The sequence below is a fragment of the Melanotaenia boesemani genome, chromosome 8, assembly GCF_017639745.1.
Source record: "Melanotaenia boesemani isolate fMelBoe1 chromosome 8, fMelBoe1.pri, whole genome shotgun sequence".
Taxonomy (NCBI): Eukaryota; Metazoa; Chordata; class Actinopteri; order Atheriniformes; family Melanotaeniidae; genus Melanotaenia; species Melanotaenia boesemani.
Window position 1 is genome coordinate 8521121 of NC_055689.1, and position 70944 is coordinate 8592064.

General features: G+C 39.0%; 6 protein-coding genes across 11 annotated transcripts in view; 2 read left to right on the forward strand and 4 right to left on the reverse strand.

Annotated features, from left to right (window-relative positions):
* The window catches only part of LOC121644334 (SUN domain-containing ossification factor-like), a 22764-nt gene extending 20244 nt beyond the window's left edge, over positions 1 to 2520 (reverse strand). For 2 of the 4 annotated variants that reach the window (XM_041992211.1, XM_041992208.1), the window contains exon 1: positions 2067 to 2445. In XM_041992211.1, coding sequence (XP_041848145.1) covers positions 2067 to 2131 — 65 coding nt within the window. In that variant the 5' untranslated portion in view covers positions 2132 to 2445. Of the gene's footprint in view, positions 1 to 2066 lie in introns of all 4 variants that reach the window. The other 2 variants (XM_041992209.1, XM_041992212.1) reach the window with 2 other exon arrangements.
* Positions 2521 to 7182: 4662 nt separating this feature from the next.
* LOC121644340 (dynamin-3-like) lies at positions 7183 to 38634 on the reverse strand. The gene is made up of 21 exons (XM_041992232.1): positions 38297 to 38634; positions 37516 to 37853; positions 35856 to 35929; positions 35500 to 35649; positions 33546 to 33749; positions 31421 to 31519; positions 31025 to 31185; positions 30494 to 30636; positions 30172 to 30307; positions 28885 to 28952; positions 27882 to 28020; positions 27691 to 27777; positions 26461 to 26531; positions 26205 to 26259; positions 23061 to 23174; positions 18248 to 18357; positions 12948 to 13062; positions 12577 to 12744; positions 10876 to 11111; positions 10552 to 10725; positions 7183 to 8877 (listed from the first exon to the last, which is right to left on the reverse strand). The coding sequence occupies exons 2-21, from the start codon at positions 37674 to 37676 to the stop codon at positions 8838 to 8840; spliced, it is 2505 nt and encodes an 834-aa protein (XP_041848166.1). The 5' UTR covers positions 37677 to 37853; positions 38297 to 38634; the 3' UTR covers positions 7183 to 8837.
* Positions 38635 to 47060: 8426 nt separating this feature from the next.
* Positions 47061 to 49006, forward strand: LOC121644353 (myocilin-like). The gene is made up of 3 exons (XM_041992257.1): positions 47061 to 47502; positions 47941 to 48045; positions 48116 to 49006. Exons 1-3 carry the CDS (start codon positions 47061 to 47063, stop codon positions 48916 to 48918), a joined length of 1350 nt encoding a protein of 449 aa, XP_041848191.1. The 3' UTR covers positions 48919 to 49006.
* A 2781-nt stretch (positions 49007 to 51787) lies between these two features.
* Positions 51788 to 55014, reverse strand: LOC121644364 (phospholipid phosphatase 6-like). The gene is made up of 2 exons (XM_041992271.1): positions 54287 to 55014; positions 51788 to 52376 (listed from the first exon to the last, which is right to left on the reverse strand). Exons 1-2 carry the CDS (start codon positions 54663 to 54665, stop codon positions 51955 to 51957), a joined length of 801 nt encoding a protein of 266 aa, XP_041848205.1. The 5' UTR covers positions 54666 to 55014; the 3' UTR covers positions 51788 to 51954.
* Positions 55015 to 55148: 134 nt separating this feature from the next.
* Positions 55149 to 61784, forward strand: LOC121644366 (peroxiredoxin-6-like). The gene is made up of 5 exons (XM_041992272.1): positions 55149 to 55330; positions 57846 to 58002; positions 60075 to 60224; positions 60346 to 60492; positions 60626 to 61784. Exons 1-5 carry the CDS (start codon positions 55239 to 55241, stop codon positions 60833 to 60835), a joined length of 756 nt encoding a protein of 251 aa, XP_041848206.1. The 5' UTR covers positions 55149 to 55238; the 3' UTR covers positions 60836 to 61784.
* An 843-nt stretch (positions 61785 to 62627) lies between these two features.
* LOC121644347 (FGGY carbohydrate kinase domain-containing protein-like) overlaps positions 62628 to 70944 on the reverse strand; it is a 14374-nt gene continuing 6057 nt past the window's right edge. For all 3 annotated transcript variants that reach the window (XM_041992246.1, XM_041992245.1, XM_041992247.1), the window contains 9 exons: positions 70930 to 70944; positions 68211 to 68318; positions 67945 to 68006; positions 67545 to 67707; positions 65646 to 65720; positions 65442 to 65562; positions 64224 to 64318; positions 63415 to 63476; positions 62628 to 63099 (listed from right to left, as the gene is read on the reverse strand). The exon at positions 70930 to 70944 is cut by the window's right edge and continues 89 nt beyond it. In XM_041992246.1, coding sequence (XP_041848180.1) covers positions 63018 to 63099; positions 63415 to 63476; positions 64224 to 64318; positions 65442 to 65562; positions 65646 to 65720; positions 67545 to 67707; positions 67945 to 68006; positions 68211 to 68318; positions 70930 to 70944 — 783 coding nt within the window. In that variant the 3' untranslated portion in view covers positions 62628 to 63017. The remainder of the gene's footprint in view (positions 63100 to 63414; positions 63477 to 64223; positions 64319 to 65441; positions 65563 to 65645; positions 65721 to 67544; positions 67708 to 67944; positions 68007 to 68210; positions 68319 to 70929) is intronic.

The following is a 70944-nucleotide window of genomic DNA, read 5'->3' on the forward strand; positions in this document are numbered from 1 at the left end:
TTATCTGTCAAACAAAATAAAAGGTAAATGTTATGTTTTATTTTGATGGAAAGATTATTTTAATAGTGGTACAAGCCAAACAGTTACATTTTTAAATCATGAAGTCATACATATGAATCGAGTCATTTGTACTTGTAAGCAGGAGAAGTTTTTATCATTTGGATTATCAGCTGGTGATGTTCCCAGAACTGATGAATCTGACTCTTCCAGCCTTGTGGTAAAACTCAACAATCATCCAAACTGAGGATATGAAAATGAAGCAGCTTAATGCCAACAAAGCAGCTGTAGATAGTAAAGAGCATCTTCAGCTAACAAGGTTCCCCATCTAAAATGTAATCTGGAACTAGTGGTAAAGGAAAACTTAGGAAATCAAGGCAAAATCTGAGCTGCAAGATAACTTTTGGATGAACTGGCACATCTGCTGAGCAGAAACCAAGAAACAAAAACCTGAATAATTCCATGAAACTGCAGAGAAGCTACAGGACAATCATTTTAATTGTGAACCTAAACATTTCAACATGCCAATTACTGTTTTTCTGCACAGGTGGAATAAAAGGCAGTCGAAATACATCTGCATTTTAAACACCACTATTATTGAGTGACAGTCCTAGGCCAGAAACATCTTTTTAACATCTCTGATGACACCCACATAAAGAGTGATCTTGTTAATACAACAATTCTCTCTACTTTAGACATGAAAAGAACATTGTCTGTAGTAAAAAAAAATCTTTAAATCACTGAAATAATCACATTATTTCAGCCAGCTGTTATCAAAGCCCATACTTCTGTGACTTGCCAACAATCCAGGCCATCATTTGGATTTCATTGTTTATTCCAGGTCAGGTATTTGGCTGCTGGTCTCGCTAGAACAAATGCCATGTTGATCTAACATGAGGTCTGACTAAACACTTTACTCTGCATCCATAATGTGACTTCCAAAGGAAAACATGTGCTGTGACATGTTTTGCTAAATAAATGACGTAATGTTTTTAAGACAGAGATTAGACATTCTTCAACGTGGCGTCATGTCTGGTCAAAAAAGCAGTTTCTGATAGAAAACTAAATTTGATCCATGACAGACCACAATGCTTCATACATACCTGTATGTGCAAAGAAGATTTTTAAACACGGATGCTTCACACACACACACACACACACACACACCTAGGTCAACAATTAAAATGTTTTTAACAGAACATTAGGATTTCTATGCAAAATTGATCATTGATGTTTTTTTTTGTTGTTGTTTTGTTTTTTTGTTTGTTTTTTTTTGGGGGGGTTAAAAAAAGTCATCAATTCATGATTTGATCTGGCTTGAATCTTTCTTTAAAATATTTTTTTTTTTTTTAAAGCCATGCACACATCTTAATTACATTTTACACAACTTATCCCCTCCTTTCCTTTCTACCTGAAGCACAGAAGTCTGTATCTGTTATCTTGTTGCTTTCCTCTAACATCCCAGCTTCAGCCCATAACCTGCCTACATAATCTCTCCCTGCTGGCTTTACTGTGTTTTGTTAGATTTACATACACCCAACAACCTCAGGCTGACACAAAAGGCCTTTAATCCTGTCGGCTGGTGAACCAAATCTATTTAACGTAAGACTAATGTTAGGTTTGGGTCACTATTGCGATTTAACAGTCACAAATTTAGAGCAAACTCGGCCTGCGGGGAGTGTTGTGTTTGTTTTAGTCAGGTGCCTTTCATGAAGACTGCTCGTCAGATGATCCCAAAAACACTACTTTATACCAAAAATAGCTAATAAAGTGTCTTAATTTTATGCTAAAGTAGAAACGCCACGAGGTGACTTGTATTAATAATTTATAGCCAACTTGTTTGTTAGTTCAAGCCTGTATAAACTTAGTCAGCAACTCAAGCTAACTCAGAGCGACAAGTCAGAAGTCAGCCAGGTGCCACATCACAACATAACGTTGACACTTAGCTAGCTAGCTACTGCGTCGTAAACTACATCAACCTTCCGTAGTACTGATAAAACAGCTTGACCTTCAATGTCGAAAATAGTAAAGCTATTTTTTAAAAAGTAGGTCACATATTCCACACTCACCGACAGATTACAGCTACACACAGCCACACTGACACAATACGCCACAACAGTTGTGTCATCTTCATCCCTCTCCTGCCGGGACAGACATCCTCTCCGTACACAGAGAAACGTTTATCCTTTTAGTAAAACAGCATCTTCAGCAGTGCATGATACAAATCGACTCGCTGTATTTTCTTAACTAAAATTACGTGTGGAATTTCTCTGATAAGTTGTTATGCTAACAGCTGTCACTCACACAGAACTTGCTGTTGGCAGTGCGACCCAGTGTTCAGTCCAATGAAACTACAGCAACGCTGTGGCGCAGTTCAAACCGAGAGTGTAAGGTGCACTCGATTTATTCACTCTTGTCGCCCGACTACGATGAGTAAATATCATTCAGCTGTTGAATTGTGCGAAATGGAGGCTAACACCCTTGACAGAAAAAGGTATTAGAGTCTAAAATTATTTTAGTTTTGGTAATTGCCACTTATGGTGGCAGAAATAGTCCCGTATTCTTAGAATTGTGTCAAGCACCACTCACCGGGACGTGTATGACAAACGACAAGAGAACGTTCAAGTCAAATCATCGCGAGATTTACATAAACGTCTTTATTGCTATAGATGTATTTATTCTAAAGGAAGGTAATGAAAAGCACAAGTTGTGCAAATCAAAGTGTATTCGCGTCAAATCGCTAGTTACACAAAATATGTTGTAAAAGTTCTTTTTTTATTTAGATTTACAGACCACAGCAGAATTGAAAATTTTAGTTAAAACCAAAGTTAGATCAATTTTACGTTATCCCACTAGAGAGAGCTCTCTACTCAAACGTGGAACACTACTATTGGTTCCATCAGTTAGTTTGGAGGTGGTTATTACTGTTACCTTACTGAAAGATTACTAAATTGAGGGGTTTTTTTTTCTGCTGTCTTTGTCTCCCTTCCATAGTCCATAGCCATGCACTTTAGATTAATATGTGATTCTAAACAAACTCTCTGGGAATGAAAGTTGGTTTTCTCTGTGATGGACTCCTCGCTCAAGAGGCACTCTGCCTCTTGCATTGTGGTAGCTGGGATAGGATCCAGGTCCCCTACAACTTTAAATTATATAAAGCAGGTATAGAAAGTGCATGAATGAACTCACCTTGATTAAGCTATTTGTAGAAGGCTGAATGAAAGTGGCTCTAAACAAAGCTAATGTAACCATAGGCAGACATAATACAGATGCATTAGAACATTAAAGACATATGTAGCTAGAGGGAGGAATGAGACTAAAAAATAGTCAAGTTCAGTCATTGATGATGATAGTCCTTTCTATTTTTTTTATACCTGATTCTACTATGCATCTGCTGTCACCATGAGACTTAAAAGTGAACCACGAGTTTGATTTAATAAGAGTCATAGTTATTTTATTTAATGTAATGACAGAAATGTCTCAATATTCACTCTTATTTTTTATTATTTCCTCATGGTGATGAGACATCTGTGACAAGTTTTGGTCAAAATGTCATGACTTTATTCTCTTTATAAAGCAGAAGCCAGTTTTCAGCGGTTGAGTAACTCCACTCCTGTCTTGCATTGGTTGTGCTACTTTGGAGGCTACAGATTTACACACAAATATAAATTGTGGCTTTACATTCAATGACTCTTAATGATAGATGCACACATTACTCAGCTTGAGACTATCACACAACAATCTGGTAATAAATAAATAAAAAAAAATTTGACTGGCAAACATATTCTTAAATGCGTCGCTCGTGTGCAGCTCTGCCTCAAGCAGTTGCCCAGTCTGGTTGCAAGTCATGTGTAGTTCAAATACCACACAGCAGGTAAGAAATGCTGAATAACATAAAAGCCAGCCAAAACTTGTCTGCATAAGTCTATCAAAACTGTTGCTTACATGGAAATAGCAGAACAGTTTTTACACAAATGAGTGTGCATGCAATGACTAATAAGAACTTTGAAAACAGAAGTTTAAAAAACTCTGTGTCTAATTAGAAGAATTCTAACAACTACAATTAGAATAGACAAAATGAGCCTAGTCACACTGTTAGAAAATAGAAATTAACTACAATTTATAATTTATAATTATAAAATATATAATTTATAATAAAAAGTCGAATGTCCTAGTCAACCTGTTATTAATACATTTCTTTAAGTAAACTAACCATTGATAAATTCTCAAGGGAATTTGCTTTTATAAGCAAAAGGAAAACCAAAAGCTTCACCTTACAATTTCCCACTTCAGAAGGAAAATTTTCCATTTTTGCTCCATATTGACATGACAGTATCGCACAGCTGCTGCATGTCTATGATGAGAATCTCCCGTTTCACCACATCCCAAAGCTGCTCTACTGGACTGAGATCTGGTAACTGTGGAGGCCGTTGGAGTCCAGTAAACTCATTGTCATGTTCTAGAAAGCAGCTGGAGATGATTTTAGTTTTGTGACATGGTTCATTATCCTGCTGGAAGTAGCCATCAGAAGATAATAATAATTATACTTTTTTAATCCCGTTTGGGAAATTTGGCTCTGCATTTTACCCATCCCTAGATTTCATAGCGAGTGGGTTGCCATGTTTTGATGCCAGGGGATCAGTTGGGAACAAGAGCCTTGCTCAGGGGCCCACAGTAGTTCACACTTGGTCCTCCAGATCCTAGCCCACTTGTGTAACCACTAGGCTCACCATCTGGTCATAAAGGGATGGACGTGGTTGGTAACTCACGTAGGTTGGGATGTTGAAATTATGTTTGGCTGGTACTAAGGGGCCCAAAGTGTGCCAAGAAAATATAGCCCACACCATGACACCAGCAGCCTAAACCACTGATACAAGGCAGAATGGATCCAAGCTTTCATGTAGCTTCCACCAAATTCTGACCCCATCATCTGAATGTGGAACTGAAATGGAGACTCATCAGACCAGCAACATTTCTCCATCTTCTATTGTCCAGTGTTGGTGAGTCTGTGTGAATTGTAGCCTCAGTTTCCTGTTCTTAGCTGACAGGAGGCACCCGGTGTGGTCTTCTGCTGCTGGAGCCCATTTGCTTCAAGGTTGGATGAGGTTTGAGGACGCCATCTCCTTCATTGTTCACCTGAGCCTAGTACATCTGGAGGAGAAGAACATTCATGTTCGGATGCTGTTCTTGGACTTCAGTTCAGCATTTAATACTATCATTCCACAACATCTAGTAGACAAACTGGGACTCTTGAGATTCAGCAACTGGTTGTGCAACTGGTTGCTGGACTTCCTAACTGACAGATCACAGTCAGTGCAGGTCGGACAAAACACCTCCAGGGTTATCACCCTCATTACAGGCTCTCCCCAAGGCTGTGTCTTGAGCCCTCTGCTGTTCAGTTTGATGACATACAACTGTGCCCCCAGGTCTGCCACCAACCACATTGTGAAGTTTGCGGACGACACAACAGTGGTGGGCCTCTTCAGGGACAACAATGACTTGGCCTACAGAGAGGAGGTGGAGCAGTTGGTGGGCTGCTGCAGAGACAACAACCTGATCCTGAATGTGGACAAAACTAAAGAGATTACAGTCTACTTCAGGAAAAACCAGCCCAGTCATGCTCCACTCCTCATCAACAGCAAGGCTGTAGAGGTGGTCAGCAGCACAAAATGCCTGGGGATGCACATGTCAGACGATCTCACCTGGTCTGTAAACACTGCGTCATTGGTTAAGAGGGCAGAGGATGTACTTCCTGCCAAGATAAGAAGAGCCCACCTGCCCCCAGCCCACCCTCACTACATTCTACAGAAGCACCATAGAGGCCTCTGGAAAAAGGTTCCGCAGCATTTGGTGCAGGACTACTAGATTCTGTAACAGTTTTTTCCCTCAGACCAGCAGATTGTTGAACTCTTAAAAGGGAAGCTTGTGATAGACATTATTGTGTGAGCTGGCCTAAAACTTTATTAAAGCTGTTATAAGATGAAACGTAATTGTAAAGCTTAGGATATGATGATCATGTGGCCTTTTCACTCTAAAAACAAAACTTACAGACGCTGGCCAGTTCTCTTTGTAGCTTCCCTTTTTCCTGTCTACTAGCAGGGTGAAGTAAAGGGCAAAAGATCATGTGCTGTCTCAAGATGAGTCTCGTTTCGTTTTATGTAGAACTCTCTCCAAATAGTTCCGTTTTACGAAGAACTCTCTCTAAGTTGCCCCTATTAACCGCCATTAATAGATATCCCCATCGAGTCATGCATGATGATGATGATTGTTGGAAAGGGCGTGATCAGAGATCTATATAACTTTGTGTTACTTCCTTGTTTGGCAGAGAGATCTCTCTGCATGCTCGATTGCATGTATTTTCTTTGTTTTCTCTTTGCTATAATAAACTTGTAAAAGACAGTTTGACTCGGCATCGTTTCTGATTCTCCCCACAAAGATTTTTCCAGCACAAGCTGCATCCTCTCTTAGCTGTTTTATTTATTCTTATCTATTTAGTAGTCTTATCTGTTTTTAGCTGTATATATTTCTTTTCAATTTTAAATTATACATGTATATATATATCTCAGTCATGACATATGTATATGGACATCTTTTAATAATCTTTAACTGTATGTTATATTTTATTTTATTTAACTGTGATGAGCCCATGCAACGAAATTTCATTCTGTATGCACTTGTTGCATACTAGAATGACAAATAAAAGTGTAAAGTCTAAAGTGTTGTGCATTAACAGATGTTATTCTGCATACCTTTGATGGAACCAGGGGTTGACTTCTTGTTGCCTTTCTATCACCTTAAACCAGTTAGCTCATTCTCCTCTACATCAGGTATGTTGATCACAACTGCTGCTCACTGACCTCCAACAACCATGTCACGTTCAAAGTCACATAAACCCCTTTCTTTCATATTCTGACGCTTGGTTTGAACTTAAGTTGTCTTGACCATGTCTACATGTCTACTGATATGGGTTTGCTGCCATGTTATTAGCTGATTTGATATTTGTGTTAATAAGCAATGAAACGGTGTACCTAATCAAGTTGCATATAAGTGTATGTTTTCAAGCAGACAAAAAGGAACTTTCCTTATAATACCCCCCTTTAATCTAAGAGTAATTCACTTAGTACTGTAAACAAATTTTCCCCGGAACCCACTGGCTTCAAGAACGAGGACTCGGCTGGCAAGTTGGACATTATGAGGAAGAAGTTTATTGAGGAGCGATACAGACACAGAAAATAACAACTGATGCATTTCCCCAATTTAACATTATGCCCTCTGCTAAACATGGAACCACTTTGTTGCTGGTCTTCAGCAGCTTTTTTTCTTTTTAAACTTAGCCATTCTCCTTCTGTGTTTAACTTTGGCAATAAAGAATTGTAATTTGTGCCTGTAAGGCAGTCTAAATTAGAGAAAGGAGAGCATATAGTGAATAGAGACATAGAGAACAATTAAAGCGCTAGGATTCTTGATGAGGTCTTAGTAGTCCACAGGTACAGTATCTCCTTATCATTACCTATATACACCAGAACAAAGTTTAGGCCCACATACACAATAACAAAGTGACAGAGAAGCACTTGAACATTGACAATACAACCTCAAGCTCTGATGCAAACCCTGACAGACTGACTTCTAAAAAGAGAGCAAAAAGAGGAGTCGAGGTTTGTGATGTGCATGGGGTTGCATGGCTCAAAATTGAAAAAAAAAAAACACTAAATGCAAACATTTTAAAGAATTTGTATTATCTGCGTAACTGATAAACATGTTTGGTTTTTTTTAGATTAATTAATTAGTTTTCTTTCTTTTTTTATTCATTTGCAAGCTGCAGCTCCATCCATCTGACCAGTCAGCATCTGAGTCGGAGCTTAAGGCCGTAAAGGTCACAGTTTGACCATTGTTACAGCACAGGTGGACACCTATGACAAGGTTACATGTATCATTGAGGCTGTTTTCCATATAGAGAATACTAGAGGTGCTCCTCAGCCTTGCTATGTGTGTATGACTGCTACCACAACACAGGAACAGCTCACAAAAGTCAAACATTAAACTGACCCCCCAGAGGGTTTTTATGATTCATCATTAACATCTTTGACCATGAAATCAAATAGAACTGAAACGCCAACAAACGTGCAGACAGACGGCACATGCACACATGTCCTCACACTCCCCATTTACACACACACATACACTTGTATACACAGCATTATTCACACAGAAAACGCATATACACACTTATACTAAAATACAACTTCTGTTCCTAAGAGAACATCAAGCTGATAATCAACACTTAAGGTTGGGGCATTGTACAATAAATTAATACAATACTAAATCAAACTCAGCCTACATATAGGCAAATTAGTCCCTCCCTCATATAGATACACATAAAACACACACGCACACACTCTACATACACGCACTCCCATGCAATAAAAGCAGCTTATGTGCCATGCTGCATTTTGGAATGAGGAGGGCAGTATGACTGCTGAGCATATTTTCATTAAGAAGCAGCAAGTGGGGGGGTGTGGTGTGACTAGACGGGAGGTTGGTGGAGTTGGGGTGAAGGATGATGGATACGATTTCAGGGAGCTGATATTGAGTAGTGGACCCGCAAAGCAAACCTGGATCACAGGCGAGCAACAAGCACACATACACATACACTACAAGACCATACTGTACATAGATATATGGACGTCATCACCTGGCAGGAAATTTAGGTTCAAAGAGGTCAACAACTTCGGTGTCTGCACTAAGAAGAGACCAGGACAGCAGAGCCATGGCTAGGAGAGGAGGGATGGAGTGGATGAGGGAAAGGAGATAAGGGTAGGAGGCATCCCTTCTGATGATTTTTATGGGGCTTGTCTTGTAGGTGATGGAGGTGGCCGCCGACTACCGAGAGAAATCAGTAACGATGTGGTGAAAAATGGAAGAAAATAAACATTGATAACAGAAAAAAAACAGAAGACAAGAGAAGAGAATGAAAAAGATTAGAGAAATACTTTACCATGCATATACAGTATATACTTACCCATTGGTTTTAATGAAAAAGTATGTCTAAACTGGTAATCACTCTGTGATTTTTCTGCTTGTATAATGTTATATATAAATATAATGTTATTTATACAGGTTACTATATCACTACCCATCAATACCCATCATCTTAGGTCATCTAACCCTTTGTCTGATAACAGCAAAAGAACGAGGCAATCATCAGTTCAAATGAATAAAACAAAAAGCTGAGAAAAACCATGAGTGTGACTGAGATGCTTAGCGTCCCTGTTACTATAGTAACTCCTATATTCTACCAGCCTCAGTAGCAAATGGCGGAGGAAGAGAATGACAGATGCTGCAGGGGACAGGCTGACTGGATTACACTGAGCAGCACACATAGGAAAAATTATCATATATTTCTGGTTATCTTTTGCTTTGTCCCATATTGGGTTAAATCTCTCTGTGATGCACAGAGCTGTGACTGAGCTGCTCTGCCTCACTTCAACGTGCAATGTCAGTCTTGATTTTTTGTACAGTGATATTATCAATACTGAATTTAGATTTCACTGCAAGAGAAAATGGATGCATGACTTGGAAGTGTAATAAAAATGTCAAGCTCAAAAAAGCCTCAGTGTGTGAGAGTTGGCTGATGTCTTTCTCAAATAAGACACAAATTTTCAACGCTAAATACCCAAAAGAATCACAGAGAATGATGCATGTTTTTTCTTTCCTACATTTTATTTGTTTACTAATCAAACCAATGCTATCTATATATTAAATATGAAGCTACAACATGCTATTAGTTAACCTAGCTTACAACAAAGAAGATAAAGAAGATAAAGAAGACAAAGAAGATAAAGTCAGGCACATAACGTCAAAAGAGAATCATTAAAACCATTCCTATTATATAGATCATATAGATCAAACTAAAATTAACATTATGAACAATTTTAGTCTTAAAACCATCAGTTTATCTGTTTCACAGATTTCAAGCCCTTGTGCTAAGCTAACTATGCTCACTATACTAAGTAGTAGCTTCATAATTACAGTGAAGCACAGATATGAAATTCTTCCTCTAACTCTGACTTAGAAACAAATAACAAGGTTTCCAGAAAATGTGAATAATCATGACTAAATAATGTTCTTCTCAAAACAGATATTTCTCCATTTATTCTTAACCTGAACAACTGGTGCATTGCTCAGTTTTAGGCAAAAAATAATCACAGAATACAGCCAAACTTAAAGGAGTCTGTGCTAGCATGAGATGGGAGCTGCTCAACTGATTTAAGGGGACTTCCTATAGAGGCCAGAGCCAAGCAGATTTCATGTTATGGTCTGGAAAAATATTAACCTTAAGCTAATGGCAAATAAAGAACACTTGTTGGATATTTGAAAAATGCCAAAAAAAAAAATAAATAAAATAAATAAATAAAATAAAACTAATGTCAGCATCAAAGTTTGCTTAAAGGAAAATTTATAATTTGTAGTTGTTTCTCCATTCTAGAAAAAAAAGACTATTAATCTTGTGGAAAACTGTAATTTTTAAAGATGAACACTAATATCTGCACTCACCTAGGGATGCTAGGAGGGGCCCTGTTTGGGCGGCTGGGAGCCTGAGGGCTGTCAGCACTATTATTAAAGGGCCCCAGGGGTCCTGGGCGGTTTGGTGGTGGCGGGGCTCCTCGTGGAGCCGGGCGCTGGCCTGAAGACATCCTCCTGGGGGCTGTGGGGCTTGGCGGTGGCGATCTAGACAGGAGAAAAAAATAAATAATGTGGTCAATATAAGAGATAAAAGGAACAAAACAAAACAAGTATTTTGAAAAAAATAATGTAGATATTTGATGCCATCTTAAACATTTGCAGCCTGTTTGAATTTCAGTTTCAATTTCACATTACCTGCGACCACCGCTGGATCCTCCAACCCAGGAAGTGTCAACAGGTGGAGGCAAGGGGACGGTGATAGTAGAGGTGGAGATGTCACCGATGATGGCCAGGGCCTCCTTCAGGGCCTGGTGGGTCCTCAGCACCTCGTCCCTCCTCTGGGCTTGCTCCTGGGACTCATCCATCAGGGCATTCTGGTCGCCAGCCGAGTACAGCTGGGCCAACAACTCTGCATTGATGAAGTCTTTCACCTGGAGGGAGGAAAAAGATGAATCATCATTTTATCAATGAGGACAAGGACAAGGTTGTGTGTTGGTAGGTATCTACAGAAGTATTATCTTCATTATTAACCCCTGACTTGTGAATGTATTAACATTAAGCATGAAAAACGCAGCCTTACATGGACAAATTAAGAAGTGCAGTTACTTTTATTAGAAAATTGCAGTCTGTCTTCTATGGCATTTTCACTTTGACCAAATTGGGCTGTTAGTTTGACACCTCTGGTTTAAATCATTCTTAAATTTGAGGAGTTTTTCTGTTCATTTAGGGCATTATTGATCTTCCAGTGTCCCTATCACTTTTGGTGTACCTCAAGGGTCCATTTTGGGGCCACTGCTTTTTAACCTATATTTGCTACCTGTGGGATCTATGTAGAGGTAACATACAGTAATATTCCTCTCCATTGTTAAAATCAGACAGTAAAAAATGCACCACATCCATTTTCTAACTAAGTGATTTTAAGCCTTAGATAAGAACTGATATGGTTTGGGAGATCAAATCCACTTGATAATGGCATTCTTGACCCTGTGATCCATGTACTCGTTATGCAATCAGAAACCTGGGTGCCTGGTAATAACAGTTCTTTTAAGATGGAGAAGCAGGTTGGTGCTTTCTCCAGGTTCGAGTGATTTGCCAAGATGAATCCATACTTCCTTCTTAAGGACTTGGGGAAAGTTATTCATATTTTAATTACATCAAAACGTAATTATTGTAAAGCACCATATTGCTTTGGACAAGTTGTAGCGTCTACAGATTGCTCAAAATGCTGCAGATAATCTTTAAACAGGTATGGAAAGGCATCAACACATAACACACCCGGTCACCTAACCAGTTTCTTTTTCAAGACCTAGATTAAAACGCTGAGGTAATCAAGCTTTTTCTGTGGCTGATCCATGTTTGACACTTTATAACACCATATTTTTGACATATGTTTATAATGTATTTGTCATTCAAAGATTTAAAAACAACTATATATAACCAACTGTGTGGGAAATGAAGATGTTTAACATTAATGAGGTGAAAACTGTGGAGCTGTGTTTGGATAGATTTCTTTTAGAAAAAACTGCGAAATACCCATTCTTTATGCCACTGTTATCAAACTTGGACTATGATTTGTTAAGGCATCAGGCTGTGGCCCTGATTGTGTCAGCTAACAGCTCATAAATTCAGCCATTTGCTTTTTAAAAATAAATTCAAGCTACCATTTCTTTTTTTTTTAAGCATGTTCAAGCATCTCTAAATCAGTCCTGGTATCAAATAGGGTGATTCGGACTGTTTAGAGGGGAAAAAAATGTGTTAGCTTTCAAAAACAGACTAAAATCATCATAAATAAATTCTATTTTGGGGATGCCATGAATAGCCATCTGAGGACATTTTTTACAGAAATGGGAAGGTGTTGATTTAATGTGCACAACTTGTAACTTGATTAAATCTCACATTGTTGATCATCAGATGCATGATGGTTTTGGGAATGAGATCTCGGATGCACTTGTTGACGATAGCCATGTAGGAATCCACCAGATTACGGATGGTTTCCACTTTACGCTCAAGCTGAGGGTCCATGGAGAAATTATCCGAGGTGGTGGTGGAGGACTCACTCTCAACCTGGAGCAGTAGAAAAGCAAAGATTCCTTTAACAATGGGAAACAGACACTTAGATTTAGCTTTAACAAACTATAGAAATTTCCTCACTGGCTGCTGGGTCAAAACTAAAGCCAGGTGAGACCCAGACAGCCACTTTAGTAATAATGTTTGGATTAGACGGAGCAGATGTTTGTCTTTAATGGAGGATGAATCAGTTTACAAACCGTAGTGGTCTTCTCAGGATAGACCCCAGCACGTAGGAGGGATGACTTCCAGCTGTCCACATCATCCTGAGAGTCACAGGCCAACTCCAGGGTGCGATTGTCTTTGTACACATTCCTAAATATAAAGAAGAAGGTATTTAATGACATAACACTTTAATTAAGGATTCTTTAGAATGATGACAAAGCTTCTTATTGTTATGAACTGCATTCAACAAGACATCTGGAAGTAACAATTCTTCACGGTATCATTTTCTGTATGAGGTTATTAGTCTCTCATTCTGTTGTGAAAGAATTTTGGTTCACTGTTGCTCCAGTTCATTGAAGTTTTTTAATCATACATTTAAAGTCATAGATCTACAAAGATCCCACCACAGCCCTTCAATCAGGTTGAGGTCTAGAGCATGTTTATATGACCATCAAAATCCTATAACAAGGAGTAATCAGATAATTGTGATAGATCTGGCATGTCTACAAGCACTTCTGAAATGCCATTTTCAGAAAACCTTTGTATACATTTTCCAGTCCATTATCAGATTTCTTTCGAGTACATACGTAGTGATGAAACTTCTTGTTATTTTTAAACCATTTAGACCTTGTTGAACATGGTGTTAATGTTAGCTGCTGTTGTGGGAACTAATACGCTAGAAAAATAGACTACATGTCAACATTTTACTTCCTTTCTATTCCTTTACTTCCTTTCTATGTTTTTATTTTTCTGTTCCAGTCACACTGAAACTGTACCACTTCCGTCTGTTTAACAGAAGACACTGAAAATACTTTAGGTCTTTTTGTGTATATGCAGATGTAAAAAAAACAAACAAAAACAAAATCAGATATACAAGTCTACATGCACAAAGCCGTGTGAGTATGGGGAGACATCTAGGTGTGTTAATGCATGTAAATAATTCTTTATGTTGTATATTTGCTGCTTTGTTTAGGATCATTGTCCTGTTGCATGAACCAGTTTCAGCCAAACTTTAGTTGTCAGACAGATTCCCATACATTTGACTCTAAAATACTTTGGATTACAGAGGAGCTGATGGTCCACTGACTGCAAGACATTCAGGTCCTGAGGCTACAAAACAAGTCCAAATCATCATCCCTCCACCACCAAGTTTAACAGTTGGTTTGAGGTGTTTGTAGAATAGAACTTTATTGTCATTGCAACAAAAAAGTACAACAAAATTGCTATGATATGCTATTTGCTTTTCACCAAACATTGTGTATTATGACCAGATGTATGGCAAGCCGTTTTAACATTTAATAGCCAGACGGGATATGTGTTGCAGATATTTGTTTTTCAATTCTTCCTATCCAAAAATAACATTTCAAATATCCACAATTTAATTTTTACTAGGACAAATGACGTCACTTTCCCCATTCATGTCTATGGGGCGTGTCATTACAGACAGTCATAATTAAATTGCAGATATCTACAACTGAATTATGGATATCAGTAATTCCAATTAAAGATATCTACAATATAATTTTGACTAGTCATAATTCCAATTCAAGATATCTCCAAATGCCCTTAATTAAAGATATCTGCATTTGATTTTCGAGATATCTTAAAATGAGTTTTACCTAGCCAGAATAACATTGTAGATATCTTGAATTGGAAAATGATGTTGCAGATATCTGTAACAAAGTGAGAGTGGCGGAGGCGGCCATGTTGGCTGGTTGCACGTTATAAACAGCTGTTCATCGTCTTTACTGCATTATAATCTAATGACTAAGTCACACGACTTTAATGGTAGAAAAGTAGCCACAACGTTAGATTTTTTTTTCAGTTTCCGACTTGCAAAAGAGGCTTTGGACAGCAGGTTGAGGATGTAACATCGGATGGCCCGGTCGCTGCGGTGAGGGAAGGACACCACGTCCAACACCATCTCCCTTCATGCGTGTTTGCTCTCGGCATTTCCATAAAGGCAAGTAGGAGAGTTTTTTGTTGTTGCTGCTGTTTTTATTGTGTAAGTAATGTTAATGAATATACTTTATTTGGTTTTTTAAAGTCGCTATATTCGGTTAACTTCACTGATAAACTACAGGCAAAGAGGGAGGAATATAGAAATGGGTTCATCTGTTTGTGTTTGATCAGTGTTTATTTTGTTTAATCATCTTTATATTAAAAACGTCACAGAGTGAATGACTGTGAAGATACAGGTAAATACCAAGAGTGCTCTGTGGGATCTGATGGGATGTTAACTGGTTGGATTAAGTGGTTAAGATTGTGAAATGTAATGGAAGCATCCACTGTTAACTAGTTTTTTAATAACAGCAAACATGTGATTGCAGGTCAACCAGCTTAAGAAATGATGGAGGCTGGCTCAGATTGTGCACCATCCCTGCTTCTAGGACACACATCAGTTACACCCACAGCTGATCAGCTGATCACAGAGGAAGAGACACATGATGATGATGTATGTGTATAGTTAGATAGTTGGAAGTTTTCATAATATTTGTGCAGCAGAAATGTGCATTTTTTCGTTTTTGTGTACATGAAAACATGAAAAATAAAGTGTGTGAATGGCATTTTAAAGTCTTTTTGACTCTTCATTGCCTCTTAAGCACATAAATATCCAGCGTCAGTTTGATAATGAAAATTACATAAAATTTTAATTACATTAAAAATCTTGTGGAGATAAACACTGAATAGAAACATGATTGTTAACCAGATGAGAAGCTTGACAGTTTTACTTTTTCATAAGTTTTTATTGAAATTCTCAGTCAGTAGCAGCACAACTGTAAACAGATTAAATTTCAGTATAAGAAAATACAGAATATGCACACGTGATATAATAAAAACACTGAAGTTGTGGCAAAATATCTTCAAGTAATGTGTTTCACATCTTTGCATGGCAACACTGAAACAATAGAGCGTGCAATTGTGCTACAAACAGTGCAAACTATGTAAATTAGTCAACAAGAGGAACAATGAGAGCAGATCCAGAAGTCTTCTTTATCTGCTGCAGGCTGTAGACCTCCATGATGACCCAGGGCTTCAGTGGTGAGTCGGTCAGATGCTGGGAGTACAGGACCTGTAGACACACACTGGTAGACAAACAACAACCGTTTACAACAGTGTTCAACCGTTTGCTTTATTTAGCTTCATTTATAAGGACGTCTATTATTACAGTTTCTGGTTTACAGGCTGATGACAGACTGACAAATTAGCTTGAGTAATTATGTTGTATGAACATGTGGCAGGATTATTAGATCATTTAAAACTTTTTCTGAGTTATGTAATATAAATTTGAAGATTCTTTTCCAACATTGTAATGCACATTAATCATTTATGCCCACCATTTAAATAAGTAAAGAAAATCTGACAAAACAAGTAAAGTAACAATAACCACCATCATAACTTCACTAACAGCAGGTTAGCTTACCTTTGCAGTGAGACTATATTTGCAGTCCTGCGGTGGAAATGTGAACAGATCCTGCACCCAGACATTCCTGAAATGTCCGGAGCTTCCAGAGATTTGTTGTTTCTGAACTGTTCATAGGTGTAAGCACTGACATCATAAACGAGGTAGCTTGTCATGTCCAGCGATGAAGTTGGAGGTAGTAATGTAGCATCGTAGCTCCATTCCTTAGCTGTGGGGTCTTAAGTATCAATGTTATTGATTGTTGATCAAACCCATTCCAACCATCGACCGGATTCTTCAACCACACTACCGCCATTCCTTCTGCATTTTCATCTCTACATGCACTTAACTTTAACACTGTTCAAATGTTTTGTTTAATGAGCCAATGTCCCTTGGAAAGTCTGCCATTGTAATGAGCAACGAATGGGATGCCTCGCACGAGCTACGTCTTTCACAACAATTCTGACTAGTCATAATTACGTTTGAGATATCTTGAATTTTAATTCTGGATAGTCAAAAATGAATTACAGATATCTGTAATTGTCATTTAGGATGTGTGACGAGTCGTGTGTCAGGAAAAGTGACGTCATTTCAGATATCTGCAATTCTTTTGCGACTAGCCAAAAATGAATTACAGATATCTCTAATTGTATTTTTGACTAGTCAGAATGAAATTGTAGATATCTTTAATTAAAATTCTTACTAGTTATAATATAATTACGACTAGTCAAAATTAAATTATGGATATCTATAATGTTAATTCTGGATAGTCACGTTTAACTATTAAATGTTAAAACGGCTTGCCATACAAATGTCTCCACTTTGGTTTGATCTGTCCAAAAGACATTGTTCCACGTGTCTTGTGGGTTGACCAGTTGCAACTTAACAAACCTAAGCTGTGCTGCCATGTTCTATTTAGAGAGAAGTCTTGCAAGCCCTTCAGAACAAGTCATACTGGACAGAATGAGATGTAGTGCTGACTTTTACTGCTTTATACTCTTATGGCTTTGTCTTCTCGTCCACTCCTGGTAAGGTGCTTTCTTGTTGTAAATAATCTTTCTCACTGGGAATAGCCTTATAACTTCCCAGATTGATGGACAGCAGCATTTGTTTCTCTAAGACAATTGCTGATGTCATTCTTCCCCTCGCATCACGTGAACACATAAATGCTGCAGAGCTGAAAATTGGCAAAACGTCTGCTTTTATAGAAGTGATAAAACTGAAGACGATTAATTATATTAATCATTAGTAATAATAATTCAAGTAAATTTGATCAGAAGCACTTAGCTTCTACCAACCATCTTAATTATTGTGAAAGCAGTAAGTGTGAACTTAGTTTTCCGCATACTCCTTCAATAGTTTGTCCTGGACACGATGCTATACATTATCAGTTAAAAGTGTGTCCAAACTTTTGACTGGTAGTGTATGTCGTGCTGTCTTTCAGTCCTCCTTCATTAAACCTTTGAAGTGAAAGAAGGTGGATATTTTTCTGTTTGATGTTTTATGAGTCAAGCCAGGATAATGAAAATAAATTACACACTGCAACAATTACTAAAAGTTCAGGCATGACATTGAACATTTTTACATAGATTCACTGTGGATGACTCAGTTAGTCTGTTGTTTATTTCTTGTTTTGTCCATATTGGGATCATCAGGAGTTTATGTTTCTTAATGAATCTCTGTAATGAATCACTCTTCAATGTCTGGTCTTACAAAAGGTTGGTCTACTTTTCCAGGATGCACTCTCTCTGTATTTGTGCATATATACATGTGCATGTATTCAGCATGACGCATAATGTGAAACATATTTCGGCCTCTGCACAAGCGCAAATGCCTGCAACCATTGCAGCTCCCAGGAATCCTTTGATTATTTGCAAATGAAACTCAGAGAAAGTTTATGAAAAGGAGAGATCTAAACGCTGTGCAGCAGACCTGGACTCCGTGTTGAAGATGCTGAATATGTGCTTGCTGGACATGAAACTTTTCTCCACATCACGGACCTTCAAGTTGTCCAGAGGAAGCATGTACTTCTTTTCTTTCTCCTGTGGATGAAGAAATAGGAAGGGTTGCAGTCAGTTTGATCACTAAAATTATTCTTTAGTTGTTTTGTCATTAGTTTTGGAAAAGGGCCGCAGAAAATAACTGGTAACAAAAAGGTGAAATCAGGTTTTTGAAGAGGAAGAAAGAAGGGGTAGGCTGAAAGAGTAGGGGGTGACAGGAGGGAGAAGGAATGAGGGAGAGATGAGAATGGGAGGTGAAAGGAGGGGGGTGGGTTTAGAATGGGAGGTAGAGAAGGAGAAAAGGAGAATGAGCGCACATGTGGAAGTCATTACAGCACAGGTCAAGATGCAGTCGTTTTTCACGGTGTGTTTTGCTGAGAAACGCTGGTAGCGAAAGGCTGAGGAAGCTCTAGCTGGGGTTACGACGGGTAAAAACGCTGATGCACAAAAGCACTGGAAGTCCAGATATGGCGCTGCTCAGATACTACGTTGATGCAAGCAACCCTCAAACCCTCAGTTTACACTTAATCAGAGCCTATCTTTCTCAACTCTGCCTGTCTTTTTTCTTTTATCCCACCCCCTCAATATTTTTCAATATTTTTCCTTTCCATTCCAGAGGGGCCCACTTCCTGCCTGACTTTTTTTTTTTTTCTGAAGGAGGGAGAGAGAGAGATTAAATGACAGCCTGGCGTTAAAACTCAACATCTGGTAGTGCTTAGCAGCACACAGAGAAAGCAGGGAAGGAGGGAGAAGTTAAAGAAACGGCGGGTGAAGGAGGAGAGACCATGAAGAAGAGACACTAAAGTGGATTTGCAAAAGATTTGGAGACGAAAGCCTGCATCCGCTCTGACGGTCTGAAGGGCGGTGGTTGGTGGTCACAGGTAAGAATTGAGGAAGACAGGGACAGAAGAAGAAGAGAAGACAAGCAAACTCTGAAAACCCCTTCTAAGCTCTATTCCCCAAGGGGTCACTGCAGCCCATATATGGTCACATGGGTCCCCTCCCTCTTCCGCTCTCTTCCTCTCCCTTTTTCTCCCCCATCTCTCTCCCTCCGCCTCCATCTCTCTCTTTCCCTCTTTTTTGTAATATCCCCTCCCTGAACGTGCAGCCAGTGTGTCCCAGTCGTCTGAGTGAATATGCCACGTCAAGGCTGGATACTCTTCATGGCCGGCGTGACCGAAACGGACCTCGAGGGGAGACCTGGAGCTCAAACACCCACCAAAAACAAACAAACAGGCCAAGACGGGGCGCATCAGGAAAAAAAAGGGGGGAAAGCGGCAAACACAGATGAGGCCTTTCGTACTTTTTTCTTTTTTGAAGGGTTTTCAGGATCGTTGCTGCCAAAATGGAGATGGGGCGAAAGGGAGGGCACAGACGGCAGAGCCGCAAGCATCTGGAAAGGCACAAACTGCACACAAGGCCTGGCTCTTAACTCCGGCTCCGTCTACCCAGTGTTCAGACTACCTGTTCATTGTCATACTGGTGTACAGTAGTCTGCACATTGGTTAGACTGGGCATGGACCCTCTTCTGTCAGTCTGTCTTTCTGTGTCTCTCTGTGTCTTTCTGTCACTATTCCAGCTCTCAAATAAGCATTATTTTTGTGCATCTGTTGCTTCCACCTCAACTTTCCTGTATATGATCTGTAACCATCTGTATTTTGTCCTAAGTGCATTTTAACATCCACCGCTTCCTTCTCAACTTCTTTTGGAATAAACGTGTATCACCAGTTTTTCAACACTAACTCCAGATTTGACAACATGCTGTGAAAACCAGGGTGTTGTATCTATAATTTGAGCCGAAAATGGTAGAAGAAGGAAAACTAACTTGTCAAATCAAATAGCAAGCTCACATAATTTATAGCATGAATGAGTAAGTGTGCAGGCTGCTAGTGCTCATGATGAAGATGTGGTCCACTGGAAAGGGGGAGGAGCAAATGTGGCTGCAAAGCATCAAACACAGGCCAAAGGAATGAAGAGCCAATCAATCAAGTGGAGTTTGAAAATACAGTGCGACATCCCAAGTGAAGTTATTTCAGTGGGTGGTCAGATTGGAGCTGAAAGGCTGGGAGACAAAAGATACTGATGTATGCTACGCTGCTGAAGTCTCATATAACTTAAAAGGGTTAAAACATGGCAGGAAATGCTCCAGCACACATACAGCATAAGCATCAAGCAACTCTGCACATTAGTCAGTTAAATTAGTCACACTGGACTTGCAGCATTTTCATGGAATATCACACATATAGTAAGAAGAATAGAAATAGGGACAATGTCATGAAGTGGCAGCAAGTTAAGATGTTTAAGGATCATTATTGATATCTAACAGAAATCTTTCTCTTCACTGAATTACTGAAAGCTGATGTTTGGATTAAAAACTTTCCTGCCAAGAATGCAAGAAGTTCCAAAGTGACTGCCAGCCACATTAAAAATGAGGGAGGAGGAGGAGGAGGGTGCACAGCTGCATGTATCTACGCTTGTGCACATGTATGTGACTGTAGAAAGTTCAAGGCGTGTAAAACAGAAATATACGAGGCAAAGGCAGCGGAGTCTATAATTTCCTACATCACCACACTCAGGCACAATGCTTTGCAGCTCTGCGTGCTGTCTGAGGGCTGAGTGAGCTTTCATATATTTTTGGGTGTCTGTGAGTGAACATTTGGTTTGGGACTGGGACTGCTCCAAATTTGCAAAGAAGAAGAAATGAATGCCTAAACCCCCAGTGGAAAGTGGTGGGGAGAGAAGGAAGAGGATGAGCGAGAGAAGACTCTAAGAAAAAAAAAAAGAAAATGACTAAACCTCGGCTAAATTCTTCTCATATGTGATTCAGACAGAAAAAGTGCTACATCATGGTGAGGATGCACATTTCAACAAATTACAAATGTTCAAAAATAGTGAATTGGCCTCAAGATAGGGTGACACACTCACAACGGCTTGATAATCAAAGCTGCAGAGACTCCTTTTGTCTCTATCAGCTCTTCCTTTGCACAAATTTCTTCTGTGTGTAATTCTACTGGAAGCCTTCCAGGGCAAAACAATAAACAAGGTCCAATAAACAAACAGCAAAGCAGCAGCAACACCAACTGGCTGAAGGAGTTGCAGTGTGTCTGCCTATCTACACTTGCTGTGCAGAATATCCTCCAACCTGTACAGCAGGCACAGACAGGCAGATAGACGACAGCCTGCCAGAATACGCCAAATGCTGCAGCCTGTTGATGCAAATGCTGTGCTTTAACCACAAAGCCATAATGCTTTTTCTGTCTTTCATATCTTTGTATATTTGATAAGTAATAAAGTTTTACTTAAAAAAATCCAAGTGATCTGTAGATAATTTATTCAACATATTAGATGGTTGCAGTTTTGGTTCTGCATATAATCAGTTTTTTATAGATGAATTTTAGCTCAGTTTTATCTTATTATGTCTTTAGCTTAATATATAAATCAGTTAATAAAGGCTGGGCAAAGATCTGCAAGCTCCTTTATCTTATTTAGGATTTTTAAGCCTCTTGCCTCTCAGGTAAAAAAAATAAAGTAGCAAGAACACTTGTGTTGCTCACTTTTATATAAAATTGGAACATTGTTTTAATTCCAATTAAAAGCCAGTTGAAGTCCTTTTTTCTTTCTTTCTTTTTCCTGATAAATAAAGTGGCCATAGTTGGGACCTATTACCAAGTTTTGTTTAAAAAAAAAGAGAATTTTCTGAAATCTGAAGACTGGTTGGAGATGAAAGAAAGACAACAGGAAATCAAATAAGCACCAAGGTCTGCATTATAGCGTCTCTGAACACACAACACATCCAACCTTGAAGCAGATGTGTTACAGCAGCAGAAGACCACACCGGGTGCCTCCTGTCAGCTAAGAACAGGAAACTGAGGCTACAATTCACACAGACTCACCAACACTGGACAATAGAAGATGAAAAAACGTTGTCTGGTCTGATGAGTCAATTTCACCTTCACATTCAGGTCAGAATTTGGCCTAAATAACATGAAAGCATTGATCGATTCTGCCTTTAATCAACAGTTGAGGATGTTTGCAGTGTAATGGCATGGGGAGTATTTTCTTGGTCATTGAGCATTCAGCATTGACTTAAAAGCCACAGCATACCGTATTGTTACTGACCATGTCCATCTCTTTATGACCACAATGTAGCATCTTCTGATGCTACTTCTAGCAGGATAATGAATAGTGTCACAAAGCTCAGATCATCTCCAACTGCTTTCTTGAACATGACCATGAGTTTACTGGACTTCAATGGCCTCCACAGTCACCAGATCTCAGTCCAATAAAGCAGCTTTAGGATGTGGTGGAACCGGAGATTCTCGTCATGGATCTGCAGCAACTGTGTGATGCTGTCATGTCAATATGGAGCAAAACCTCTGAGGAATATTTCCAACACCTTGTTGAATCTATGACACCAAGAATGAGGGCAGTTATGAGGGTAAAAGGGGCCCGAAATGGTACTAGCAAGGTGGACCTGATAAAATGACCAGGGAGTGTATATTTTAGTATTTGTAAAAAATGTTCTTTAGCTTTAGCACAAATTTACTGGGGGATAATGTTACCTATCTAATGTGAAATCCTCATAGCTGAACTTTTAAAAGTCTAAACAAAAACAACGAAACAGAGGGACACAAGATAACAAATCTGAAAAATCCCAAAAGAATTACATTTGTTTGTTGCCAGGCAGGTAACACACAAATACTTTAACACTTAAGAAACATTAAATGTCACCACTTTCAACTCACCTCATCATCCTTGAACCAGGACAAGCTCTCAGCAGTCAGCACAAACCAGTACTCCTTGGCTCCTCCTTTCATGATACTGATGTTGTTGATGGTCAGCCAGCCTTTGCGGATGACCTGAGGGGAAGGTAAGGCCAAATGAGTTCAGAAAATCTAAATCATGGATTTATATGGCAAAGAGAGACTTATGGGACCTCTTTGTCTGTAAGGATCCTACAACCCCAAATCAGAATAAGTTGCTGGAAACAAGAGGAAATAAACAAGCAAAAAGAAAATTATTTAATTTAACTTTTATCTTATTGCAGACCATATAAAGCCAAGAAGTTTCATATTTTGTCTCATTTAAAAGCATCCAAAGCATCATTTAAAGAAAGCATCCAAAATATGTCTTCCCAGAAAAGCTGAGATATTAAAGCTTCAACCCCTTTTAAATGCTGCCAATGAATCCTATAACATATTAAGCAACAGTACACAAGTTTCCAACTTCAACACTATGTGCTTTTAACTCACACTGCATTATGCAAATTCCTGGAGGTGTCATTGCCCTGCATCAGTTGAGAAACCACACTTTACAGCCTGAAGTATCGTGTGACAAATGTGTTTTATTTTACGACACTACATCACACACCAGCAACTGGATATCAACACACCAGCTGTTTTTAACGCACACTTTGGCTGATCCATCAAAGAAACACAAGAGGACATCATGACAGGAAGCAAGGAAAAGGAAGAGAAAAAGGGGCAGAGTAAGAGATAAGACAGGAGTCAACATTGGACTGACTTTTGCTAGCTGGAGAGAGCTCAGAGAAGAGACAGGATGCAAGATGGATGCTGAATTAGGGTTCATTAGGGAGGGCTTCAGTGAGAAAATATTCCAAAGTTTAGTAGTGAGGTTTTAAAAAGATATTCCGTCATTGAGGGTCACAGACGACGTAGTGTTATGGGTGCTATACGTTCACGTTTTCTTTAAAAACACATTTGAACGTGTGCATAGATTTATGGTCTACACAGGTGCATTGTTTGGGTCAAAATCTTTAATACACTCTCCATTGGAGCCAGGCCATTCTGGACTTTTTTCCTTTTTCTTCCAGAGTCACGAACCTTTTTACCTTTGGTCTGGAGAATACTGCAGCCATTTCTTCTAACAAAGATCTATAACACATTTGTAATGTGCAACAGTCCCTCCCAGATGGCTCAGATCCCAGAGAAGTTGATGCCCCTTCTGTACGAGGTTAACATAAAGCCTCTATTTATAAATATAACTCTATATTTTAAGGCCCGGTAATCCCTCGTCTATGTGGTTTGTGTCAGCATTTGCCGAATGAGGATTTATGATGCAGTGCCTTGAGAGCAATCAGATATTACCGCTATTGTTGTCATTTATACATTGAAATTCCTCCAGATTTCCTAAATCATTAATTTTTTTTCCTCATAACTGATGCTTAATTGTCCACATTCTAACATTTCTTTGGAAGATTTTGCAGGTCTGAGATGCAAAATTGGATGACGAGATAAACATGAAACTTTTTGGATTCATACTGTTTGCAATGAAAAAAAGACAAGATGAATGGAAAAATGATTGAGTTTTTTTTCTGATATGGGGTTGTAATAAATAACAACAAAATCTCATCCACCTCTGAAACATCAAATCAGCACAACACATGGTTAAAACTTGATCATTAAGTCAATCTGAGCAAATCACTGAAGCATGAACTGCGATGTGTGTGAAGGTCGAGTTAGTGTGTCATTGTGTCTGTGACGCACTCAGAGCCAAGCACGTGACCGTGTGAGAGCAGTCTCATACAGGGAATTGTGTTCACATGACGAAGCCCGTGTTAAGCTTGTTTAGTGACCACTGTGTTTAGTGCTTCGAGCCCACAATAAAGCATGTTTGTGTCCTGTGCGTTAGACATATTAACTTTACAAGCCCTACACAAACGGGCCTGTGGGTACAGTGCCAAGTGATTATTAGGTTAGATTACTGTCAGACTTGGACCGCCTAAGACTCACTAAGGAGGTTACCCAAATCATTGCAAAGCCTTTCTCTCATAGGCACACATGCCAGAGCTGAATTGTGGCTGAAACCAAAACATGATACAAAAACAAAAAGTATTTTTCACACAGATGATATTTAACTTGCCAAACAAAACAATATTCTCAATACTATATGTCTAGGTGGCAACCCCTTGTAGTCTGCAGGCCTTAGTGGGTGGAGGCGGTGTTAGAGAGTAAACAGAGTAAACTCTTACAATCAGGCCTGATGCGGGAGGAGAGGAGGCCTGCAACAGGAGGGAATGTGGGGCTTTTAGACACCGTGTAGCACTAAAGAAAATGGCAACTTGAAGAGAAAAGCCTCTGCCCAACAGTAGTCTACGCAGTCAATTAGCATTCTTGAATTGTAAGAGTGGAAAATGAGAAAATGGCAGGTTTTTAATGCAGTAGTGCTGGAGAGCACCACACAATGGGCAGAGGTGTAACTGCAGGCACAAATGACATTGCAAACCATAACCCACAATGAGCAATACTCACCAACAGACACCCATAACAGGGCAGCTGAGATTCTCACTAAAGGATGGGGATGAAATGCAAGGTGGCACCTTGATGACACAGGAGGGGTTCAAACAAAGGGAAATGTCTCAACAACAACAACACCAGTAATGATGGTGGCAAAAAGTAACAGAACCCAATGTGATTCTTAAAGAAGCATCAGAAAGAAAGAAAGAAAGAAAGAAAGAAAGAAAGAAAGAAAGAAAGAAAGAAAGAAAGAAAGAAAGAAAGAAGGAAAGAAAGAAAGAAAGAAAGAAAGAAAGAAAGAAAGAAAGAAAGAAAGAAAGAAAGAAAGAAAGAAAAAAACACTTCATAACTGGGGCCCAGTTCAAACATTACAGCATGCAAGACCAAAAGAGAAATTATAGAAATAATAATGAATCCAGAGAACATAAGAATAACATGTAAATAACAGAAAATCTGGTGCAATGCAAAAGCTCAACTCAAATGAAAGAGAGATTTTTTTGTAAATTTCTTTCATTTAAGTATATTGCATTTTCTCTGCAGTAGCCATCTTGGCATCATGTTGGTGTGCAGTACTTCATTGACCTTTTGCTTCGCTGTTTCTATGTGACACAAAAAAAGGAGGCAAATGCTCACCTGATTTCCTGCAGAACTCTGGCTCTTATTAGTCTGACTGCTCCGCTGCTGGGCACTGCGGCGAGGAAGCAACATGACGGAAACGACAGGAGAGGCCGAACAAAAGGGGGAAAAAGGTGAACATAACAGTGGAAAGAGAAGGAGATGTGATTAGGTTGAGAGAAGTATTTTATAAACATTTTCTTTCAGTATACTGGCATGTTTGGAAATATAGAAAATGTCAATGTGGAACAAAACGATGAGACTGAATCGTTACTTAGCAAAGCCGATAAAGTCCTCATGGTTGGTGTTTATATAAGAAAGCTGGATGTCAATCAACAGGATGACCTGAAACAACACACAAAGCATTCTTCATCATCTAAGTTTCAGATTTTTACTCACACAGGGCAGATAAGAATAATTATCTTTCAGATTTCTTTGTGATTCAGCACATGCAGCTGCTACATGTCTTTTTACTCTCAAACAACCTCTTTAACCTTTGTTTCTAGGTTTTTGTGTTAAGCCCGACTAAGAGCTTAAAAGTAATATTGATCTACTTTACTTTATTAAGACACATTGTCAATGATGTAAAGTTTCACTACAAACATCATTTTAAGAAAATTTGGGTAGTTTTCTAAAATGCAGCAAAATAAAAATATATTTGAGTTTTTAAAAAATGTAAAGAAAAAATACATTTGATGTTAACAGAGAAAGACTGAGAAGTTTGTAGAATAAACAAGTAGCATTCTGGGAAATTCTGCAATCAGTAAATTGGTGACTGGTAAGGGTGTCAGGATTGGATATAACAGGAGCATCCACAAAAAGCTTAGTTTTAACAAGCAAGGATAGGTCGTGGCTCATCACTCCTTGCCAAAACTGGTCACATAATAATAACTGTGTTAAAAATATATACTCAATTAAAAATGGCTCTATGTTATACACTATCTTGTTAAAGATTCAAGAATTTTGAGAAAATCCGAATGTATAAAGCCCTTTTTTTTTGTAAATGTATTGGTGCAAATGTCCTTGTCATGATCAACTAGTATTTGTGTGAATTTAACATGTATGCACGAGTGTATATTGGAATATTGGAATTTTGGATATTGCATGTTAAAATTATAGTAGTGTTGTTTCCTAGGAGTCACCTATTCAGCAAGAACAGAAACAGATTTCTCAGAAAAACTCCAAACATTAGTATTCTCATTTCCCAAATCATTAAATAAGTATAATCAAATTTAAGGCTGATGGAATATAATGGTAAACATCGCAATCTCAATTTCTTTTTTGGGGTTTCTTTCTGCACTGAATTACTTTGTTTGATTTGTTTGCTTCTTTGTTGATTTGTTTGCATTATCTATTATTAGTCATCCATTTGGCCTTAGATGGAAATTCCTACCTCTGGTGAAAAGCTGGTTTCACTTTGAATGCTTATATAAGTATACATGTGATAAAGCTTCTGCTAGTAACAAGTAGGCATGTTAAGTAATGCAAACGAATGAATAGTTACCTTGTCCTTGGCCCGACTCTCTCTGTCTCGGATGTGAGCAGTCACAATTCTCTCTGTTTCTTCTCGGAGCATAGGGAAGCATTCCAGCTGAAAACCCACAGCACAGCTCATGATAATTCAGCTTTTGGAAAAAGTTTTAAACTTGATATTTCCACCTGCCATTATGTCTGTTTCATAATGTCCATTGTTACCTTAGTGGAGCATTGGCGCACAGTATTAATTAGCTCTTGGATGACCATATCCACACACTTGATACAGGGCCCCTTTAGCTTAATGATCTGCTTTTTCACAATGGCCTCAAAAGCCATATCTGGGGTGAAGAGTCCAGTTCTGGACAAGAAAGGTAAGAGAAGAGAAGATAAAAAGTTTTACCTGATAGACCTGTTTTACCTGTGCTTTCTTTGCACCATCTGTAATGCTTTTGTTTTATGTAAAGCACTGTGAATTGTCTTGTATATGAAATGTGCCATACAATTAAACTTGCCTTGCCTAAATCAGACGATACCAGTCTATGTTGTAATTATAGGTCCCACATGTACAGCTCATTATAATTTGCATTTTGGTTCAGTAAATTGCAGCTATACCAGTTAAATGTATAACAATAAATGGATAGACTGAAGTGGTGATTTCCTTTTTATTTGAGGATTGTTTCAGGTTTAAAATGTGCTCTCTCTCTATGGTGGCAGTTAGCCTGACACTTTAGTGGCTAACGGTTAGCGGCCACTAAGCAGCTCAAGTTTTTATTTGATTTAGTAAAACGCAAATATGATGAGGTCGTACTATATTCCCTATACCAACATTAATTAATATTAAACAGTCCTTTTGGACTCAGACTTAGATATGTGCAATCTTTAATTAATGCTAACAGGCATTAATTAAGTGCGGAGTAAAAAAGCACACAAAGAAAAATAAGACTAATAGGCTCAAGTTGTTAGCCACCACAACATGTACCTGAACAAGCTTTATAATAATATATTTAAAGAAAAAAGGCTTTGTTCAAACCAAATTTATTCATATGGTGATTCCCCCCCCCTTTTTTTTTTTTCTTTGCTCCAGCATAATCTAATGTTATACAAAGGAAAATTAGCATGCATGACTTTTGGCTCAAGAAGTGGCTGCTGGACTATACAAGAGATTTTAGGGCAAAATTAACTAAGTTTAGGTAGTGACATTATCCTGAGAGAAAAGCCGTACCTGATACCATGTATGTTCTTGATGGCATAACTGATCTCGCGGCGCATCTCCTTATCATCACACTCCATCTGAGAAAAAAAACCAGGAGAGCCATTGTTCAGAAAACAAAGCTGAGCATGGTAGGAGGCAGTCCCAACAGCCTCTTGTAGCTCCAAATCCATTATGGAATCTTTCAAAAGACAACTGAATTGCATTATTCAAGTTTGTTTTATTTTACTTCATAAGCCAGCAAATATTGACTTTAAGCCTTGTACTTTCTTTAGAAAAGGGTGAGTAAATAAACCCACCTATGGGATTCTTTATATGGTCAGCCTTAGTAAATAGTGACAATTATCTGAATGTCAGAGATTTAGTCATTTTGGGTCTCAGGGCTAATGCAATGATGGTACCTTCTATATCCCCTATTTGTCACCAATTTTCAACCTTACAAGTAATTGTCGCTTATCCTTACAAGTAGCCCTCACTAAGCCAGACTCAAACAACCTGTTAGAGCAGCCAAGAAATGCAAGATTAAGATTCACAACTGCAATACATTTTAAAATTTCTTTTCAACACTTCAAGAATAATAAGATTTGATTAATTTGGTCTACTGCTGTTGATAATTGTAAATTCTTTCATTTATTGTGCCAGGTATCCATGTTAAGCGTTCAGATAACCTTTGATCCCATTTCAAGTCCGTTGAATTACCCATCACCTCTTAGCCGAGAACTCTTTACTTGGTTTTTAAAGACAAATAAAATTACCTGTGTGTGTAAGAGCCTGACTCTGTTTTTTTTGTTTCTTTATCCATTTGCATGCACTGATTACGGTTTTTAAATCTATGCCTTCTTGATTGTCTTGTTTTTTAAGACATTGCTGACTTGAATAGGTTCTCTCTGCACTACTGAGCGGTGCTTTGAGGGAAAAAGTCAACTTCAGTATCTTCAATTAAACATTTTCTTTCTCTTTGAGTTAATATATATATATATATATATATATATATATATATAATTTTTTGTTTTTAGAAACACAGCTTTCTAGTAAAAAAAAAAAAAAAAAGAAAAAGAAAAAAACTAAATCCTCGAACTACAGTAACTGGAGATTTAATATGGGGTCTAGCTGACTTGAGGCCCAAAGCAATTTTTGGTTTTTGCCTAATTTTAAAATCACCCTCTGGGTATGGACAAGTTACTCTGATATCCAGTGAAGTAAAGTATTTAGGAGAAATGTGTATTTAAACTGGAGGAGATAGCAGTTTCTTTCTCTTGTTTTTTACTCTCTCTTCTTCTTTAATGAGTATCAAATCACCTTGACCAATTCAAAGGGGAAACGCTCATGGAAGACACGGTTGATTTTTGCTCCACCAGACAACTCCACTGTATCCACCTGGTCTCCTGAGCCCTCAATCCTCTTCTCAAAATCCACAGAGAACTGTTGAACCATCCTGAAACACAATAATAATAATAATAATAATAATGATAAATAAATGAAAGGTTATCAACGATTTCTGACCTGTAAAATGTACGTTAATAAGAAAGGGAGTGAAGACAGAAAGGAAAAGATTCCTCTCACATATTTTCCTGTCAACATAATGTAAACACTTCTACTGTGGGAAAAATGGGATACGGACTGCAACAGCTGCTTGGTTTTGCGAGATGGGTCATCCGGCCGGTATCCTCTGTATTCTTCTGCCTCCTTGTCCAGGGCCAACAGCTGGGACTGCAGCTTGCTGCGAAAAGCTGGCAGGGTGTCCCGGATGTGGTTAGTTAGTTGCTACGGAGACACAAACCAGCAAAGTGATACAAGTTAAAATCACACGGGGCCTCTAGATTAAAGTGGATTACATTGTTAGCATTTAAGATACAAAGATTAACCTAAAAATCAAGCCTGGATATTTCACTGTAATGGAAAACAATGCAACACTCATCCAGTAACCATGCAGAGAAAATCTGGAATGAGTGGAATAATAAATTATTAGGAGCTGAACTGGAAAGAGCAAGTGTGCTTTCCACCTACTGACAGTTACAGTCTTATAACACCCACACTGATGTGCCTTACAATAGAAGCAAAAAAAAAAAAAAAAAGTAGGCCACTCTCTTATTAATTATGTAAAGTGCACTGTGGGAATGTGGGAAAGCACTTGGAGTAAATCCATCATCACCTGGTTGAGCACTTTCTGCAGGCGATGGGTGCCCATTTTGTCAGCCATGTGCCTGTAAGCTGGGTGGGACAAAAAGAACTTCCTCTCAGCCTCTAAGGCTGCCTTGATGTCTTTCTTACCATCGATGTCCTTCTGACTGCGATTCACCACTCCGATGTACCCTGGGAACAAAGAGACAAGGACACAAATTGAAAAAAAAACAAAAAAGCATAAGTGGTGACTTGATAGAAACTGTAAAAAAAAAAAAAGAAAGGTGGTAAAAGCTGATCAAGTTAGGGCAAAGTATTTATTGTGGATAAAAACACAGGGGATTTGAGTAAAAGGCTAATGAAGAAAGTGGGACTACGAGAGCAAAACAAAGTCTGGCAGATGTTTCTCGCCATCAAAAATACACACCTCTACGAAGTGGCAGCAGTTTGTTTTCCAGCACATCTCGGGCATCTGTGCCCTCATCCATCAAATCCAGTTTGGTGATTACTCCAATAGTCCTAAGACCTTAAAATGACATCAAACAGTCACAGAATGAGAAAGGATCCAGAAAAACTAAAAGCATATAGCCACTGAAATATCCCAGTACCATCCGCTTTAATGTGAAAAATATCGGTTTCTACGTTGTATTAAAGTGGAAATTTATACAGTCCTCACAGACTTGACAACATTTGTTGCACCCTATTATGGTAATTAATATTTGTGATTTATTCTCAAAAGCAGGAGTATCAAACTCCTGTCCATGAGGGCCGCTAAATGGCAGGTTTTCACTGATTCCCTGCTCCAACACTACTGACTGAAATTAATGGATCATTGTGAAAAAGTTGGCGTGAAGCTGCTAGATCCATTTGATTTGATTCTGGTGTGTTGGAGAAGGGAAACAACTAAAACCTGCAGGCCTTGAGGACTGGAGTTTGACCTCCCTGGTCTAAAGGGTCACGATCTGAGCCAAAGTTAGTATTGCTGGGAATCAAAATTCAATCAAAAATTGGAATCAATAAGGAAAATAAAAGAGTTTCAATTCTTTTGGACAAGCGTTTGAAGAGCATTGTTAGGATCTGTGTTCATGATAAGGATTAACATGCCTTTACAATAATGTCTGATATCAGTATAACTAGCTAATGATAAATGTGAGGTTCTGTAATATGAATTTAACTTCTTGAATGTTTATAATAAAGATGTTTTTGTTTTGTTTTTTTCTTTGTTTGTTTTTTTAATTGAAACTAGAAATATATAAGAATAAAAAATTAATAAGACAAATCAGATTCAATGGGGATCAATCCTTTTCAACGGGGCAAACTCCAATGCTGCTTTAATTCAACTCTTCTCTTCTCTAAGGCTCTTCCCTCTCTGCCAGCTTAATTTGTCCTCTTTACTTCTTTAAAAGATGCATGAAAAGGTTTTATTTTGTGTGCTCCTGTATATATTTTTGAAAGTGTAAAGCAGCAACTTGCTCAAAATTCCTGTTACTTTGTTTTGGCTCACCAAGGGCTCGACTGTCTAAACTGCTGTTAAGCAGTTACAACCATAAAACAAGTTCTGTCTCAGTTGTACAGAGAAGTACCATTTTTACATTCAGCCTCAGAGCACATAAGAACCTGGTGGCTAGACTCTGTGAAGGCGATGATCTTGTTAGCGTGCTAGTTTTTTTTATTTGACCAACCTGGGTAATTTCAGTGTATGACTGTTGATGAGTACTGACAGTCCGTAATTTAACCACAGATGAGGGGAATGTAGATATTTGAGAATTAATTCAGCTATGTGATTCTTTAGAAACAACAGAAGTTAGCATGTTAGCGTGCAAGTTAAAAATGGTTAATTGTTGTATAGTAAGTTGCTGCTAGAACGAACTCAGAAGTTAAATTAACCGTAAAATTGAGTGAACTCTTAGACTATGCCCTGTGTGCTCTCTCATATGGTCTAACATGCTTTGACATTTATTGACTGTAACTGCATCCAAATTATCATTTGCTTGATAGCACAAAGCAATCTCAGAGAAGACATCTTGTGTGAAAGCTGAAGCTGGCTGTTCTGACTGGAGATGTTATGAGCAATAATAATTTACCCATTTGGACCAAAGAATACCTTAGACATTTTATTAAGGCCTTAGGAGATTTAAGAATAATTAACATAAAATGTCTTTCTAAAACTCATTTGCATTTCCTAATGTCCTTCCTTGCTTTGTGTAATCATCCCATCCATTTATTTTAGCCACTTCTCTGTGGTTTATTTACCTCATCTTAAGATTCTCTCCCTTCCTCTCCTTCCCTTTGCTCCCTTCTCCCTGTCCCTTGTTTCTAATAATAAAGAGACACTTGATTGATGCCTGCAGGAAAATTCTGCTTCCACATTCAGGGAGGTCAGAACACAAAGTCAGACACTCAGCAACGCCCTGTTGAGGTCTTTACCAACAACCACAAAACCACTTTTTTACAGGTTTAAAATGCTCTTCTTCATGTTCTGACTCTGTTACTTTATCTTTATCTTCCTTTACTCCCAGCATCCCTTGCTTACCACCACGCCCTTGCCTTACCCTGGGGGTCCACATCCTTTGATAGTTTCAGGGCATCAGAGTTGGCCAGGTCAGTGTTGGCCGGTGTAACGGCCAAGATCAAGCAGCTCTCTCTGGTGATGAACTGCATGATCATGTCCCTGATTTGTTGCTCGATGTCTGCAGGCTGGTCTCCAACTGGCACCTTAGTTATCCCGGGCAGGTCGATGAGAGTCAGATTCAACACTGCGCAATCAGAGGAATGCAATAAAATAAGCTTGTCATACCTGATATTTCAATGAACAATTATTATCATTGTAATATGCCCAGTGGAACATGTCACAGTTTCCATCAACTTTCATTTATCCACCTGGATTAGCACCATGCAGTTTTAAACCTGGCTAACAAAGTTTAAAAAATAATAACTATGAAATTTAAAAATGTGGCCAGTTTTCTCAAACTATTTTAAAAAAGAAAGAAAAGTAGAAAAAAAACAGGATTGGTTACAAAGTGAACATCCACCAAAGGCTTAGTTTTCCCAAGTAATTAAGGATATGTTGTGGCTCCATCAGAATGAACAATTAGTTCAAACAGGCAAACATAAACTTTTGAGAAGCTGTTCTTGTTCCCCAGATTCCTAATCCCAACTCACATGATAAAATCATAGACTTCTCCCGCATTGTGTTTGCTGGTATTAAATTCTGATCTTGTTACCGTATTACTAAATAGGCTATGATTAATAAAAATTAAAATCTATTTGTAGCACACTTACATCTGTCAAATAAAGGTTCAAACTCATTCATTTCAGTTTTTGTTGTGTTTCAGAAAACATGCTGTGGTTTGTCAATGAGCCTACCCTATCTGAAACAACAGATTTTATATGCAAGGCCAGCTATTAGAGTATTTTTTTGTAAAGATGGATTTTTAACTGTTTGATGCTATATACATGCTGCTGTTAAGACTGGCAGGGAAATACTTAATCGGCCAATATAAAATAATTTCTGTTAACGTATTGCCATATTTTGTAGCTGAGTAATCAAGACACTGCTTTGTTATCATACAACAGCATTTTCATCAACTAAAAGGATTAACACATATATAGCTATTAAGACACAAAACTTCATAGTTAAACATAACAAAACACAGCAGGCTAATATTTTTTAGCATGTGAGTGTTGTCAGAAAGTTAAGACAGCCAAGTAACAACACAAGTTAGTTCATGTTGTCAGATGGAGCTAACTGACAATAGTTAGCTAGAATTGTTAGATAGCTAACAGAGCTATAATACCACACGTTAGCTAGCTTAAATAGCTTACAGAGTTAATTGACGGCAGAAGTTAGCTAATGGTGTCAAGTAACTAATGGAGCTAACTGTCATTACAGTTAGCTTGAATTAGATAGCTAACAGGTCTATCTGAAAAAGGAAGTAGCGATGTCAGTTTGCTCTGTTAGCTAGTTTAGACCAAGTTTACCTGGTGTAAATATCCAATAGAAGCAAACATTATTTTGTAAGATATATGTTCTTTGATCTCACTCAGTGGATAATTGAAGCTATGTTTGAGCTTGCTTACACCTGGTGCACTGCAGGACATATACATCTGTAACGCTGTAAACCGTTACTGTATTCTGGATGAATATGACTTTTATCTGCATTTTACCTAGATCACTACTTAAGAACATACATGACAGCTTCCTGACAGCTTACTTTAGGCTTAGGTCTGCTCAAAGTCATTTGTACCACAGCATTTCAAGGTCAAGGACATCATAATTAAATATGTAATATTTTCCAAAAAAGTCTCTTTAGTTAATTCTTTTAAAAACAGTTTTTCCTCCATGATTTCATTTCAGAAACAAAACCATGTTTGTGTCCAAAAAAACTCAGTTTTGAAAACATTATTTGCCATCTGTTACTGAAAAGGTGGTTTGTTACATCCCACTTTAATTCAAAGGTGTTTGTTTGGCCTATTAAAGGAGGAAATGAGCAATTTCATCTGTACCGTGAGGAGAATAAACCCGTAGGTTGATGGGGACGGGAGATATGCCTTTGTTGGCCCCAGTGACGCGATCTGTCTCTGCCTCAATCTCCTGGCGAACCTCATCAAAGTCTGTGAACTTTTTCCCTTTGCAGTGCAGGAATTCAGCCCATTCTGCCAGGATGAAAATATATAACTATGAACAGTTATGGCTGTACTGAGAGGAAAATAATGTCAGTGCAGAAATGAATAAAGACTGAAAAAACAGCACCATTTGGAAAAAAAAAGAAAGTAGGAGGAGAGCATTCAAGTGTTCGTGTGAATGTGTGTGTAAATGTGCATGCTGGTATGTGTGGGTGAGTAAATGTGCGTGAACCCACCAGCATTTGAACTGATAAGCTGCAGAACCAGGGGCCTGCGAGTGACAATGCCAGATCCACGGGGCAGAAAATCCCTAAGGAAACACAGCCATTCCTAAGTCTTAAAATCAGACCACATTTGTAGTACATTAACAGAGCAAATATACAAATTACATTACTAACTATTTTTATTTTCTGTCTTAACTTGGAGCCAATTTCTTATGATAAACCTTTTGTAATGACATGCCAGTTGACACTGAGCTTTCAATGTCAGTTCAAAATAAATACTGTGGAGGCCATTTTAACATAGAAACCTTAGCTTTCAGCTGATGTTGCTACATCTGAGTGCTCAAACAGTACAGAGTAATCTCACCTAATAAACAACAGGTGAAAGCAACACATTACTGAAAGAAGTGTTCTAATTTGTCAAACAATGATTTGCATGCAGTGTCCATAAATATACTTATGTAGAAACAAGCACACACTTGGATGCAAGCCATACACCTTCAACCCTGTACCTCTGATGTATAAGAAACATTATTGACATATATTGACCCTCAGAGGGGCCTCAAGTAAGATGAGCTTTGAAAAAACCCAGAACCCTACTTGTCCATTCAGCGCTGTGTAGAGCCATTGCTGGACATATGGTGCATTACTCAGCATCACGACGAGGACTGGAAGAGGACTGAATCAATGCATCTACATGGGCATTTGCAAATGTGTGGAATTAAATGTTTTGCTGTTCTAAAGATAACAAGCCAAAAACATGGTACTATTTGTAAAATTATATATAAAAGATTGCACTCCGGCTCTTCCACAAGCGGAAAACCTGGTGGACTGAAAGCAAATGTTTTATCTTGAATTTTCCTTGTAAAATGTCTAATCTGCATGCTTTCTGATATTTAATAAATAGGACTTTCACTTGATTCTAATGCTGAAAATTACAATTTTACTTTATTTAAAGAGTTCATTTCTAAGCAAATCATGCAAAATTATCCTCTGTCTTTTTGTATTTGAAAACAAGGGTGCTATAATTAGGAGTTAATTAAAAGTTCTGTCTCTCTGTCTTATTGAAATACAGGGCTTTAAGAACAATTAGAATCAGTGGGAAGCAGAAGTACATGTCTTTTAGATTTTTGTTTTTTGTCATTTATTTTTTCAAATGATCGACTTGAACCTTATGTGCAAAGAATGATCAAATTTGTAATTAAGGTTATCAACTTTGAGAGGCCTAAATTCCTAACCAACAAATTATGTGTGCTGTCAAGAGAGGATGGTGTTTATATTTTAAAAAGGTTACGTGCAGTGATGTGTTTCTGCAACCTATGTTTTATATACTCGGAGTAAAAGGCTCATTCTTTGGGTTAACACAGAGGCAATGGATATTTCTAGCACCTCAGTTGTGCTGATTAGGCCAAAATTCCCAAAGGTGCTGCTGTAACCCAAATAAAGCTCCTCTGCTTTCCAAGTAGCCAGGACACAGAGCTGTGTGTCAGGAAAAAAATGGAGGACAGAAAATGGGGTATCAGATGATGCTTGTCAAAAAAGGTGATTCAGTTGAGATTTAAAGCAGGAAAAGATGCTTTGAACTGTGCAGAAAGATTGGCTACACAGGCCTCTTATGTCATCCTCAAGGTTAAAGGAAGAAGGGATTATCCTATTTCCGGTGGTCAATTTTTACCTGCCAACAAAGTTCTCCAGCACGGAGCTCTTCCCTGCGCTCTGACCGCCGACCACTGCGATCTGCGGCAGGTCCAGGTTGCAGGCTTGGCCAATAGAGCTGAATGCATCCTGCAGCCTGTTGACCAGCGGGATCAGCTCCTCCATGCCACGATTTCCCATGGTGCCTTTAGACGCAGGACTCGGGATCAGCGAATGGGCAGAGTAGGGAGGAGGAGGAGAAAGAGGAGGAAGGGGGGTATTGCGCTGCTATATTAGTCCAGGACTACCGTTGTGCTTGTTGATGTAGTGAAGTCATCTAGCCGCGCGTTGCCCCAAGCCAAGCGAGGGTCGCACCGACTGTGTAGACAGAGGAGAAAGGGGGGATGGGGGGTGTCAGAAACCAAGAGAGGAAACCGTAGACAAGGAGCAGAAAAAGAGAAATATGAACAGCAGGGACAGATAATTGCGCAGTTGCTCAGTATCACCATAACCTTCCCCCTATCGCTATGTCTCTTCCTCTGACACAAACATGCACACATAAACAAACACACAACGAGCCGCACGAAGCCTTTTACATTCAAGGACATTAGGTGAGAGAAGCTCTACAGGCTCCGAGTCCCCACAGTGCGCAAACCCGTGCGCTCAAGGCTTTACTAATCAAACGCCAATCCCTCTTAATAAATGTACAACAAAGCAATAACCGCTGTGCACAGATAACACAGTGATATTTAATTAAAAATAACATTAATTTAAAAGTAGATAAATGACAGCTTGTGGTGTTTATGTTGCAGGGAGCTTACCCCGCCTCAGGATTCCCTCGGTGTTCTCAGTGTCCGATGGTGCCGGTCGCTGTCCAGTGCTGAAACGTCGTGCAGATCAGGCAGCAAAGACAAGTGGCGAGACCGTGGAAGATTATACAAGCACCACCTGCCACGGAGGCGCATCGGTTTGATCTGAAATTCCTGTGCATTAATTTGCGCTCCGCCTGCGAGCCTCGTTACGGTCAGTTGAACGTCAGAGCGCGTTCATCCTCAAGCATAAATTCGCCTTTGACAGATTAATATTTTTCTCCTTGTCTCTCTATCTCTCCCCGTCCCCCTTCTCTTTTCCGCCGATGTAATTGCGAAGCTGCGCCCTCGCTGCTATACCATATCGACGCGGCGGAAAACCAATGAGAACGACGGGATCGGGATCTAAGGCAGGAAAATGCGCCTCCTCATTGGCTGGACATGTACAGGTTAGGTCTGTGTTAACCCGCCCCCTGTTTACATCCTTACCATTTCTGCCGCTGTGAGTCATGCGGCACGGCTGCGCATCGCTGCAACAGAAGAGGAGGATGCGCCCCTTCAGATCCCCGCAGTAGGAGCAGAAACCAGCCGTGGTAAATTTCACGGACTACCATTTCACACAAGACACCGGCTGGGGCAGTCATTTTATGCCGCTTTGCTTTGTATATGTAACATCACTATGACGCGCTGCATCCTTGTTGGTATTGACAATATAAGGTCCACATCTGATGCTATATGAATTCTGAAAGGCTTATGATGTCCACACACACACATACACGCAAAAAAGGGGGGTGACGATTGCTCCAGGCCGAGGCTGGTGGTGGAAGCGGTCATGCAGAAAGGACGCTGCCATCCTGCCTTAACCTCTCACAGGGCAACATCTGCGCCTGCTGGAGAAGTGCCTTCCCTGGGCTGCTGGATGACATCTGAGATCATTACTGATCTTTAAAGAGAGATATCATTTGCTGTTAAAGGCCTTTGGCTGGGAGGTTGAGAGAGACTTGATATATATCAATGACATAGCAGCCAAAGCTCCCTTGGCCTTCATCCACTTGTAAATAGCAATAAATTGTTATGGAGTTAGTCGCATTTGCCCTTGTCATCACAGTCAGGCCTTAAGTTGACACAACATGCAGTGAGCACTAGATGGCAGTAACGACCTAACCGCTGCAGCTGTCCATGTTCACAGATTATAAGGAAAGCTGATATTCTTTATTAGGCCCACCTGTTCAATTGCTTGTTAACCAGAAATACTTAATTAGCCAATCACATGGCAGCAAGTCGTCATGTTTATGTAGGCATGACCAAGACGACTTGCTAAAGTTCAAGCTGCATCAAAATGGGGAAAATTATTTAATCTTTTCTGTAAATATGTTATGCTGCATTTTTTTCTTGTTTATAACTGAGGCAAACTTGATGTACATATACACATATATTAAATTTTATAATGTATTTATTTAGTTTTCAATGGGTGTATTAGATTTTCTTTTATTGTTCAATAAAGGGCTATAAATATACCATCCTCACCCATGCATATTTTTGAAAACAGCTTAGGTAACCACTATTTATAAAAGAGTTAAGTGACTTTGAATTTAGTATTTTTATGGTATTGAGTATTTCTGAAACTGCTGATCTACTGGGATTTTCACACACATCCATCTCTAGGATTTACAGAGAATGGTCTGAAGAAGAGAAAATATCCAGTGAGCAGCAGCTGTCTTGATAAAAATGTCTTGTTCCTGTCAGAGGAGAATGGGCAGACTGGTTGGAGATGATTGAAAGACAACCGGAAATCAAATAAGCACTGGTTCCAACCAAGGTATGCAAAATAGCATCTGTGATCACCCAACACGTTCAACCTTGAAGCAGATGGGCTACAGCAGCAGAAGACCACACCAGGTGCCTCCTGTCAGCTAAGAATTCCTGTTCTTAAAAAATAGGGCTGAGGCTACAATTCACACAGACTCACCAACACTGGACAATAGAAAATAGCAAAACATTGCCTGGTGTGATGAGTCTCCATTTCAGCTCTACATTCAGATGGTAAGCTCATAATTTGGTGTAAAAATAAAAGCATGTACATTCACCCTTGTCAATGGTTCAGACTGCTCTCAGTGGTGTAATGTTGTTAATGGTGTTCCTAACTAAGTATGGTTTAACCACCACAGCCTACCTGAATATTGTTGCTGGCCATGTCCATCCTTTATGACCACAGTGGAGCATCTTCTGATGCTACTTCCAGCAGGATAATGCACCATGTCACAAAGCTCAGATCATCTCCAACTGCTTTCTTGAACATGACAATGAGTTCACTGGACTCCAACGGCCTCCACAGTCACCACATCTCAATCCAATAGAGCAGCATTAGGATGTGGTGGAACGGGAGATTCTCATCATGGATGTACAGCCGACAAACCTGCAGCAACTGTGTAATGCTGTCATGTCAATATGGAACAAAACCTCTGAGGAATGATTCCAAAACCTTGTTGAATCTATGACACCAAGAATGAGGGCAGTTATGAGGGTTAAAGGGGTCCAAAATGGTACTAGCAAGGTGGACCTGATAAAGTAGCTGATCTCTGTATGAACTGAAAAATGTGTATAGCATATCCATACATAAATATATAAGTGATGAAATACACATAAAGAAATGTTGCTAATAATGTAAACTATAATTTAAAGATTGTTTCCACTCAAGGCAGCTGCAGCTCCCTTTCATCTCATCCCAAACACCCTGTTCCCAGAGTAGAGTCCAGGTCAAACTTTAGGGCTTGAAAATATAGACGAACCAGTATTTAGATCAAAAACTAGCAGCAACCTCAACTTTGGTTCACCCATCTTAAGCTGGGGCACCATACAAATTAAATTCAGGATCTTCAGAATTAAACTATAGCAATCCAAAACTCATATTCATTCATTCAAAGCTGCTAATGGGATTATTTTTTCCTAGAAGTTTGAAATAAAAAAATACTAATAGAAGTACATTTTTACATTTCTAAATAAATAACTTTGAACATTATCAAACATAACAATACAAGTCTTAAAAGTAAAGAATGCAAATTAATCATATAAGAAAAAACACAAAACATCCAAACAAAATCATATTTTTCTCTCTTTATTGCCAATTTCCTGAATACACTCAAGTCCGTGTTGCTGTTCTCACCTTTTGTTTTCATTACTAATCAGTTTGGACATTTTCACAGCATTTCAGTTCATGGTTTTGCTTCCTTTTGTTGGTTTGACTGGGAGGAGGTCTGTTTTTTCTTTTGTTTGATCTAGGATTGGATTTTTTAAATTGAAATCAATTTTTGTAGACATTTTATTAAAACCATAGCTGCTTCTTGGTTCTTTGTTATGTTATGGACTCTTTGAACCAATCATACATTTGAGGGCTCATCCCAGATTTGAATATGTGGTGAACATACAGTTGTTTTTCATTAATGGGATAACAATGAGGTGTGAGTGGGCATTCCCATCCAATGAGAGGGATGATCATAGTTAACAGATCCTCAGGACAGGAGATTTTAATAATTAGGCTGGAAAAGGTTACAAACCTCTTGGACAATAACACATTTTTCATGGTTTGCGCTCTGCATGCCCCACATTGAGATGTAATTGAAGTGCAGACTTTGAAGTTTAATTCCAGGGGTTGAGCAAAACAATCCTATAAAGCATTTAGGAATTGCAATAATCTTTATATAAAATCTCCTCATTTCAGGGGCTCAAAAGTAATTGGACAATTACCTTTACTATAAATAAAATAAATATTTTTGATACTTGCAGACAATGATTACCTGAAGTCTGGAACCCATGGAAATCTCTAAATACTGGCTTTCCTCCTCTGTGATCTGTTGCTTGACCTTTACTGCAGCTGTCCTCAGTTGTTGCCTGCTTATGGGTTTTTCTGCCCACCCTCTTTCTGAAATTCATGGTCAGTCAGGTTGAGATCTGACGACTCAGCTATGGTAGAATATTCCACTTATTTGCTTTTGTAAAAAAAGAAAAAATACTCCTGGTTGCTATAGCAGTATTTGGGTCATTTCCATCTATGCCCTGACATGGCGTCCAATCAACTTTGCTAAATGTCATTATAATTACAATCATTATAACTTCAGATTTCATCCAGCTGCTTCTTTCTGTGCTCACGTCATCAATAAACACCAGTGACCCAGAGCCATGGGAAGCCATGCATGCTTTCGTCATCAATCTGCTTCCACCATGTTTTACAGAAGATGAGGTCTTATTCTTATCACACTCCAGCATGATCTGGAGATCCCCAATCTTTAAATCACAGTGGTGGCAGTCTCATAGTTAGGGCCCATTGAATGCCTATTACTATAATTCACGAAGCTCTAAATTCTGAATTAAACCAGTAAACTATAATAGAATATGTCAGGTTTGATCTGTCTGTGTCCCAAATATGAAGAGAACATGACACAATGTCCCAAAGCACTTGGACTTCTGCTGACCTGGGAGAATAATTGTTACAACCCCTACAGGGTCCGGGGGAAAAAGGCAGCACAAACTACCAGAGACAGTCCCGTACAATAAAAGCCAATTTATTTACAGATATGTGCACACATAACAAAGGAAACATTCTTTTCGCCAAGTAAACAAAAACATAGCCGAATACCTGCTTACTAAATTAAACAGTCTCCGAACCAAAGTAATCAACACAAATCGCCCTGTGACAGGAGCAAAAAGCCCACAATGGCAGTTAGCATCAACAATAGAGGAAACAAAAAGTCTACAGCAAGCAAGCTTCAGAACAGCAAAACCCAGCCTTCAGTGGCAAACAAAGCTGTATTCCCACTCAGTTCTCATCCAAAATGGCAAATTGTGCCCCAAATCTGACACAGCTGCCCAGAATGAAGGTAATCAGGAACTTATGCAGCAAGGAGTCTTTATGACTGGCTAGTTACAGAGGAGACAGAGTTACCGGCGACCAATCCTGGAGATGGAGGACAGAGCCGCAGGCACAGGATCAGCGGCCAACCACCTGCAAGCCCTGGCACAGTCCATTTACAAAAAGGCCCAACAGAGCTACATGCCCAGGGATGTCACAATAATTAACATGTTAGGTTCTTTCATTGCCCTGAATCATCCATTACTCATGTTTAACTACAGAGTTGAGTCTGCTTCCCATATCTAAGCTCACAGCATGGCCTGACTGCTTATCAGAAAGCAACAAGAAGCAACAGAGAGAATTTACTGGACCTTCCCCTTCCTTCTTCTTTGAAACAAGATTAGAAGGCCACTGTGATGAATGGAAATATGTGAGCTTTTGCCATTAAAGATTAAGTTAAACCTGCGTTTGAATTATGTAAACTCCTCGTGGCTCCAGTGGTTATGTGGGGCAAAAAAGGCTATAGTCTTTCTATATTCTCTATAGAAGTCAGACTTTTCCATTTCAAGGGAGTTTGATGTCAGGGTCGTTAAATCTTAGCCTGGCTTGCAAAGCTTTAAAACAAGCCTGTTGTTGGTGGAAAACAGTGGCTCCATTACATAACACTCACCTTAAACTAGTCACATACTGCACAGCAGACACACACATATGCACACAAGGTTTGGAATGATGGTTGGTATTGAATGTATATATTAGAGGCACTGGAATCCCTTAAACCTGTATTTTAAAGCAACATGCCTGAATCTGTCTGGGGTATTTGTTAGAATTACAATGCTGTGGTAGTGGATTATATTTCTGCTCTGTGTTTAGATGATGTAATGCCACAAGAGACATGGGACTTTAGGGAAGGGCAGCCAAAATTTAGGTCAAGGCAGAACTAAAACATCTGGTTTCTGTGGTGGAAAACTATTATAATTGTCATATTTTCAATATCGCACCATCTAAATGGGCATTCCTAGCTGATGGGGTCTATGATCAGACAGGATATTTCTTAACATTGACGTGTGATGGCATCCTTTCTTCTACATACTTACTGCTGGCCATGTGTATGACACACTATATGTGTACCAGAAAGGTTTAGTTCTTCTTTAGTCCTTCATGACTAAATTAGTCGGGGCAGTTTCGTGTCTTCTGAACCATGATGGTTAACAGTAGAAAAGTACATCTTTACGACTTTTACGTTGCTCACTGTGAGTTAGAGGACTTATTTCTTACAACTCAGCTTCTGTGTGAGATTAGTGGGATTTTATCTCTTTTCTTGACAATTGGTATTTTCACTACCACTCATCACTAATACTTTCCTCTGCTGTAACACCTGTACAAATCATATATCCTCTATTATGCAGTAGTGGGGTTTTGAGAGTAGGCGTGTAATTTGCTGTGATTATAACCTTGCAAAACAAGCAGAAAGCAAGACATTTTTAATGCCTCTCAAAGTCTTAAAGCATCTCAAAGTAATCTTTTCTATTATCATTTTCCATCACTTCTTACTTTTAATAACTAACTTTAGCTTTGGTTGCTTGCCTCACAATGTCAAAAGTCTCTGCCTCTGTGCCATAAACTTGAGTATGTAGAAAACCTGTAAAAGACATTTTAAATTTTTAACAGTTTCAGACACAGTATTGAGGCGTGTTGCGAAACTCATTCCTGTTGTAGACTTGTGACCTCTGCAGGGGTGGGAGGTTTTGCCCAAAGGTGTTAAGACTGCTTACACTCAGCACTGTTGTACTTGCCTCAAGTCTGCTTTACATTTTACATCAACACGTCAGATGGGCGCCCACATAAAAGCACGTTACGCAATGCTTTGTCCCTCTAAATGCGAGTGTGAAGGGGAAGTGATTTTCATGAGTGGGTGTTACTGAGAGCTGTTGATCACTGAGCTCTGTGAAATGATGCTATAATTTTTTTAATGACTGTGTAAGAGTCACATCACTTTGTTTCTTACCAATTCCACTGTCCTTCTATTACAAATCAATAATCCATTTACCTCTGAAAGGTCTGTTGGTGGGTATTTGTCAAGTTTCTGCACTCTGTTACTGTCATCTGTTTTCTTTCCATTCTGTGGTGCTGAAGATGACAACAGCACTCCTCTCTCTTTTTTCCTGTTGCATGATGTTATGTAATTCATAGTCAAACAAATGTGGCAGTAAAATTTCCCCTCTGAATTAATCCTGGCGATCATGTGCAAAAAAAATGTTGAATAATTGAGGTTTTCCTGCCTGGTGGTCAACATTCATGGAAGAAGTAAGGTCAAACAGCAGTTTTGTTGTTGTTGTTGTTTTGTGTGTGTGTGTGTGTGTGTGTGTGTGTGTGTGTGTGTGTGTGTGTGTGTGTGTGTGTGTGTGTGTGTGTGTGTGTGTGTGTGTGTGTGTGTGTGTGTTATTTATTTATTTATTTATTTTATTTCTGAGCTATGTGCCAAAAACTATTTGGAAAAACACAGTTCTAAGGAATGTTGCAACCCCCCTTATGCCAGGCTGAATGGTGGAGAGTTAATACAAATTAAAACATGTGCCCCAGACAATTTATAATTTGGTCACATATAGGGAATTGAGAGGGAAAATTGATGTTTTGGGAATACCACAAAATAATTGTAAACCTGTATATGCTCACCCTGTGCTGTAAATGTCATAATATTTACAAAGTGCATTTATAGTTCAAGATGAGCATGAGCATTTCAGCAGAGAAACTTTTGTGCCCTTGCTTCCAGTGGAGCTACTTCACCATATGGCTGCGTGGAAGAAGTTATGTGCTCCATGTGATCCTTTCTTCTCCAACACAGGAGATGCACTAACTTTTTACAGGTTTCCTAAGATGCTATGTTACATAAGAAAAACACGTCTGTGGCAAAAACATTATGGCATTCTGGTAACTTCCCATGGGTCGTAAAGTATAGACAGGTTAAGTAGGTAGCAGGCTGATGTTGTGGAAGCAAACACAGATGTTCACCTCATGCTCCCTTTGGGGATGAACAAGTTCCAAGTTTCTTATGTTAATGATATAAATCTAGTCATGGAAAGCATGAAAAAAGACGAAGGAGAAGTGAAGATGATAATGAAAACTTTCAGCTTTTTGTCTCTCAGAGATAAAATGCTGTTTTATTTATCATTTCCTCTCTGAATCAAATCAAATCCCAGACGAATCATGTTTAGACTGCCAGATGGGATCATTTTCACGATGAAAATGCTTCTTGGGTTGGTTTAGCCACAGTCCATCACCGTTCCCAACCAAACCATCTCCTATGCCAAACATTCTGCCCAGCTGCACAGTGTCCCAGTATGTTTCCAGGTCCACCTAAAGCACCAGCTTGCCTTGATGTTATAATGTCGCCTTCCTCAGCAATTCCCATCAAGCTCCAGTTTTATCCAGCACCAAGGTCATAAACAAGGATTACGGTCAACTGTGCAGTTTAATGGGAAAACTGTCAGTTGCTGAGGAAGTAAACAGAGCTGCAGCTGACAGCCGCTAGACACATAAAGAGATGCTGTTCAGTCAAAACAACCTGCAGGGACATACCAACTGCTGAGACACAACAGAGGAATTCAACGAAGAAAACAATGTGTGTGGGTTTTTTTTTCTCTCTTATTAATAGCATGTTATTCACATTGTGTGTCCCTGTCAGCACACCTCACACAACCACCAGCAAAAAACAGAAACATGTGGCCCTTTACACAAATACTCCACACCCCCTGGCTGTCTAATCCCCCAACACTTTCCTCGTCCCTCCCACTCTCTTAAAGTTACCTGTATAAATATCCTACCAGCAGCGTCACTGGGATTCAGACATCTACCTGCACAGAGCACAGATAAAAGGTTAGAGAAGAAAAAAACTTCTACACCTCTGCAGACGACCCTGTCAGGCCTCCCAGAATGTGGCTCCTCTGTTTGCTCTTTTTAACTGTGTTCTGCCAAAACCAGGCCCAAAACCAAGCTGTCCTTAGCCACTCAATGGACTCAGGTGGACGCTGCCACTACACCTTCACCGTGGCCAGTCCAGAGGAGTCCAGTTGCTCTGGAAGCAGCACCAACCCACAGACAGATGCAGTCCTGTCCCGGCTCACTGTGCTGGAAGATCTGGTAGGTCGGCTAATGGCAGACAGAGGCAACAGCGAGGAGAACCTCCAGGAGGCTTATTCCCAAGTTACAAGGGAAAGAAACCAGCTGCAACAGGACAAGGAGAGGCTGAGCAAGCAGGTCCAGGAGCTGCAGAGAACACTGGCTGTTCTGAGCCAGGAGGCAGAGACCCTCAGACGGAGACCTTGCCAGCAAACACAGACCTCAGGGGAATTTCAGCATAAAAACAGACCTGCTGGTGCGTATGTGGCTAAGCAGAGGGTAAACCCTTCAATTACTTGACTTGCAATACTGACTGAGTTGTGGTAGGCAACCATTTCTGTTTTGAGTAAGCTTTAAAATGAACATATCTTTCATACATAGTGACTGCTCACCATGTCTGTGGTTTTAACTAGCTGTTGGGGGGTTTTCATGTCTTTGTGGTTGACTTAAGCTATGAAACGTTCCCAGGGGTGTCTGCTCAGGTTGCAGCTCACTGTCCCTGAGTAATGGGATAGGAATTTATGACACAGACTTGCGTTTTATTGTTCTTCTTTTATGGCTTTGGCATATCTGTTAGCATTAGCTTGAGCCATTTCTCAACTGCAGGATCCTTTTTGGAAATTAAATTAGATGTTTGTGTTTACTGTGAGAATATATGTTTATGTATTTCACACTTTTCTCCTGTCTTTTCCAGACCCTGCAGATGATTCCAGGAATGGTGCCTATCAGGAGATGAAGGCTGAGGTGACAGTGGTTCCTGCTTCCCACCTCATTCCTGAAGGAAATCACAACATCACAGGTGGAGAGATTTATTTTGTAGATCATTGACAAAAAGCATTGTAAATGTTAAACTCACAACTTCTCTCCAGGCTGTGGAGAGTTACTGTCAGTGGGAGATCCTGTACTTCACAGGAAAGCTGACAGCATCACTGGGAAGTATGGAGTGTGGCTGCAGGATCCAGAGCCTCAAGGCCCCTTGTACACCAACAAGACAGTGTGGCGTGTTGATGCAGTTGGTAAAGATGTGCGCCAGATCTTTGTGTACGAAGACATGGATCAGTTCTCCAGAGGCTTCCCGATGAAGGTCCTGGTTCTACCAGAGCCTTTGGAGAGCACAGGGGCAACCTTGTACCGAGGCTCCCTCTATTACCAGCGCAGACGTAGCCGAACCCTGATTCGTTATGACCTGGCCTCTGAGAGTGTGGCATCTCGCCGGGACTTGCCTCAAGCCGGCTTCCACGGCCAGCACCCCTACTCCTGGGGGGGCTACACAGACATCGACCTGGCAGCTGATGAGCAGGGTCTGTGGGCAATCTACAGCACAAGCAAAGCGAAGGGTGCGATTGTGATCTCCCATCTGGATCCGATGAGCCTGGAGGTGAGGAAGAGCTGGGAAACCAAGATCAGGAAGAAGACAGTGGCCAACGCTTTTATGGCGTGTGGGCGCTTGTACACGGTGGGCAGCTACATGGCCACCAACACCACTATCAACTATATGTTTGATACAGCCAGTGGTGAGGGAAGAGCCACCTCTGTGCCCTTCAAAAACAAGTATGGCTACAACAGCATGGTGGACTACAACCATGCCCAGAGGAAGCTGTACGCCTGGGACAACTTCCACATGGTCACCTATGATGTGAGGCTGGGCAGGGTCAGCCGTGGAAGCAGCTGAAGAGGATGCGGAGAGAGACTGCTGCTCAGGACTGTGTTAAACAAATCTGATGATTGCTTAATATTTCATTAAGCTTTATAAAAAAAATGTTGATGTTAATTTTGTAAATAAGACGTTATCTGACAAGAAAGAGAAGTTCATGAGGCAAATTCATGGACATTAAATGCATTGATCATGATATAATGAAGACATATTTTTGTAATCTGTTAAATAAAAAATAAATAAATACATTTTGCCTGTCAGTGTCACACAGAAACTTCCACACTGTTCATTTATTTGCCATTACATGACCTGTGTTCTTTGACAGGTTCAAGAAACAGTTTTTTAAAGGCTGACAGTCTATACTATAGGAAACCTTTAGTCTCAGCTGGTTGTCAAGTCATGCCATTTAGCCACTTCACAGTGGAAATGTTTGTGTGGGCCAGCCCCTTTGAGTCTGGAAAAAATTGCACCTTAGTCCCTTGTCAGACATAAAAGCATGAAAGCAACAGTTATTTATCATCAGTGTAAAGCTCTCAAAGGCTGAAAAGACAACTTCACATCAAACGGAGCTCTGTGAGAAAAGTCTGGTGGGAATAAACTTCCACTGTGGCAAATAAAGTTTGCTGTGAGTGAAATCACTTCTCTGGTTGGACAACACAACAATCAGCAGTTGTGAAATGAACCCATCAGAGTAAATGATGCTATGAACAGATCCCAAAATACAGTCATTGTCCAGGGAAATGTTATGTTTTATTAACCTTTCAAAGTTGAAGCAAGAGAAGAATGTTTCTTTGTATATTTTCTTTTCCTTTAGACAACAATAATATGAATCAATATTTTTACAAATGGTTGAGATGATAGTTACTGATATAGTAACAATAGTAAAACTGTAAAAAAAAAAAATGAAACAGCAATGGGATAACAAATACTTATTTTTGGCATTACATACCTAAATCCAGTAATAAAAATAATTATAGACACTGAAAAGTTTGTTCTACCACATGGTAGTGTATATCTCTTAAAGGATTAAACTTAAATCTGCCCATCCCATCTGCCCATATATAGAAAATATAAACTAGGCACTACAGCAAATAACATACTGTATCATCCCTATTAATCTCTTCACCAGCAGTATGGGCTGTTTAGGGTGGACTTTTATTATAGTTATAATATTCTTATGATACAATTATCATAATATTAGAGTATGTTATAATAGCACAAATTATTATTATTATTATTATTATTATTATTATTATTATTATTATTATTATTATTATTATTATCTGTAGTGGTGATTATATTTGAGTGTGATTTTAACTATAAAAATGATCATGTTACTAAAAGATTAATATATTTAGTGGTGTAATAGCAGTAGTGTATATCACTGTTTATTAATAATAATTATGACAACAATTATTTTACCATTTTTGTCTCCACTGTTTTGTCCTTAATTTTAAATCCTGTATTTGTGTTTTGACATGTTTTTCAGTTAAATTAATTAATTAATTAATTAATGCTCTATTTCTTTATTTTACTTGAAAAGAAGAGGTTGAAAGTTGTAACTTTAACCCCAATGCAGCGGAACGTTACAAAAAGTTTTTGTCTTAGTTAATTACAGCATAGTTTATTAAATTATACATGTAAACTTCATTTATTGTGTTTCAGTGTTTATCTTCAGCTGTCTCTGTGCTGTGAGACTGGTCAGCATCTGTTGCAGAATCTCCCTCAACAGTGATTAAACTCAATCTGCACATTGACACATGCTAACCATAACACTCAGTTTTTATCCTGGTCTGACTGGGTTATTACTAAGCTATGAAAGGTTCCTGACAAATTTGGAGATGCAGCTTTGGAGATGGGCCGAAATAATAATGGCAAAGAGCATAAAGATGCTATTTAAAAATTATTTTACTTAGTTGTGCGTTATATATCAGCACATCACTGGTTCAACTCATACCTCCCTCTGACTGTGTGAGGGTACAACGACAAAACTGAAAACAAGTGAAAGAAAAACTTTAAAAGACCTTCAGAAAGCCTGTCGAATTTTATCTTAAGATTAAAACTATTATCTATTAAAACTAAATGTGGCTGCTTCACTGCTTTTATGCACTACAGCCATAATGGATAAACATACAAATGAAACACTGAGTAAACTTACAAACTTTGTCTTTGTCATCCAGTAAATCTGAGATGGCTATGTGAACTGTAGACCTTCTCCATGTTGCTGGAGTGTGTGTTTAGGCTTCCTAGTCATTGAGCTAACAAGGTTGCTGCTTACACCCACCCACACATACATTATGGCATGATATTTGAATGATATTTCAGAGATCAGAGCATAATGACACCTCATATTTCTGGAGAACCTTACAACAGCAACACATTGTCACTTGCAATCCCAACACAATTACAAGGATGCACCGCCCTCTAGAGACGAGAGGTCAAACCTGCATTTCACTGCATGTTGTCCAGCTCTGACAAGTTCATTGTGCTTGAATCATGTTCCAGCTCAGCTGACTCTTACCTGGTGTTTTTGCATTTCCAACACATTCAGTCTGAATCACATGGTTAGTGTTTGCTGAACTTGGAAGTTGTATTTGCATGTTATAAAGGAGGCAATGGGTACAGTGTAAGCTGAGATGAGATGTATTACAGTATAATGACAGTCAGAGGACTCAGTGGCAGCTGATGGAAACTTGGGTGAGTGTATGTTGACTTTCCTCTAACAGTGTTCACACAGATATAGTACCTCCTGACAGCTTCAAAGGATTCTGACAGCTCAATTCAAAACCATAGGAAAACCCGAGAACTTTTGCACCACTTGCGTTTTTTTCATCTACTGACCTTTTATGTGGAAAAGGTGACTCTAAGGCAGTGAATGTATCTACAACTGGAACATGATTGGTCTAAAAGATGGAGAGAAATTATGTAGAAGCAGAGAGAGTAACTTTAATTAAATAATAAATAACGTATAGCAAGGGGGGTTTCTGAATTACACACACTCATGCTACACATTTTTTCCACACAGAGGCTAACACACACACATCTCAAATCAATCTAATGTTTCCAATCCACCATCCAGAGTTCGCTGTACGCCCTGTCAAGGCTCTCCCTCAGCCGCATGAGCAGCAGGTCCTGCAGGAAGTCCCAAGTCACCCACAACCTCTCCACTAAGCTGTACTGGCAGTAGCCCATGGCCAACCCAAAGCCCACATCTGTCACGTAGTGTCTGGCAAGCAGCAGTCGGGACAGGCTCACCAGGACGGCCCAGCCCACCACCAGAGCCCGCATGGAGGCTGTGTCCACCAGCTGGGCGAGGAAGAAGCGGGCGCACATGGCTGCCCTCGAAGCGTGGCCCGAGGGAAAGGAATAGCGCTCCACAAAGAAGGTGGAGAAGATGTCAGAGCGGTTCTGTGAAGGCGTTCGACGTCTGACCAGCGTCTTCACGGTTCTGACCAGCAGCAGGTCCAGAATCAGAGCTTTGAGAACAGAAAACAGATGCAACATTGGTTTAAATTTTCTACAGCTGAACTTTTCAGAAAGTTATGCTCAGTACATTTCAGCTTACTTTGATCTCTATTGAGTTTAAGAGGATTTTTAAACCTCCCTAAATAAAAGATTAGATGCATTTATCAAACATTAACATCACAAATTAGAACAAATTTGTATTACACTTGTCTTTTTACCCATTGTTGTGTTTTCCAAATCTGCTCAGTAATGATGCACTTTATATATTTACACAAACTATCTGGAAATTTAGAATTTATCATGTTGCACCAGTACTTAACCATCTGAGGCTTGTGCTTCTTTCCTGCCTCTTCTTTGTAGCCACAAGGTCTGTTATAATACTTATGTAATACTCATAGTAAAGGGAACACTTCTGAGATTTAAGATGTATAAATATCAGTCTATGCCTTACTGGTGAAGAATAAATGAAGATGGCACATAGCACAAATGAGAAAAATTGCAGGCTTGCCTACAAACAAAACAAACACTTTCAGGATGAATACTAATATTACTTTGGAATGATGCAGATGAGGCTGTGAATCTTTATCAAATCATAAGACATGTGAACATTATCTCTACAAAGGTCAGTTCGAGTAAAGGAGAACAAAATCAGGGAGGTTTTAGGTCAGACAGTTTAGACAAAGTCTCCAAAATGGCAGTTTTGGCACAGTTTGGCATCATCTGTTCTCTACGTCCCCCCAAATGGAGGACCTCAGTTTTTCAAAAGGTTAAAACGTCATAGGATGTCCTTAGAAGTCTCCAACACAAATAGGATATCAGACATGTTTCTGATAAATTTCTTATTTTACTCTTAAAAATAAATCAGAAAATAGACTTATAATAAATTTGCATAACATAAATGCATTCATTTTAAATTTGTTATAGGATTAATATTTTTTTTTGATTGTATAAAAATCAGCAACTTAAACTATTTAACTTGTGAATGGACTTTAGAGAAATTGTTTTCTTTCACTTTTAAGCAGTTTTGTTGTTTCAGTTTAACACATTTAGATTATTTTTTATTAGGTTTGATTTCATTTATTTACCAGGGCTTGATCTCACTTTGATTGGGTGAATTGGTCTAATTTTACATGTTGAAAGAAGCAGTGTGTACTTTAATTTGTTTAGAAATGTTTCAGTTAGTAGCAACACTAACTTTTCTTTTAACAAGGTGTAGTTCTTTTTAATGAAGATTATGTTAACCAAACCCAAAGTATAACAAGTTGGCACAAGGATGACCTATGTGTTAATAAGAGTCCTCTACAATACAGTTAGGCAAAATATATAACAATTAAATGTTAGGAAACCTTTGACTTCATTAATTTCTTGTATGTCTACTGCATTAAGCAGAATGTATGCAGCTACAGCGTTTCCAAATCACCTCGCTACACTATTATGTTCCATAAATAACTGATATTTTATTACAGCTCTACACATTTTGAAAACACAGCACCTGAACTCAGAACTAACAGTCCACTAATGTAATCTGCACGTGCAAACACGTCATCAGCTATGCTATATCATAGTCAGATCAGCTGCTCAAAAAAGAAAACTTTCCATCGCTGCCCTGTTGCTATTTCTCTGTCACGAAGGGGGGCACAGACACCTCCTGAGTCAATGACCTACATTATTTGACCCTTTGTTGGAATGATGGGGCTTTGGCCTGTTGTGCCATTTCACTCAACTTTGATCAGAAATTAGCAGTGTGCGCAGTTATGCGTAATTGCGCATGTTTTTCTTCCTACTGTGGTGATAAATATAACAAGGCACCTAAATGAAATCAGGTTGGGGGTTTTAATAGAGGCTATTTCTGATTAGACATGTGAATGTTGCGCTCAATGTTTAAGTAAGAAATACGATCAAAGCGCACGCGTTCTCTCACCTAAGGTCAAATTCAGCATGATCTCTTGCTCCGCCGCGCTCTCCCCGCGGAGCAAAGTGTACACAGCTCCGATAAGCCACGGGATGACATGCCCAGAGAACTCCACCAGCCGCACCAGGGGCCGTATGCTGCCCCACGCTGACCCCTCGCAGGCGCACACCCCGAGCCGCTTGGACAGCCACAGATCCACCGCCAGCAGAAAGCGCAATGTGATGGTGAACATCGGCTGGCTCAGGCTGACAGAGAAGTCTTCGGCTTGTGCTCCGGGGGAGATATAAGAGCAGCTGGAGCCCCGGCGGCGACCGTGGCACTCGGATGATGCCCGGCTGCTGCACACGACTGTACGGCAGCTATTCCGCCTGTTCGAGGGTGAGGACATTTCTTTTCCCCCTTTCCCCAAGCGTTGTCAGTAATCTTCCAGCTTTTCTTTAACGACCTTTTAAATCCCACTGCGCTCAAACGCGAACATCCTGCAAACGGATCCACACGCGTAAAATGTTACCAGCTTAGAAGGGCGCTGCTACGGTCACGTGGCTTAAAATACTGCGCAAAGTTATCTTTAAATTAAATATAACGTTTATATGGTCTGTGTTATAAAAGAAAAAAATAGCTAACACTTCTTTAACTGATTATCTAATGTTCGGGGTGAAATGTTCGATTATTTCTCATTTCAGGACTGCGCAAAAAAAAAGAAAAGAAAAAAAAAACATAAACCATCACACAACCTTCCCGCTCAACAAAATCATAAAATTCTTGCCTGCGTTAACAGGTATCCGACAAAACCTGTCTCGTCTGCATTAATTAAGCCCGCAGACACATAAACGCGCTACACGTCCCAGTAGCTCTCAGTGGAAGTGCGTGCGGTTTGTTTGTTCACCAGCAGGTTTCCGCCTCCTTTTCACGTTGTCAGTCATCAGAGCTCCTGCAGAGAACGCGATCACGCCGACCCAACATGCCCGGACTGCTGCTCGGGGATGTATTCCCTGATTTCGAGGCAGAAACCACAACTGGAAAAATTAAACTCCACGAATTTCTCGGCGACTCGTGAGTAGATGTGCTGATTATTGGTTGGATGTAAAATATAGACAATTCAGTTTGCAGAAGGGGAAGTTTGAGGTGTTTCCCCACAGTTCCTGTAAACTGCTTTCTGACTTCTGCAATATCAACTATGTAGAATAGAATGTATAATATCTTTATTCGTATTGTAACATCTAGCTGTACCTGAATATAAGGTATAAGTGCGTGAGCCCTTAAAAATATTTCACAAGGTTGACAAACAAACAGATTAATGTAATAATCCCTGACACCTACCAGAGGAACAGCTGTTAACTTTAAGTTGTACTAAAACTCACTTTAAAGAAAAGCTGGGGGAGTTTTCTCAAATGCAATAAAAATCTAAATCTGTGGTTTGTCTATTTTAAGCTTCATTTAAGAAACCAAAGAAATGATGTAATGTCTTCACTGTTCGTGGATTTACATAATATAAACAAACAGGAAATTTATACCAGCAATGCGGTCAGAAAGGTTTGGAGTGAAGAAATCAAAGACGATAAAGTTTATGAAATATGCACTTCTAAAAGTTTCTACAATCAATGGAGTAATTGGTGGCTGGTGAGGGTGTCAGGATTATGTATAAAAGGAGCATCCACCAAATATTCAGCCCAAAGTCTTTCTAAAGTCTTTCCAAAGTGTTTTAATCCTCCATTCTCAAAGAAAATCCATCTCAGCACTGTTTACAGTATAAAGTGTCTCCCAATGAGAAACGAAAAACACAAGTTCAGACGCTGGCATCTCCTGTTGCCAGGTCAGCAAGATCAATGATATCAGTCCAATGAGATAAAAATTTTCAATCTGACAGGGCAAACCAAACATCCTGCCTACCCTGCCTAACACTCTAAAGTGAGCTTTTACATATCATTGTAATTTTTGCAAGTATATTTGCACAGTTCCTTTTGGGCCTTTCCAAAACTTCTTCATTCTCCCTTCCTCTCTGTTTACTTGGAGGGTCCTGAAACTAGTCAGTGTCAAGTGGTGGCATATAAAATTTTCCAACACAGAGTAAGCATCAATCCAACCTAGAGCCCTTTGCGGGACTATTTTTTTCAGTCCCACTCCAGCTAAAATTCTGACCTTTACTTGCCTCTATGGCCGCCGGTCCTATTCACACCCACCCGCTCCTGCCGACCCACAAGGGCAACTTAAATAAGTATGCACTGCTTTATTAGTTGGCCTATATTCCACAAAAATCTCTTAGTTTTTAGTCACATTGGTCATGTAAACTAAGGCCAAAATCTATAAGATGTCTAAAAAGACTTGTAAATATTTTTTTATTTGTTTTCATTTGTTTATTTATTTTATTTAATTAGTTTTTATTTGTGTAAAAAAGCTGTTATAAAAAAACGCTTGAATCTATTAAAGAAATGCGCCAATATCACATTAAATTTGAACAAGAGGTAGAGAAATTGTCTCTGATTTTTTTTTTTTTTTGTTTGTTTGTTTGTTTTCTTTAATTTCATACTCTCCTGCCTTAATTTTGTTACCAACCGCAGCTGCACTCTGCACGACTAGCAAATTCAGGACCCGCTATTTATTTTTAGCCACCCACTTTCACCCAATACAACACACCTTTACGTCCAGAAAATAAACATCTCCTTACTGTGTTTGTCATTCTGTTGCTAGCGTCTCCTCAAGGACCACATTCTCTCATTCTGCAGCATCTGGAAACATTGCTGTTGTTGATGAATTAAAACCTGAAGATCTGATTTCTACAAGATTTATTTTCTAAATGCTAATGATGGCAACTTTAGTCATCTCTGATTGGAGAGAGTGGAACTCAGCAGGACTGAGTTTTGGGAAAGGCCCTTTATCTGTCCTGCAGACACTCATCTCGCCAGAGAACTTTGACAAGTGGACTGGAGAGGTCTGATTCTGAAGAAAAGTGCATCAGCGTTATTTCATGGGTGATATCACTGACGCAGAGATGTAGACTGGATTTCCTATAGTCTGGCTTCACACGAGTATGTTTGTTTGACCGGCCTGCCGGCACTCCAGATCTGTCTCCTGTTGAAAACGTGGAGAATCATGTAGAAGAAAAGCATAACCACAGACTGTTGAGCAGCTAAAACTTTGTATAACGAAAAGGTAAATATGCTGCCATCCCAACTTTTTTAGAATGTGTTGCTCCAGATTTTTAATTTGATTATATTTTCTTAACAGAATAAAGCGTTTTAATACAATTTCAACTAATTAATAAGTTCTTTTTTTTGCATTTAAATCATCTAATATTTTTTTCTGGACCTGGAGTTCATACTGAAACCAGTAAAATGTCACAGTGTCATAGTGGGATACATGACCTTGTGGGGAAAAGTTTCTCTTTCACTCAACCAACATCTTTGTGACTACCAGGTTACATCTTGTCTTGTAGGTACTTGTACCTGTCCCCTTTTGCAACCTAGCAACAAGCGCAATTACACAATATAAAGGCCTCAGTCTAAAGAGAGGAAACTGAGCAAGAATGAAACTTTCTTGCTAAATCTCTTAAAGTGTGTCTCCTTTACAGATGGGGAATCTTGTTCTCCCACCCCAGAGACTACACTCCTGTCTGCACCACAGAACTAGGTCGTGCTGCACGACTGAGCAGCGAATTCAGCAAACGAGGCGTGAAAATGATCGCCCTGTCCGTCGACTGCCTGGAGGATCATCATGGTTGGAGTAAGGTGCTGTAACAGTGTGGTCAGGCGGGGTTTCTTTTCCCAGCAGGATTCAAACATATTAGAGCTAAAACTGTATCAGAGGCTAAACTTACTACATATTAAACCCATGAAATGTTATAGAGGTCAACATGTTGATTGCACCTCGTGCTACATGTTTAGTCTTTACTTGCATCAATCATTAAAATTGCTTATGAAGTAGTCATCACAGAAAACTTAATTCTGCTAACATTCACAAGGATGTAACTTTATCAAAACAATATTATGAAGGTAGTTTTAATGTTGTGGCTGAATTGTGTTTTTTTTCTAGTAAAAATATGAAAAATAATATATATTTATAGTCATGTAAAGAAGAAAGTATTCTCTTTCATGGATCAGATCAGGACATTTATAACAAATCATCTGGTGCTAACTGGTCCTAAAATCAGATAAATACAACCTCAGTTAAACATCAACATTATATATTATACAGTGTCATTATTTCTATAGCAAATACTAACCCAGCTGGAGAAGCCGTGTGTGAAAAAGTACGAAGCAACAATTTAAAGGATTAATTTTCTCAACAGTATCAGTTTTGGTTTTTTTACAGTTGTGTTGTAATTTTGCTGCTTTTTCTGTTGCATGTCCTAGTTTCACACAACTTTTAGCTGTTAGATGGACTCACATTTGACTTTAGAATACTTTGGTATAGAGAGAAGTTTATGGTTGGCTCAATGACTGCAAGGTGTACATGTTCTTAGGCGGCAAAATAAGCTCAAATAATCATCCCTCCACCACCGTGCTTTACAGTTGGTGGAGGTCTGCCAAGTAAATATGGTGATGGGTCTGCTTTATAACCAAGTATCTCCACTTTGCTTGCATCTGTCCAAAGAACATTGATGCAGATGTGTTATGGCTTGTTCAGATGCAACTTTGAAACTGTGTTGTTTTTAGAAAGAAGAGGTTTTCTTCTGCAACCCCTTCCAAACAAGCATATTTGTTCAGTCTTTTTCTAATTGTTCTGTCATATAATTCTGTCTTCAGTTAGCATGTTAAATGTTGAAGAGTCTGAGAGGTAACTCTTGGGGTTTATCCAGTTTCTCTGAGCATTGAACTGTCTGGACTTGCAACCCAAACCCAGCTAAAATTGTTCAGAAATTACTTTATAACCCTTCTCAGATTGATGGGCAGCATTAGTTGCTTCTCTAAGATAATTGCCGATGTCCTTCCTCCTAAATAACACATCTAAACACACAAATGCTCCAGAGAGAGTTTTCTGTAGAGGCTTTCACACTAAACTGTTGATTAGCAACACACTATTTCTACATTTTGGCCAAATTTTTGTTCATGCCGCTATCACACATTGTAATGTGTCCTGTGTTGTTTATCATGGTTTTGCTAGCTTAATCAAAATGGTGGAAAAATATTAAAGTAAAGAAAACTAAATTCTTAGGTGATCTGATCGAAGATTTAACCTGGAAAACACACAAATTACATAAAACTGAAATAATCTTAAAACAATTGCTATATTACAATCAGTTAAAGATTTATTTAATAACAAATGGTTTTAATTTGTTTTTTAATTACAGAGATCCATCAAATCTATTATTCTTTCAGATGAAGTTTTTAAAGTTTTATGAGTTAATGAATTACTGTATTTTACAAATTATGTATAAAACACATAAGAACATTATCATCAAATATACAGAAAAGATTTTTAAAAAAGAGAGTAAATATATTTTAAAAGGAAAAGAAGTCTTTAATAAACCAGATTTGTATCTCATTTGATTGAAGGATGCATTTCTGTAAAAGGAATTAGTTTATGGATAAACATTTTAAAAAGATTTGTGGTTTGTCATGATTTGATTAAAATGGAGAAAGCCTTGTCAGGTAGACATGAGAGGCTATATTAGCCTTATTTTCTTTTAAGTTAGTTTGCGTTTAGTTATAATTTAGGGGTAATTTGTATAAGTTTTTTCTTCTTTCTGCTCATTTTAATTTTTTTTTTTTTTTTTTTTTGGATTATCATTTCTTTGTTTTGTTTTTGTTCCAAAAATGAACTAAATAAGTTAAACAAGACTCTTTTTCTATGTGAACAGGACATTGTGGCTTACAACTGTGAGGAGTCTGCATGCTGCTCGCTGCCCTTTCCCATCATAGCAGACGGCAAACGTGAGCTGGCAGTTGCCCTGGGCATGCTGGACCCCGATGAGAAGGACAAAGATGGCATGCCCCTCACTGCCCGCTGTGTGAGTGTCACAAACACACTGGATCCAATGCGCACATTTTGATAGGCAGCCATTAAAACTTCCTCCATCTCTCAGGCCTGCAGAGTAAGATTTTAGTCCTGTTGCTCTGCATCTCTATTAGGTGTTTATCATCGGCCCTGACAAAAAGCTGAAGCTGTCAGTGCTCTACCCAGCCACCACCGGACGCAATTTTGATGAAATCTTGCGAGTGGTTGATTCCCTCCAGCTCACAGCTGGGAAACGAGTGGCTACACCAGTCGATTGGAAGGTATGTCACACGTCCGAAAGTGACCTCAGTCTGCACCAATTATTTTAGCAGCTGACTACACAGATAATAGAAACAAGAGCTGACCTGCTGCCATGTAGAAATAACCTTGTTTCTATTTTGTGTCTTGCTCCAGTCTGGAGAGTGTGTGATGGTGCCTCCCAGTATGTCTGAGGAGGAGGCAGCATCTTTGTTCCCAGCTGGCGTCTACTCCAAAGATCTGCCCTCAGGCAAGAAGTACCTGCGCTACACACCCCACCCAGGAGCACAAAGAGAGAGCACAGATGCTGAACACTCTGTTGTCTACTCTAAGCTAACTCTTTGTCCTAATGCTTTAAAATTTTAAGGTCCTAGAATATGTTTTCCTTAAAAGCAAGAATGTGTACTGGTGCAGTGAGATAAAGCAGCTTACGAAAGTATTCACCTCCCTTGGTGTTTTTTCTTGATTTTTTTTCCACTATCTTCTCTTATTTTCATTATAACTTATGTAATGAGTCTACATGAAATAGTCTAAATTTCTAAATTCAGTTCCATCCAATTTTAAAAATTGATGGATGAATTTGTATTCACCCGTATGACACCCAGAGGATTGGAGCTGGAACCACTATAAGCTGCACACTCCTCCGAGATGGTCTTTACAGGAAAGTGGCCAGAAAAACAAACATTTCTCTCATGGAAAAGTTCCCCAAATGAAACCTCTCCCATTTAGATGAGAGTTAAACTGAGCTCTTTGGTCAGTGAATAAACCACACACCCCTCATCACCCCAAGAACAGCATCTCCACAGTGAAGCATGGTGATGGCAGCATCATGCTATGGGGATGTTTCATCAGCAGGGACTTTGAAACTGATAAGAATTGAGGGAATAGTTGGAGGTAAATACAGGGAAATTCATGAGGGAAAACCTGCTTCAGTCTTCCAGAGATCTGAGACAATGATCCTAAACATACTGCTAAATAAACAATCGAATGGTTTAAGGGGAAATGTTTAAATGCTTTGGAATAACCTCTTTAAAACCCAGACTTTGATCCAACTGAGAATCTGTGACATATTTGTTAACTTTTCATTAAATGATTTGCACCTCCAAATCAAATATTTAAAAATACCAATACCCATTTTAATTCCAGGTTTTAGGGCAACAAAAGGGGGTTAATGCTTTACCAAGCCACACATTTATGCTAGATTATTCCTATTAATAAATGTTATAGTCATACAGAGCAGCTGCAGAACGGACACACTGGTAAAAAGGGCTAAGATCATAAATGTACTATTTAAAATAAAGTCTTATTACTCCTTTGTTTTGTGGCATAAGTTTGTGTTTCCTGCTACGCAACATCAGAGTTCATACCATTAATGTTATTTACTTGTCATTCGTTTCCTCTTTTTATTTTCAGTGCAATGGAGGAAGGTTTATGGTCCAATTTATGCAGCGAGAACAAATCAAGCTATTGCAATGCTGAGGTGCTCGTTTCATCCGAGAAGCTGCTTAAACACAGCTGCAGTAGCTGATTACACAAGTTTACAACGTATGAAATCTGTAAAACCACAGTTAATTTAGGATGAACATAATTTCACTTTATTTTATGGATGGATTATGCTTGTATTAAGCAATGAAAACAATAATTTGTTCCCATTTATTTGGTTGAAAATAGCAAAGATAACACAGCTAACAATATTTTTGCAACAAAAAAAGTGACTCCAAAGGAAGCTTTACTGAAATAAATTTAAAAAAAGGCTTTCCTGAGAGGGTTCAGACTGGGTTAAAGAATAAAGATGATCACCTTTATGCTGTATGTTTCAGAAAATCCCAGCATATAAAGATGTTTCACAAGCTGCAAATAATGATCAAGCAGATCATTTTTCTTTCAATGACTCCTGTTCACACCGGCCGGCCCTTCTTTTCTGAGATTGTTAGTGTTGGCTCGCACCCGTCCACCCACCTCTCCCACATGAGTTAGATCTGTTTGAAGTATAAAGTCAGCTGTGCAGGATTTGGCGTTCCCAGTCAACGGGTCGATTGGCAGCATCAGTGAAGAGCTTATCAACTTTGATGTTGGCAACTCTGACAGCCAGTGAGGCCTTCCTAACAGGAAGTTAAAAAATGAACGAGGGTATTGATTTGAATGACAATGACTTGGGCACATTTTTTTTAAAGAATTATTTATTAGGAATGCGTTTGAAGATGATATTTGACTTTAAAGGGAGCTTAGCGGCAATACCTATTTATAAACACATTGGTTCCTATTCAGTTCGGCAATATTGAATCTGTAAGTCCAAAAGACCCCAAAGAGATCTTGTCTATAGGCATCCGCCTGCTGGTTTAAAATGCTGTAAATCTCATCTTTACTTTGCAACCAAACAATTAAGAACCAACCAAACTACATGACAAATACTCAGCCACTGGAAGTGGTTTCCCTTCGGGGTATTGAGAATTTTTTTTAACAGAAGACAAGCAGATAGGTAAGACGTTTGCTCTAGTTGTCAGTATGTAGGTTTGTCATCAGCCACGTAGCACCTCCACCAGCTCCGTCATCTCTGGCTCATGAGGGCCTGGTACTCCCTCTGGTGGGAGAACAGCTGCAGGAACACCTTGTACTTTTTCTCATAGAAGCTGAAAAAGGGAATGAAATGCAGAAAACTAGTACATAAAATGTGACATATAGTGTCCATTTCATGATTGACTATAATAATACAAAGATTTGAAACATAGTTCAGTTCTCTCATGATCTGATCTTGACTTAAATGATAAAAAGCTTTGATTTCATTCATCGATTTGAGCATTTAAATGCAGCACCTTTTTCAGATAGCAAATAAAAAGCAACATCAAAACTTTAAATGAGCAGAAAATTAATTTTAAAAAAAAGAAGATTAAAATCAAAAGGAGAATCCATTTCCATGACAACTCCACGGAGCATCCCTGCCTCACCTCTCCAGTTCACGCTCAGGCTGAACAACTCTTCCTACTTTAGCCATTTTCTTCATGGCCTCCTGAAACACATTAGAAAGACAAATGTTGCTCAATAAATCATGTTGCACACATTTTTTTTTCACCATCACCCACATGACCTACTTATGCAGCAGTTTTGGTGAGACAGAGTTTATGATTAATGCATGGTGGGCTTCTCTCCTGTCTAAACCTACAAAATCCTGGCGGTTGCGCTTGTGAAGCTCAGAAGATCAGACATAACAACTGCCCGCAGTATTTATGGCTGAAAACCAGCTGACAGGTGCGGCCTCGTCGGAATAATACAGTCTTATTTTTAGCATATAAGGCTTAAAGGCTGCTGGGAGTTCTTGTGCTTAGGACACCTGACCCAGCAAAAGATTAATCCACACTTTACATCGTAAAACGTAACTGCACGCAAATCTGTCTCCTCTGTAAGAAAAGCCAGCAGAGCTGCACACTTTGTTTTGTGTTTTCTCTCCCGCAGATGGAGGCACATGGCCAGAGATCTGGCCTGGTGTATGCTAACACTCCTCCACAAGCTAAAGCTGATGCTTTAAGCTACTGACGTGTATAACATTCACTTCAAGAAGAAAAACTAAAATAAGATAAATTTTAATAAAAAAAATTGATACATCAACCATGTATGTGATAACAAGAAAATACAGAAATCTCACTTTTCAGCAGAAGTCGGTAACAAACAAATAGGAATTTAGATGTAATGTAAATTTTACTTTTTTTTTTTTTTACGTTTTCATCAAATGTGAGTGTCTTTCCGTGTGCCAGTGTACCTGTATGGTGCTGTAGTCCTGTGATGCACATGCACCCAGGACTGCTGCTCCCACTAAAACTGCCTCCATCTGATCTGGCAACACTACAGGCAGTCCTGAACATGAAAAGTCAACACATGAGACTGTTGAAGATTTTGGATCACATCTATCACGTCTCCATTTAGTCATTCTTATTTCCCAAGCTGTACATTTTTCATGCTGCTTTTGTTTGCACTGCATATTAACTATAAGTAGTTTTCTTGATAACTGTTACTGGTAAAAACTGACCAAAACAAAACCTTTGACATCAGTATAAATGTTTACAGAAAGGCAAATGTTTTGTCTCTACTGTAGCTAAATTATATTTATAGACTCTCAATAATCCATTATTTTTTAATGTATTTCAAACATTGATAATATTTAATCAGTTTTACTGAATTCAGTTCTCCATACCAACAAAGCAGAAACTGTTTTTATTTGTTTTTGTACTGTACTGAAAATAAATGAGTATTTAGATTTCATTTAAGACCTGGTTAGCCATCAGTCTCCCTCTCTGTCCTGACTGGTCTCACATCCCATACTGAAGGAAAACATCCACACAGGAGGATCCTGCCATGACCGCGTTGGATCGTAGGGATAATTTTTATTAGGTGATGCTCAGTGTTTGGATTCCACCACAAAATCACAGCCAAAAAGTTCAATCTTGGTTTAATGAGATTAGAGGATTAAGATGATGTTTGACGGCTACGCTGAGGGTTGTTCATCTGGAAGGTTCTCCGAAGGTTCTCAGAAGAAACTCTCCGTGACCAGCAGGTCTCCTCGAATCATCCAGACCCTTCAACCATCGCCTGGCAACCAGATTTAAGACGCCTCTAGTGGTTCCATATTACCAGTATTACTAATACTACCACCACTGATATCACTACTACCACTTCCTCCTCCTCATCATTATCATCATGTCTTCCATCTACTTCGTCCTCATCATCACATCACCTTCTTCATCTTCCCTTCCTTCCTCCTCACTTTCTTCTTTCCTCATCTTTCTCTTCGTCATGTTTTAATCTTCTCATCCCCTTCTTATTCGGAGCATTTATGTAAATGAGATAATTCAGTCCAACACTCTAAAAATCTGATGTTTTTTTCACAGTGAAGCAAAGTGTCTGCATTAACACAAAAAAGGATGAATTCAAAGATTTAAACATAACAAAATGTGGAAATCTTTTCAATGTCTGAGCGTACCTGTTGCATTAGCGTGAATCTGCACAAACAAGGTGTTTTTGCTCAACCCTCCACACAGGAAGAGGGTTCTGATGTCATGTCCTGCTCCTTTCATGGCCTCTAGAATATGAAGTGTGCCAAGCTGAAATAAGAGACACAAAAACAGTCAGGTTGCCCGATAACAACCCTTCAGTTGTACTTAAAGGTACTGAAACGGAGACTTACTGCAAGGGCTTGGATGGTGGCTAAATAGAGGAGGGCCAAGTCATCCAAGGTTTGAGAGAGAGACAGTCCAATCACCTGCAATACAGTCATCAGGTTATCATGTATCTGATATCACCAGTGATTCAGTTAAACTAGAAACGGACGGTACAAATGAGAGTCATCCTCTGTCTGTCCTTCACATTAAGGCCAAACCAAGAGGTGATTGTCTTAACTTGGTAAGTGGAGCTTTAACAAAAATGATAAGTTTTAAATAATGTTTTATACTTGAAGTTCCCATTCAACAACTAATGAAGAACTACTGATTATAACTTTATGTAAACCAACGACAGGAAGGCCTTTTCTCTCCAGTAAGAATCCAGCCTGCTCTGATTGGTCAGAACTAACCACAGTTTCACTCCTCGACTTCCTTTTCAGACCTGTGGTTTCCTGATAGGTGTCTTGTGTATCAAGTATGAACATTTCTGGCACAAAAGAAATAAACTACAACTCAAAAAGAAACTAAATCATGGAGTCAGTCAGCCAGCTTTGATTTAAATAAACAGATAAATAAATGTATATGAAAATCTGAAATCAATAAATGAGTAAATGCATAAGAGGAAAGAAAAAAAAATAATAAAGTCAAATAAAAAAACAAAAAATTAAAAATAAATAAATAAATGTTAACAAATTAATGTAATTGCTGAGCATGTAAATAAACTTTACGGAAAACCTTAAAATGTTTGTTTAATTTGATTTTTGCCTGTTTTAAAGAATATTTGGTGCAAATTAGAGAGAAAAAAGTCACTAATAATTCTGCTTCATTTTTATATCGCCAATTTACAGCAACGCCTTCTCAGGACACTTTACAGACGCATCAGTTTGAGCCAGTTCATTGTGATCCAATCAGTATTCATACAAACCAATTCATAATAAATCCATTAATAGATTAGCTAAGAAAAACAAACACTGCATTGAATCTTGACTTTGATTCAATCCCACATCCTAAACAAGCACGTGGTGGTGTGCGGCAGTAGAAAGGAAAAAACTCCCCTTTCACAGGAAGGAAAAACCTGAGGCTGAACCCGGCTCAGGAAGGGCGGCCATCTGCCTCGACCGGTTCGCACATCCTGAACTAGCGAAGATTAAAATGATGGGACCAGTGTTGGCTGGTAACTGTTTTGTTTAGTGCATAAACATTGTTCTTGTTTAGTGTATAAACTTTATCTACACTTCGCAAAAACAAGCTGCACAGGTGAGAAACTACATCAAAACAACTGCTCTACGTTTCATACAATAAAACACATTCACAATGTTTCTGAAGTGAAGTCATGGTTTACCTTCGAAGTCTGTCATATTTTTCATAACGTCCACATACTGGTTCAATAAACTGTGTAAAGAGCCGGCACGAATAAAACTAAGAGTTTCCTGGCGGCATATATATTGGTTTTGCGAATTTTCCAACTTTATCAACAAGAACGCTTTGAGCTGGGATGTGACATCATTCCCAGATCCGACTTCCCAGCCCCGAGTCGAACGGAGTTGATGCTGTTATAAACCCTTGATCTGTTGGGCAGCCATCTTTACTGGGTGAAGTCGGGGTTGGTGAGTTTGCCTGATTTTACTGATACAATTCCTGATGAGTAGATTCTCTGTTTTTGTCTTTTGGATATCCAACACAGTTGTAGTTATATTCCTCCTAGAGGTTTGTTTCCAGTTAAAAACAACACCTTCCCCCCCCCTGACTTACAACCACCACTGATAAAAGCCTCCACCTCTACCCTGTCTGACACTACGCAGCCCAGTTTGTTCACTTCAGTCTCTTTTCTACAGCTGTTTAACAGACTGGCGTTGCATGTGAATGTATAACCCAGCTACTGGACGTATTCATTCTGGAAATCTTTAGTCATGGTAAGGCCCTACCATGCCTTTCAAACTGGGGTCGGCGAGTGGCGACCTGTTCCCATGGAAGTCCGGCCAAACGTGCAGACTGGATCCCAGCAGATCAACAGCAGAACCAGAGTTCGCCATCAAGCTCAAGTGGCTGTTCAGGTAGCTGTAGATGTTCTCACCTGTAAAGGGAACACTGGAAATGCAACATGTAAATCAAAACATGGTAAAATCACCGACTTTTTATAGAAAGAAAAATATACATCTTAATGTATTTCGATGCAAATATTAAGAGACTCAAGCCGTCAAATTGTACATAAACAGCCCAACTCTACTGTACTACTAATCTATTACTGTACACCTCAGCCAGCCAGCTGATGAGGATGACAGCTGTAATGAAGCATTTCTGGCAATGCTACATGCATCATCTGACCTCTGCTGAGCCTGTTCCTGGAGCTGGGTGTACGCAGCGTGACCCTTCACTACGTGTTCAATCTGCAGGAAAGAGTGATACATCACAGCTGAGAACAGGTGACACTGGTGATGAGTCATGACGTGAAGGTTTGTGAGGCTGTAACTGCCGATAATTCAGTCAACCGAGTTATGAACGAGACTGTCGTGGCCTCGTGTGCTTATGTGTCTAAGTGCACGATGACTGTGCACATTCAAGTGCATCAAACAATCCTTGAATGGACTGACCAGCCTTCCTGTGGCACTCTGTCCTCCCTCGTTGAGCCACATGCCAGGCACCATGGCAGACAGGTAGGGTCCCCACACTCCGGGCACAAACAGAGGCTGCTCACTGATCTGATCACATGGGAATCAAACATCTGACTTATTTCCTTACATCAAAGTACAATGTATAAGACAACGTATAAGACAACGTATAAGACATAAGGCACATTAAGAAAAACAAATTTTCAGACTTCAAGAAAAATGTTGCAATATTACGAGAATAAAGTAATAATTTCTTAAGATAAAACTTGTAATATTACGAGAATTAAGTTGGAATTTTACAAGAATAAAGTCGTAGTATTTTAACTAGTTGTTTTAGAAGTGGAACGTAGTTAAAATAAGGGTCGTGGAGCATTTTGTAAAGTTGTACTTTAGCGTAGGTTTCACAAACCAGGAGATACTTAATCTCTCTCTAACATCAGCACCATCGTAAGTATCAGGACTTTGAAAAGCACCAGGCGGACTTGGAGGAAATCGCTGGAGGGGTAAATGGCTGGAACTGGTACAATTACGACTTGATTCTTGTAAAATTGCGACTTTTTTCTCGTAATAGTGCAACTTAATTCTCTAAACCTGTGAAAAAAAATTATCTTTAACTGGTCCTAATACTCTACGTATCAAAAAGAATTACTTTAAAGTAAAATTTGTTTTATGTATACAATTTTATTTGTGTTTATTTACATAAAATTTTAATCTTCAGAATAAAAGAGACACTGAAGTCACAGGAAGTCCTGTATCAGTCATGGAGGGATACCATGTCGAAAGTTTCGAATGCACCATTTCCACTATAATACACGTGACATTAGCATACCGGTTCACAGTGATCAGCCACAACTTTAAAACCACCTGCTTGATACAGAGTAAGACAAAGGACATGTAAATGAACTATGTATGGAGAATTTGCAGCCACACACTGTGTAGACGTAAAGCAATCTTCCACAACATTCACTCCTACATCCACATTTTTTCAATTGTTGATAAAAGATAAAAAGATCTAAAAGATAAACTTTGACAAGCTAATTGAATTATGTACAGCCATTCTAGTTCAAACTTGATTTTGGCTTCTGTGTTCTTTTTTTTTTTTTTTTGTGGCTTTATTGATCTATATATGCATCTGTGAGAATGTATATGGATACACATCAATTGTATAAAAGCTATAAGATAAAAAATAAATAAATAGAAGGTAAACTCAAAATAAATGCAACATATGAGGAGGTTTTATGGATGTTGCTCACATTAGCCCTGGAATAGGGTGTGTTAGGGATTATTTATAATGTGGTGAACAAAATGATGAATTCTTCTGAATTACTGACTTTTTTGGCAGCACTACCTGTGGAGTTTGGAGGTCAGGTGAACACTTCAGACTCTTTGGCTATATTTCAACTACACAAACCTTTAACAGGAATCAGGATCTTTTTCATAGGGGACGTTCCTCTGCCCTCTCCATTTTGACTGTAGGAAACGAGCTAGAGAAATTTAAAGGGGAAAAATGTAATCCCAAAAAATGCTGAAGGACCCAGAACGTCTGAGGTGTGGCTTCCAGCGCTGAACACTGATTGGTTGATTATTCCAAGCGTTTTTTTTCTTTTTTGTGTAAGTCATCTCAGGTTTAGGTGTCACCAAAGCTTGTAAAACATCTCAAATTGAATTTGTGCTGCTGTAATAGATGTAACTGTCTTTAAACGCAACATTTAAACTCAGCTAGTCATGCAGTTTCAACCAGATGGAAAGACGGTGGTCAATATAAGTTTAATATAACTTTAATCTCCGATCTGACCATTTCATGGCATTTACGCTCTAAAGACATCAACAAAAACTTGTGCAACATGAACAGGTTTTAACTGAAATGAGCCTGGATGGTAGGGATGCCGATTAGAACAACAATGTTCCTCTTCAGAAAGAAGCCACACTCTTAGGCAGACTAAATTAGCCTCATCTATCCTGAAGCTAAGACCTCAGGGGAAATCCAAAAGTCCAAAGACTGAACAGCTTTAGTCTCTTTACAAGGTACAATGTGTAAGAATTACTGACATCTGTGACTTTTTCTATGGGACTTTTAAGGTATTACTGATCCCTAACAGTGCTGCAGCATCTATCAAACAGAGCTGGTACTACAGTTTTAAAGGTCAGAGTTCTCACGGCACAGTTGGAGTTGTTTGTCCATTCAGAGACACCATAGTAAAAATAGTGGCACAAATACGACAGCTGCCATGTCTGTGGACCCATGGCAAGGAGATATAAATGGTTCATTCTAAGAAAATAAAAACAGTTATTTTAGTGAAGTGTTTAGATACCAATAGAAACCCTATTTTTAATGATTAATCTTTGATTTTGATACATGCGGCACCTTTAAGTTCTGGGTTCTTTGGTTCCCAACTAAGCAGTTTTTTTCAGCTTTGCCGCTAGGGGCTGCTGCTACTGTAAGGTGTGCTGTTGCCATACGGGATAAAATGTTTAGATAGATAGCAACTGTCAAAGAAACGTTCATGTGTATTCTGGGATGAATGATTTCCCAACAGGATGCTGCACTGTAACACCGTGATTCCCTTCACCAGTCAGTGGTTTTAATGTTGTGGCGGATCAGTGCACAGAGTCTACATGTCACTGAATTGTTGTTTCTAATTTAAAAAATGTTTCTTTAAAGGTTGCAAATCAAGTGAGTAGCAGCTATAAAACCACTGACCGCCATGTGACAAGA

Excerpts from the sequence above, each read along its gene's own strand:
- LOC121644364 (XM_041992271.1), bottom strand. The coding sequence starts at position 54,665 with ATGTCCTCACCCTCGAACAGGCGGAATAGCTGCCGTACAGTCGTGTGC. Across the intron at positions 52,377-54,286 it reads CATGCTGAATTTGACCTTAG|CTCTGATTCTGGACCTGCTG; the intron begins GTGAGAGAACGC and ends CTGTTCTCAAAG.
- LOC121644366 (XM_041992272.1), top strand. The coding sequence starts at position 55,239 with ATGCCCGGACTGCTGCTCGGGGATGTATTCCCTGATTTCGAGGCAGAA. Across the intron at positions 55,331-57,845 it reads CACGAATTTCTCGGCGACTC|ATGGGGAATCTTGTTCTCCC; the intron begins GTGAGTAGATGT and ends TCTCCTTTACAG. Across the intron at positions 60,225-60,345 it reads TGCCCCTCACTGCCCGCTGT|GTGTTTATCATCGGCCCTGA; the intron begins GTGAGTGTCACA and ends CATCTCTATTAG.
- LOC121644353 (XM_041992257.1), top strand. The coding sequence starts at position 47,061 with ATGTGGCTCCTCTGTTTGCTCTTTTTAACTGTGTTCTGCCAAAACCAG. Across the intron at positions 47,503-47,940 it reads GCATAAAAACAGACCTGCTG|ACCCTGCAGATGATTCCAGG; the intron begins GTGCGTATGTGG and ends TGTCTTTTCCAG. Across the intron at positions 48,046-48,115 it reads AGGAAATCACAACATCACAG|GCTGTGGAGAGTTACTGTCA; the intron begins GTGGAGAGATTT and ends ACTTCTCTCCAG.
- LOC121644340 (XM_041992232.1), bottom strand. The coding sequence starts at position 37,676 with ATGGGAAATCGTGGCATGGAGGAGCTGATCCCGCTGGTCAACAGGCTG. Across the intron at positions 35,650-35,855 it reads GCTTATCAGTTCAAATGCTG|AATGGGCTGAATTCCTGCAC; the intron begins GTGGGTTCACGC and ends TCATCCTGGCAG. Across the intron at positions 27,778-27,881 it reads TGCGCCAATGCTCCACTAAG|CTGGAATGCTTCCCTATGCT; the intron begins GTAACAATGGAC and ends GTGGGTTTTCAG.